The sequence below is a fragment of the Drosophila sechellia genome, chromosome X (assembly GCF_004382195.2).
Source record: "Drosophila sechellia strain sech25 chromosome X, ASM438219v1, whole genome shotgun sequence".
NCBI lineage: Eukaryota > Metazoa > Arthropoda > Insecta > Diptera > Drosophilidae > Drosophila > Drosophila sechellia.
The window spans coordinates 2,708,711-2,778,693 of record NC_045954.1 but is presented as its reverse complement, the minus strand read 5'-3'; the positions used below and the strand labels follow the sequence as shown (position 1 = coordinate 2,778,693).

The following is a 69,983-nucleotide window of genomic DNA, read 5'->3' as shown; positions in this document are numbered from 1 at the left end:
GGATAGATGGTTCAATATATATACAAATATAAGAGCCGCACAGTCAACTGCAGTGAAAACAACATTTTCGCGTATACTTATAGTCGGCGAGAATATTCATTTCCTCAAGAATATTTATTCAAAAGAAATGTGGTTTATGGCAAGCTATAAAGGTCTCGGCTGGACAAAATGTCACGACATTAAAAAGTGACTTAGTTCTCCCCATTTTCTCACTGTGCTTAACCAACCCGAGCTTCTGCTTAGCCCCCTCCACCCCCCAATTGTTGCTTCTCTTTGGGAATTATGCAAACAGGCCAAAAAATGACGGAGCCTTAGACAAGAATGAGATGTCTCTTCCATCTCCTTCCGCCGGACTCGGTTTTTGCCCTGTAATAAAGTAACAGGCAACTGCACCCGAAAACCACCCACCTTGTTATAACTGCATAGGCGGCACTTTTTGTGCTGATACCCTGGAATACGCCGCAATAAATTTACGTATGTTTGCGCACGTTCACCTGCCTGCAAATGTATCTCATAAGTACGGTGTTAGTGCCAAAAATAGTGGTATAAAAAACATTTTAGTAACTCTAGAAAACAACACTCATATTCAAAAGAAAAGAGTATTTAGAATATTTATGAGATACTAATAGTTTTATGGTTTCTTTGTTGATATATTCAAATGGTATAGAGTTGTTTCAAATATTTTCCAGTTCGTGAAAGGGTCTCTTCAGAGTCGGTTCGGTTCCACGTGCAACTGTCGCATTTTAACTATTTTCTATACGACGGATGGCGGGCGTCGGAGGGGGGCGTGGCACTTGTGGGGTTACCGCCTTAGGGTTGCCTGCACGGGCTCAAGTTTTTGGCAGCGCTTAAGAACTTAACACACAATGCCAAAATGTGCAAGCAACAGAAGGAGGCGGGGGTAGGAGCTGCCACGCCCCCTGGCACAGCACACACAAAAGTTTGCAGTAGTCACCGCTTTGGCCCCCATTTCACTTCCCCTCGGCATTTTCAACCCCCGATTTAACACACTGAAACCCCACCACCACTGGTGACAAAGCTGGCAGCGTCGTGTGTTGTAGGAAATGAGCCAAATTATGGCAAATTGTTGGCAAAAGTATTTAAAATGAGTTTATTTTCGAAATAAAAACTTCTGGTTGCGAACTTGTGGGCGGAACTTTTGCAGGCACTGGTGCGGGCTGCCACCGCTAGGTGGCGCACGCCAATGACGGCAATGGCGAACTGGCAAACTCGCATGAGACAATTAAAATGCCATTAGACAAGCAACTGCATAAATGAGTGAATCAGTCGAGCGACCCGGGGCTAAATTTTCGAGTCGAGTTCGTATGAATCCGGGCAAACTGAACCGAACCGAGCTCATCCAAATTAATGGCCAACGGACCGTGGAAGCTATCGGAAAGCGATTTAAATCATCGCTGAATCACTCGAAAATTAAGTGCGAATGGCGACGGACTGCGAGTTTCGCTTGCAGCTTGTTTTGCTTATGAAATTACAAAAAAAAAAAAAAAGGACAAAAGCAAAAGAAATATCATTCCCAGTGTTTTCATTCTATTAAGTTTCACTCAGTTTCGCTGTTCACATTTCCAGATGCTTCAACTTATTCGCCCCTAAAACATCACTCAACTGCCCAATTACTTTTAAATATTCGCAGACACACAGCGAAGCCGAAGACAACTCGATGACAAACCCTCCATTCAGGAGTTGTCTTGGTGGCTAAGGACATCCCCCTAAATCCCCATCCAAATCCAGAAACAGAAGCTGCAGACCACACAATTATGACTTGTCGTTGGCCGACCCTAGCTGTAAAACAAAAATGTTGAAAAGCATAACAACAGAATGTAAATCCTTTCAATTGAAATGTTACATTCGAGGGCGGTCAGCTGGGGTCAGGGGGGGGCGGGGGGCGGGGGGCTAAGGGTGTACAGGGGGGTACTGTGGGGGTGGCTCGTCAGCAGATTTCCTTGTTTGCTGGCTGTTAAGTTATTGTTACTGGTGCCAACTGGCTTAGCGACTCGACTACGTCGTCTTTTGGGAGGGCGACACCATCTCCTAACCACCACCCAGTTTTCAGCCCATTTCGTGTCAGAATCCTTGTGCCCAGAATCCCCTTTGCATAGTCGGTACTCCGCTGTTGAAAGTGTGAGTAGCACATGGTGAGAAATTGTTTGTGAGTATTACTGAATGAATAGCTGCTTTATTTAACAATAAGTAAGTGGTGATAAAGTGAGTGGTGCTAGAAAGAAATCCATCAAGGATAGATCACAAATTGCCATATTCTTGTGACTGCTGTCCGATTTCGCCCAGTGCACATTTCATATTTTCTATTTTGTGTCTCGTGGAAAACTCTATATGTATGTATCTCCCACTTTCCCCTGCCCAGCGAATGTGTTTCTCTGTGTGTGTCAACTGGCTTAAAGTTGTGCGTGGATTTGTTTGCTAATTCCATGGCAAGGCATTAGCATAAAATTGTGCACATAAAACGCCACTTCAGCTGGCACTTCCACTTGCTCATCATCTTGTTCTTGGGACTTGCTTCATCATCCTCAGTGTTTGCCAAATCTCATTTGCAGCTCATCAACAGGTACACTCCCTGCTAAAAAGCACAAAATGAAACCAAATCGCGAACAGCGAAATTGGACAGCAAACAACAAAAGGAGAGCAGTAGAGAATAAAAAGACGGGATTGACATCGCAAATGCTCTTCTAGGGAAAATAAAAGGAAATATTGAGAACACAAGTAACATTCTAATTGATGTCTGGCTAGTTGGCTTAATATAGAAATATCTAAATTAAATTAACCAAAAAACAGTTAACGACTTCTAATGCTGAGCGACCCCAGATGCCGTAGAGCATCGGACAGCTCAAAGCAATGAGGCAAAGTGGCAAAGACAAACGGAATGAAAGTGATAGAGCGAGCAAAGAAAGCCATGTCCAGGATGCTAAGTATACACTGAGCTTTTTTGGTATACAAATCTTTAGTCAGTTAGAAATCTTCAATCGGCTTCATTATATAGTTTTAGTTTATATGCTGTAAGCGTTTTAAGAAAAGATATTAAACCTGACAAGTAAATACTATGTTGATTACCTAAAGATAACTATAGCTATCCTTTGAGACATTGACAGGCATCCTTGTGTACCGCAAATATAATCCACATATTTCAATAGTGTTGTGTAGTGATGCAGTAGGGCCTTCAAGAATATTTTTTTTTCGAGCGTAATGCTGAATAAACAGAGCTGTCAGCTTGGACAATCCTCGGAGCCATTTCGGCGAGTGTTTGCCTGAGCCTAGCGATTGCGTCTTTGTCTCCGCATCCTGCGAGTCCTTTCCGCTGCTCCCTGTCTTACTCTCTTATTCTCCGACTGGTAACAAAAACCCAGCGTGAGATAGTTAATTTGTTTTCACTTCAGCAACAAGAATATCATCCACAGTCCCCTGGCTGCTTCGGCCCTCTCTTTCACCCCGCGTTCACCCCGCTTTCACCATCCTTTTGGCCCCTTTCTTCGCCACTTTCTTTGGCCCTTAGCCGCTCACCACTTTTGGCTCATTTATTTTCAGTTTGACGCCTGAGCGCTGCTTATTTGCACAACAATACACAGCAGAAAGAGTGCTGAAAAGGGGGGCAAAGAGTGCACCGCTGTCAAACTTATCAAATGGCGACGCGAAGTAAAATGAAAGAATTGTACAAATGAAGACAACACAAGGGTGTAGTCCAGAAGGGGCGGGGCTGATGGGGGCGTTTCCGACAGGCAGTTGACAATTGCGAAAAAATAAAGAAGTGGCAAGGATGAGCAGCAGGATAGGGAGCAGGATCCCGAGAAGTAACAGAGAGATTGTCACAAAGCAAAATTAAAAACGCAAAAACAAAGGGGGTTTCTCGGTGCAGGTTGGGGGGAGGGAGGGGGAGGGGGGGGGAGGGGGGGTGTCCTGAGAAGAGGGGGGAGGCTCTCAACTCAAAATGTGGAGCAAGTGGCTGCAAAGTTTTATGGCAACACCAAAAGGAGGCCTTCGTCCTGTCCAGTCGCAAAATTGTCACCCGTTTCTGTCACGGCTGCAAAATGTTTCAATTTGCCATTTTATCCCAGCGACAATTGTTGTTTTGTCTTGTCTTGTTTTTGGGGGTGGTGGTCGTTTCGTTTCGGGTGGCTCACTGACATATTTTAATTAAATTGTGTGCCGACTTGAACGCCTCGCGAACGATCCCCGAAAATCATCAGCACTTTATGAGAGGGATTTATTTTTGAATGCGGCCGTAAGCAGGGCGCTGATAAAAATAAGTTATAGTAGATTAGGGGACCCAAATGGTGGTGGAAAAGTTGTTGGGTTGGCTTCAAGTTGCGCATGGGATTTAAGTTGGGCTGGCTTAGACGAGTTATCACCTGAATATTTGGCAGAAACTTCCATTGGTAATTGGCTTTCGGGACAAGATATATATATATATATACATATATATATAGATGTGGACAATCTATAATCTACATTTGGAGTTGCCTCACAACACCGCATTCAATTCAGTATATTTTTCTGACTTACATTTAAATTTATGTTCTGCATTTTGATCTGCATTTTCCCTCTATGTTCTCCAACTGACTGTTTATCCTGCCATTGTGCCCGCATGTACAGTCTGCGCCATTGTTATCAGGCTATCTGTACTTAGCCCGTTCTCTCGTTTTCAGCAGAAAGAATGGCACCTTTTCCCTCGAACTCCACCTCTGGAACTTTCCATTGTTTCAAAGTACACGTGAATAGAATTCTAGAACTTTCAGATCTTGAAATTTTATTCATATAATTGGGAAAACTGGCCACACAATTCCATTTAAATTAATTTCACAAAATGATTACCATATTTAAACGACTATTTTCTTCGAACTAAAGCCATTTTTCGGCGTGTAAGCATGCTTAGATCAATGAGATAAAATATATTTTATTATGTACGCAGCAAAACAAAGGGGCACCACCAATTGCATTGGAGCCAGCGACCCGACCAAATATTAGAAGAATTATGATAGGTCCACAGTTCCCCACTTTCCCCGATTACCACGCCAACTCTCGATATTAATTATGCACTCGCATTCAGTGCCAAATTCGCACTATTCAAACATTTTGCCACTTTTGGCAAACGAACAATTAAAAGGCCAACATTTTCGGGAATGGCGAGCGGGTCTGCTATTAAATTTGTTGACTTTTGTGATTATTTGATGGCCGCGGCAGTGTAATAAACAGCTGGAAATTCCATCGATTGCATTTGCCAATTTTTTGATTGCCCCGCCACGCCCATTAAATGCGAAAATTCGTGCAATGGCCAAATGAAATGGTATTACAAATGTTCTGTTTGTATATTATTTAAGAACGTTATTTTTGTATTTATTAATTTATTTCGTATTTTTTCCAAGGGATTCTTGATGCTTGTTCTTGAACGCAAGCTATCGGCGTCGAAGTGAGCCAAGTTAAGATAAATAAACAATGAAAGACACAAAAAAATCCAAAATGATTTTCTAAGTAAGTGCAAATTGCGTTTTAATTAAAAATGTAAAAATAAGATACACAACCAGCGCGGGGCAAAAACAACACTGCAAGAAAATAATGAAAATACAACAAGAAACGAAATAAAAACGGGGTGGGGCAAAAAAAAAAAGAAAACGAAAACGAGAAGAAAAATAATTAAAATTGGGAAAAGTAAGTTGGAGATGGCTCCCACTTTTCCGGCTGGATCGGTGACAGCTGCTTTCCCACACCACCACAACCCCGCCCCCAATTTTCCGCCCAGTTTTCGCGCCTTTCCACGCTACGTGCCAAAGTATTAACTCACTCTAAGCTCGCAAAACGCGTAAATGTCACAATTCCATTTATTTTTCGTATTTATATTTTCTTCGACTGGCCCCGCCCACCTAATGGGCGGCCCATTTTCCGCTTCTGTGACACTTTTCCTGTCCCTCTATCTCTCTATCAATGTTGCTGCCTTATCAGCATACCACATCCCCAGCGTAAGCTCTCGTTTGGCCTGTAAAAAATTATTTGACAAACAGTTTTCCGCACGCGTTTTCCTCGACGCTTAGCCATCATTTTCCTCGCTTTCTCGCTTTTCCCTTTTGGGGGCAACATCTTCGCTTTCTTTTTTTTCCGCGGGGCTAAGGCATAAAAGTGCAAACTTTTTAATTGGGTTTTTGTGTGATCGCATTTGGCTAAGGCTTGTGTTACGGGGGTTAGGGAATTTTCCGGGGTGCCGGGAATTTCGGGTTGGTCGGGAGCCCGCGGAAACAGGGGGTACATTGAATTGGTAAGTCCGCGGGCCCGAAAATCCCCGTTGATGGCAGCCATTTGACGTCGCCAACTGGTGTGCTCGAATTTTTAAGCCGCTTAGCTTGACCAAAAACTTCCTCACACCCCAAACATGGTCAAAACCCCTTGTTCAGCCCTCGCGAGGAAAAAAAAGCTAGCAACGATGACCAAATTAAAGGCAACACGCTCGGAGCGAAAATTAAGCAGGCTCAGCTTCAAAATTTTGACAGTTTTGTGAACTGTACAACACTGTCAGGATTCGAGAAATTGTTTATATTTTGGCAGTAATGTAAACACATACGTAAAACAGGTTCCTAATTTCACGAAAGGAAGTGGAAAGGTGAATTGCAGTTTGATATACAAGGCATACACCGGGTGAATCCCCAGGATGGATCACCTCATCCTCTTTGCGGCCTGTCATAAAAGTAATTAAACTATGTATTTATTGATTAAGCAATTAGTTGAAATTACACTAAGCACACAAGCGATACATCTCTACGCAGCTATAGTTCGTGGTGTTAGTTTTGGCTGTGACTGTAACTGTAACTGTAACTCTGACTGTGACTCCACTAACCCACTGCCAATCGACGCACCACTCGCATTTGCACCACTCGCCCTGCCTTTTCGGTGGTTGCGGCCCCGTGTAAACATACGCAATATCCGCACAGCGAGCAGCGGGGAGATAGTGCAGGATAGCCATGGCTCTCTTGACTCTATATGTGGCAGGGCATGGCCATGGCTATATGGCCATGTGCTATTTATGCCTGGCACACAGCACAAACACCAGACTAACAGACTAAAACCAGAGACCCTCGTTGGGCGGCAAATAACTTACTCGGAGTCCACATTTTTTCAGGCAGCGAATAAGAAATGGTTTATGAGCTGGTTTAGCATATGCTCTATAGAGTGGGCCTTCTCCAGGAGCAGTGGCTACTAGCCTTTAACTGGCTTCACTTTTCTAATAAATGAATCAAGACTAACTAAAGGATTCATTTCAACGTGAATTAGTTGGAATTCAATAGTAGATGAGTTGAAATAGTTTAACGCTCTATAAATCCACCATCCAACAAGAACTATTCATGTTAATTGGATATTGGGCTCATACCAACTAGCTTACAACTCCTATATTGTTCGCTAACAGTGTTACGACGTTAATAATAGAGCATCCCGACTCCGTTTTAGCCAAGATCGTTGGCTGATTTCCTTGTTTGCATTCGCTTTGTCGGCTTTAACTGGCGGCGCTTTAATTGCTGCCGGCGGGGGGAAATGGCTTGGGTTGGGCGTGACTGCCGGGGGCGACGGCGGCGCATGGGGGAGGATGGAAATGGATATGGAGATGGCGACGGAGACGGGGATGGGGATGGGACGAGAGGGGTCGAAAGCAGCAGGATACCGGCGAAAGCCAAGCCAAGGAATCGACTCCCATGGCAGCGAATTCTCTTTTGCCTTTGGCTCGCATGTGTTGCCATGAATTTGGCCGTTTAACATCTATCGCCTCGGGTTGAGTGGACAGGGGTTACGGGGGGGAGGGGGGACGGAAGGAGCAGCAGCAGTGGCAGATCAATATATATGTCCAGCAATTTTGCACATTTTCCACTGCGTGTCACCTGTGCAGCCCAGATAAATGGCCAAGAACTAGGATACGACACTGAGTATACTTAACCCACTCAAGTAAAAAAACTACTTATATAAGGTTTCCGCTCATTTTATAATTGGAAATAAGTGGAAAAGTATCAAATTGCATCAATTAGTTATGAAATTTGCAAAATTAATTTAAGATTACTCCTGCACCTGATTCTCAGTGGGTTAATAGTTCTTTGGAAAGAGAGGGGCTAGAATATTTCAAGGGGCAAGGAGACTCCCATGACTGCCGCAAAGTTTCGCAGCCAGCGGCGATTTGTCGATTTATGTGCTGTGAATTGAAATGCAGCCAAGAAAATGCTCTAATGCAAAGCCCCGCCCAGCCGAAGGGCGGAAAGGCGGAAGTGGCAAAGTGGGCGGCACTGGCTGGTGTGTCACCTGCTAAGCCAGTGTCCTCCTGGGTTATTAGGAAGTACCCCGACCACGTCCGAAAACCCCCAATCGATCCATCTCCCAGCGCTTGTTTTATTATCTCCTAAAAAAAAAGAAGTAAAAATTTGGAAAACAAAAAAAAAACAGAACGAGACGAGTGAGAAAATGGCAAAGCGCTGAAGCGTTAGCGACATTGTTGACCATCAAACCCGAGCAACGCCATGGGTGGGGGTTCCAGGGGTCCAGAGGGGTCCAAGGGGTCCAGAGGGGGCGCCTTTGACCCCAGCTGGTCCGCTGGCTGTCCAACTTGTCGCTGCGATGATTAATGGCCAGCAAACTGATAAATCAACTTTGTCGCTGTTGCTGTCACTGCACAAACACGCCGCAAAATGCTGCGCCCCACCAATGCACTGCGAGAAATAATGCGTTTTCATCGAAAGAGCTCACACTACCAACGTTCGACCACGTTTCATGTGCGCAGAACTCAATTGAAGCCCTGGAGGCTTCAACACAAAGTATATGTATGCACCGCAACTTTTAATATTGCATGTAGAGTCAGCAACATAGACGCTGCAGTTTTTCAGTGTAAAAGCGCACACGGTGGCCAAGTGAGAGGAGCGCAGAGGGGGCTTCTTTCGGTGTGCCCCACATTCCTTGCATCGTTCCCGGCCAGAATTTCGATTCGTTTCAATTCGTTGCGGCTCACTTGAGTTTTAGCTAATGTTCGATATGGCCACGCCCTCGGCATGAGAACCACCACCAGCCCCCGCCCCCTCTCGACCACCGCCTTTTTCCGCCCCCAGGCGGCAGAAACGGAACACAAGCGACATATGCAAACATGACCATTTTGAACGTCGTCCTGCTACGTCCATTTCGTCCTTGACGGTGACGTTCCGAAAAATTCGATTCTCGATTGTTCATTGTCTACCGGAAATTATTTTGCAGCTAAGCAAAGTATAAAAGTGGAACGCAGCGAAGTAACGCACTTTAAATGCCCTATGAAGGAAATAAACTTGGAGTGATTTACTTAATTGGTGGGGACTTACATATTTCGAATCTTTGAATAACGAACGCATAAAAATCGTTAAAATCCAGCCCCACCACTTATCCTCCATCGAATTTCGATTTTAATGCAACTCTCCGCCGACTTTTATGACCGTGTTCATTCGCATCGATAATCCTTTGTGCGCCATTTCCAGGAGCTCGCATTGGCATTCATTGCATTTCGCCATTTGGCTCATTAGACACATTTCGTTGGCAATTAAGTAAATAATTTGCAAGCCGCAAAACGTTGCAGTGGCTCGTCTGCGGTCCTCCCTTTCCACCGTCCAGCCACGCCCCTGCCCGCAGCCGCCCACCGACGCCCTCTTCAGCGGTCGCGACCTGTCCCGTTTATTATGTCGTGTGGGTCAGCGGAGGGGAATCCACTGCGGTCGCCGCCTGTGGTAATTTATGTTACTGCACCGAGTAAATGCCGCCAAAGCACAACTCACACGGCACTGAGAGAAAACAGCAGCAACATGCGGCTCTCAAAGTAGTAAATATCGAATTTCTGCTAAAAGTTGTTCTACTAATTTTCTGTCCAAAACAACCCGATTTTTGTACACAAAATATAAAATAATGGTTCAAATATGGTTTGCCATACCTCGATGAGCTCGTAATTAAATTCGGAATCGATTTGCATTCAAGGTTTTACATATCAAATTTGAGTCTTTTTTTGTAAATTTTGATGATGTTACCCCTTATAAAAAATGCGAAAATATTACCCAAAAATTAATTTCTCTAAGATGTCCAAAAAGTGATATGGATCGTTAGTATTGTTAATTAGCTTTACAAAAGGGTTATTCTTTCAGCTTTTTGACCTTTTTTCGCCAAGTTATGATGATAGAACCCTTAGTAAATATGGATTTTTGCCAAAAGTCGATTTTTTGCACCTTTTTAATTAAAATTTTAATCATAAACTCGAATACAATGGTCCAAAAGTGGAATGTTATACCTCTTTGAACTCGAATTTTTATTGCCATTTATTGTTACTCAAATTTGGAGGTTAAAATTTTCGATAGTTTTTTGCAAATTTTTACCCTAATTAAAAATGCAAAAATTGATGAAAAAATTATTTTCTTAAGATCTACCAAAAAGTGATAAAGATTGTTAGACTGGGTGGTTAGCTTCACAAGAAAGTAGTTAACTTAGCTGTGCAGTGGGATTTTACTTACTTAAAGACAAAAAGCCTGAAACAAAATTCACATTCTTCGCAAGCCACGTCTTTGAAGTCCAGAAATATTCCAATTCTCCCGCTAAATCTACATAATCTTGCTAAATTTGTTTATTTTAAACACCTGGCAAACTCTTATCGTTGGTTCCTGTTTGATTTTTCTCCAATTTGCGAATTTATTTTATAATTTGTATAATTTTTCTCAGTGCCTACGCACACAATCACACCGTATTCACTCAGCCAGACACACACACACACAAGCACACACTAAATTCCCTGTTTGTGTTTGCGCTTTTGTTGTTCTGTTTGCCAATTGATTTGAAAATCGCAGCAACAACAATCACAGCGCCCACGTGGCCTTCTAATACATTGCGCTGAACCCGCCGCCTCCCCACCTGGCACGCCCCCATCTCCCCCTGCCCAACCCACCGTGGACGGTGCTTTTTCGCACGCACTGTTTGCCTGCCCCTAAAAGTATGCAGCTCGCATATTTAAATTCTCGCTAAGCTCTCGACTTTGGCGCGTTGCGCTCGGTTCAGAAATTTGGGGAGGTAGCATCAACTCATTGAACCATCCCCCCCCCCCCCCACGTGCTGATTGAATTTCATTGAAGTCCAGGGATTTTATATTGAAGTTCTTCAAGTTTCGCGCGGAAATGGAAAGTTTAGGGTCTTAAACCAAGTGCAATGATTGGAATAACGAAACGTTGATGTCTCGGTGAGGTTGATTAACCAAAATATGATGGTGTGCTCTCACCTAATTGTGTAAAATAATAAAGTTGGCTTTCCCATTGTTCCTTTGGCAACGTTGTAATATATTTGCTGCACCTGATATTTTGCCGGCTGAAATCAAGAGCAGCACAAAATTGGAAATCAAATTATCCCCCAATCACCGGGATCAAAGGTGTCCTTCTGCGATGCCATCATTCATCCAACTAATCTCGTACGCAGGACTTTGAAGGGAATATGGGTGGAATCCGATAGGCCCGCTGCGATTCTATAACTCTGATATGCCCAATAGTGATGGCAACCGAGCACAGAATATACTGGGAACAATATACACAGCCATATTATACACTTTTGCCAAGATTTTTGTGCATATTAACAAAGATTAAAAACTTTTGTTAGTTTAAATACGTGCTGATTTCCTAATTATTATTAATATTGTCCCTGTTAGTCACTGTGATTTGCAGTCAGCCCTGTGAAATTGCGATAGGCGCGATGATGCCAGCAATTGGACACATCCCCACACCCATCGTCTGGTCAAGGACAATGGACAAAATGCGATGCAGACGCTTTTCCCCCATTTTCCGACCGGCAAGGATCACAGTGCTCCTATTTTTCCCATTTCCCATGTACCGTTCGGCGTGTCCGAGCGTGGCTCCTCCGTTATGAGGATGTCGGCGTCCCATCATCGTTGGTCCTTGTTTCTGCTACTTGTTTATGCATGTCATTGTTTGCATGCAAATGCCGAGCAGCCTATGTGCGACTGGACTTTTCCCCCAAAAACTCCCACCCCAACCGTCTGCGCTGCGATTCCTTTAAAGACTTAAAGCCAATCGCCGACAACAATGTCCTCGCCAGAAGCGAGCTGCGAGTAGGTAGGAACATTAGGAGTGAGCGCAGTCGCATGAAACAGGATGTGGCTGCCTTGGACCTCGGCTGCCATTTTAATTGAATTATGGCGGCGGAGGCGACTTCAAAGCAGCCCGACAGCCTGATAAGAACAAAAGTATGCTCGCCGCATGGAATTTCCCTTCGTTAGACGAGGAGCAAAGGGCAGGATCCGGGGAAAACAGCAAAGGATGGTGGGTGTGGTGGTTGCGTCTTTCAAATTATAAAACACCGACACAGTGTGTCCAGAGGCGAGATTACAGCAAAGTATCCTCGAGGATACTTTTGCCGTTGGAGAAATTGTGCCACATTTCTGACCATATCCCTCTTATGACATTGCTGATTAACCATTTGCAGGCAGTCGCTAAAAGCATAGATTTTCTCGTCACAGTCACATATTCCATTATTCTTGAGAGCTTCCAGCATTATTTTCGACCCACAGTGATGTCGCCCTTTTTCTCATTTTTTTTTCTTACCAGTCTGGTCTTGCATTTCAGGCGTGTTTGGCTACGTGAGAAACTCGAGACTTGGTTTTCGAGCTGGGACCTGTTGCAGAATCCTCCGACAGTTCGCAGCCCGCGGCTAGCGGGCCAGGAAAATGCAGTTCAGGGTAGGAAATAGATGTGGATGGGGGTGGTGGCAAGAGCGCTGCCCGGGGAAAGTGCAGGAGTCGGGTCGCGGGGGACGCACCGCAAATTATGCCAAGAAACTTGTTAAACTTATTAAAACGAAACCTCAGCGTTAAGTTGCCAAGTGCAAATACACATGCTGAGACACTGAGATTCTTTGTGGGGGCATGGAGGGCGGACGCAACGCCCACTTCTTATTTCTCGATGAAAATCATGCGGTGAGTGGCGGCGGGGAAAACGGGTGGGCGAACAAAATGCCAGCGAGCGGTAAACAAGTGGGCGGATAGCATTACATGTGTGTAGGCGTGGCCAGGGAATGATGTATGCGTTGGCATATGCTTTATACATAAACGCCTTATGTATGCATATGTGTAGATATATGAACGTGCGTATGTACTAAGCATGTGTGACAATTAAAACCCAAGGCTAAAGGAGAGAACAAGCGACAAGTTGCGGCTTGGCAGCTTCATTGCAGCAGGAGCTATCATTTACTTTGTAGTCACAACAACAACAACAGCAACAATTTCAACTGCCACAACGACAATAACAACAAATACTACAACACAATCACCCACAGCAGCAACAAAATTCTTGTTGCAAGGCAAAACCAAAAGGAGAAGGAACACCAACAATTACACCAACACTTTCAACAACAACTTGTGCACCCAAAACTGCAGCCGAGAGCTGCAACAACAGTTACAACAATAACTTTAACAAGAGCTACAACAACGATACACCAATTACAACAACCACTAGCAAATACAATTGAAGGCAGCGAAGTTTTTGAGGCAAACTTTTCCGCAAGTTAAAATCTCAGTCATGTCGTAAATATCGAAGTAGACAGTAGACACTCAAAGAACAAAGCTCACCCACCGTGTTTTGGGTGTCCTTAAACCCCTTCTCTCACCCCCTTGCAGAAGCCACCATCTTGTCAGGATTCTTCAACTTGAGTTTTATGAGGGAACCAAACAAAATAGACTGAAAACAAAGCGAAATGAGACAGATGAGAGGAGATGCCAAGATTCGCCGTATTTCTCCGGCTCTTTCTACTCACTTAACCCCCCCACACACCTCTCTCTCTAAACGAAGTTCATTTGCAGCGCAAGAGTAAGAACAAGACGAATAATTAGCCATGAGATAAAAGTCAAGCGGGAATTTAATGAAACTCCTTAGCAAGCAAACGAATGAAATCTGAGGGCGATCTGTGAAGACAGCGAACGAGGAAAATTACACAACTGAAATCGTATAGAATTAGATGGATTATAAATATAAAATCAACTGAATATTTTTGGATACCATTGAATGCCATTAATACAAATTGGCCACAGAATTATGTTAATTTTTAAAAAACACCCAAAATAAGTTTTGTTGTCATAAGCAAACTACGCAAGCAATGAAAGTGACTGCCAAGTTCCGCGGACTACAGAAATCGAGTAAGTGTCCAAAAAGCCAAAGCACTAATTTTCTAATGCCTACCGGCTAAAAGCAAAACTTCTTTCTAATGATTTAATCCGAAATTAATTTTCTTTGGCCCGGGGCATTTCTCTCGTTTTGTGGACCGCAAAGAAGTTGGCCAAAGTTTGTGGTCCACCGAAAATGTGTCGCAAATTTTCGATAAAAAAAAAACAAGAAAACACAAGAAGAGGAACTAAAAATTTGAAATTGAATGGCAATCAGGGGTGCAAACTTTAAACAATTTATCATTCAGATCGGTTTTTGGGGGCCGGTAACTTCTTCGTGCTCCCTTGGCCCAAAATAGCATTACGCATACGCCACGTGATCCGGCCCTCGTCACGTGCCCGGCCACAAAAAGATTTTTTGCGCAATGTGGTCGCTCCACTCGGATCCAGTGCACTCCGCTTCCCGCATCCACATCCGCATCCACTTGCTGCACTCCATCCTATTCCATCCTGTCCTTTATTTTGCTGCAAGTGTTGCAAATAATTGCCAGACGAAATGAATGTCCACGTCCAGACAGAGGCGGAGTGGGCTCAAAAGGGCGTGGAAGGGAGTGCAGGAGTCGAGTCAAGTGGCCGAGCATTAGGTTGCACAAGAGCGGGACCACACTGGCCGAAATTGCGATAATTTCTTGAATTCACTTATCGGAAAAATGGTTCGTCGTTTTTAGAGTTCACATTGAAACGGAGAATCGCGTGAACAACTTATTTAATACACATAGATTATCTCATCCAAGTGCTCATTAATTCCGAGTTAAGCGTTTATTTTTACAGTGCAGCCAAAGGCGTTGCGGCAGATGTCATTGTGTTTGTTGACTTTTAATGCCGTCTGGTCTCGCTTTTCCGCTTCCGGCTCGACCCTCGCATTACGTAAAAACCGCTGGTGGATTCGGCGAAGAGTGTCAGGAATCGATGTCATCGCTGACTGTCGCCACATTCATTAATCAACCCGAAGGGCCAGGGGTCGCGAGGAGCGTCGGCAGCAAGGGGTCCGGGTGGGGAGCTGAGACAGCTGGGTGTCATCAGCTAGCCAATGGCAAACAAATGAATGCTGGACATTGATGGTGACAGCATCGTGTTTATAATTACAAAACCCCAAAAGCGAAAAACTTTGATTCGCCAAGAAGTTGATGACATTAATGATTTGGTAAGTATTCCCGTTCCCATTTCCTTCGTGGATTCCCTCTGTAATTAATACACAGCGACCGGACCGACCCTGTTGAAATGCGAGAAGTAAAAGTACTCATACGCCCCATTCACCGGGCTAAGCAAACGGAAATTTCAATCACGCCCTTTAACCTTTTACGTAGCAAACTCCTTGCAATTGCAAACTGCACAAAAATAATGACAGGCACTGTATGCATTTTTGCCACTCATTTTTGGATTTTTCGGCCCCCACTTGCGTGACTCACGAAACGAATCCCTACCTGGCCCGAAAACTAAAGGAGTCGGGGGCACCAAAGACGAAGAAGGAAAAGCGAAATCCAGTAAAGTAAAAATTTTGTGGAATGGAAAATCTGGGGGGCGAAACACTACCGGGCCAAATTGAACATTGGAGTCGAGGGAAACGCAGGAATGTGGAATGTGCCTTTATAGACTCCAATTAAAAGTGTGATGCCCTTTTCAGGTTTTGTAGCTTCCCCCAAATGGTCCCACTGGAATTAGACTCATTAAAGCTTGGGACCAAATACTCAAATAATTTTAAGTAAAATAACATCTGAATGGTTTAAATATTAATTTAGAATAGGTAATTCAGCTGATATTATTCTGTTTTTTGTTTAAATTCCCCAGGGATTTGATTTTCTTTTGATGTACTTACATGTTATTTTTAATATAAGTGTGACCAAATTCTGCAGCCATTCCCATTATATTAAATTGATTTGCACCATGAACCACTCATGCTCAAGTTTGGCAGCCAACGAAAATTGATGAAAAACCATACAACTATTGTATTTAAATAGTGGCACCCAATCCCTTTGTCTGGCCATTAGGCGTAACAAATTTTCACAGGCGCTGGGAAAAGGAAAATATATAGGGGAAAACAGAAGGAAACACGACAGAAGCCGGCAAAAGGTTGAAGTTGAAGCACAAACGGCAAAGGTCCAGGGGTAAGTGTGGAAAAACTAAAGTTTGCACTAAACATCCGGCAGGAAAAGCGAGGAAAATGCCGCTGACGTTGGCAGGCACTTTCATGAAATTAAACACAAAATCCTGCTGATCGAGCGCCGCGTCGTTCCTCTATAATAGAAAAATACTCAACAGCAGTTTACAACGTTGCGGTGATGTACGAGTCGCGATTGCAGTCGGTAAGTTCGACAAAAGGGCCCGCAAAATGTTTAAGCACGCACAGTCAGTTAGTCAGGGGCTTAAATTGCCAAAACTTGGCGGAATGGGCACTTTTCCTTGTGCCGAATGCCCCTCAATAAACTGTATTCTTTACAATCAAAGTTTTGCGCTGAGTTTTTTCCGCTTTTCACGGGAATCGTCAGAAGGCAACTTTAGAGAATCCCAAAGGGGATGATGTATTTTAAAAATATAAAGTTATATAATGAATACATACATGAGTGAGCCATATAACTCAAATAACCAACACTACACTCTATATTTACATTCGATTATTGTTTGGTTGTTCGTTGATATGTGTCTCTCAGGGTTTTCGGGTTCTGTTCTTTTGGGTTCAAGGCCAAACGACGAGGCTAATGGGAGCGACGCACCTTTTTTCACTGCCAGTGTGTGTGTGTGTGTGTGTGTGTGTGTGTGTGTGTGAGGCAAGTTGCTAAATGGCACTGACACTTGACCTCCCACACCATGCACACACTTATAAATATTTATATGCTCCGTGCTTGTATTTCCACTACACAGTGTTAAGGGTGCAAGTGTGTGCGCCTTTTTTTCGGGACTGTCGTTCAGCTCATAATCCTTTTTTATTGCGAATGACCACGCCAAGGAGGCGACGTGGATGGGGGCGTGGTACTTTGGTCAGCTCATAAGGCTCATCAACAAGTTCATTTTACGGTCAATTCATTAAAAAAGAAAATAATGCAAAAAACAATGGTTGTGGGGCGGAACAAGTTTTTTCACTTTTTGTATGTTTTCTCTCCTCATTATAGCCTCAATGCATAGAGGGTATTCCAAATGAAGAAAGGACTACTTCATTATCTTCGGTCATCGAATACATTATAACCATTCTATTGCTAATTTTTAACAGTTGATAAGCTTCTTCGTTACTATTAAAAGAAATTTTTGATAAATAAATCGACAAAGTACTGGGTATACTTTGCCTCCATCACTTAACTTTCAGTGCACCATTCTGTGTGTTTTTTCTGCGTTTTATTACAATATTTAGTTGGCTCGGAGGTGTGGCTCATGTGTGTGCTGACCCTCATTTGCTGACATTTAGTGGCAGTTTTCAGCAACGATGTCAACGCTTCTGTGTCTGTGTGGTGGGTGCGTTTTTTTTCCAGTGTGCTGGCGTGTGTGTGCCACATGCTAAACATGTAAGCCAACTCCTTCACCTGATAACTTTCTGTTTTTTTTCTGCTTTGGCTTTTCCTTTTTTTTTATTATTTATTTAATTTTCGCCTGCCTTTTTGGCTTGGCTTTAATTTTATGATTATTGTTTTTCCCCACTGACGCGCCCACCTTTTGGGTCCGTCTTTTGTTCATTTCTTAAGTGGCGCTTTATAATGTTGACAGTTTTATTGGGGCGCAAAATGTGTTGGTCATTTCTGCCTTTGTTTAGTTATTGCCTCTGCTGCTCAAGCTGCCAAAAAAAGCAACATTTCTCAAAGGTATGACAGATACACAAGGGTTTTTAGCTTGGGGTTTTGCGTCCGCTTTTTGCGGCCCAACCTGGCATGTTTGTTTTATTAATCTATAGTTGGGGACTTAAATTCCGTCAATTGGCAAATAACAGAATTCATTGCACACTTTCGGGTCAATTTGGTTGGCTAACGAGATTAGCAATAGTTGGATAGAGGCATAAGTTATCCAACTCGTAGCTTCTCTAAATTGTTTATGATTGTAGTACAAGCCTGTCCAAACTTTATTTTCTGGCTTTTTAAAACTTAATTAATTGGAAACAGGATTGGGTCTCCTTTGTAATTTATATTTTGAAGACATCTCTTTTTTTAATCTTAGTTTGGCTATAAAAATTAAATCATTCGAAGAACTTCTTTCCGAGCAGATTGTTTGCAATGACAACATTGGGGTGCTCATTACCTTACCACCGTGCCACAACCTGCGATGTCAAGTCCGATTTTCCCGGCTCTTTATTGTTGTTCTTGCCTGTTCTCATTAATATTTGGTTTTATGATTTTGCGGCTCAATTGGTTTTATTAAAATTATCACGTTTTTCACGCTTATCAAACGTTCGCAAGCTGTGATTGTAGCTCATCGCTCTACCGTATACTGTATCCTGTATCCTGGATCCCGAATCCTGCATCCTCCTCGCAGGCTGCCGCCCACAAGAGAACCAAGAAGTTTACAACACCCTCGCCCCACCACCTTTCATCCCAAACACAGACATCATCCCTTATGTGAGCCTTTACTTTTATGCTAATTTTCAAAACTGAAATGAATAAATGTCTTTTCGGGTCTGAAACGACGCGGTGCCTTTTTCGTTGCTTTTATTATTGTTATGGAAATTTTTATAGTTTCCCCATCATTTAGTTGCCCACACACAGAAAGGCGAACAATGTCTAAACGCTTTTTCAATTCAAAAGTTGCCCAACATTTTTTGCATGGCGCCAACCTTTTTGTGTGCGGCCAAAGTTGAACATTTATTTTAAATACTCACAGCTGTGCGCAAAACAATAGCATTTATTGCTTGTATTTTAAAAGGCAAACAAAAAGTTTGTTTGTCATAGAAACATTTGGATGATTATGAAGCGAGATGATTGCATTTAAAACTTATTTAATATATTAACTTATAACATTTGCTTTAAAAAGCTATTGGTTAAGGCTTTGATAACTTTATTTGCTCACAATACGATACCGAATGTTAATTCGGTATTTAATAGAATGGTTCCTATTATTATGAACTCGGGTGTACGGTCCATAGGAAAGCACCCGTCCCAATTTTGTTATCATTTGTTCTAACAGAATTGTATGCAATAAATAAAAATTACACGTTCAACAATTTCTATCTGGGCGCTGTGATCTGCTTTCAACAATGGCCGGTAGGGTTGCCACCCTCGCTCCGAACCTCTTTTTTTCGCCGCCCTTTGCGGCCTTCTAATTGGATATGTTCGACGTTCGTCTTTGACTTTGGCTTTTGACTTGACTCGACTTTCCTGGCCAGACAACGGGCAAATTCATTTCGAGGATAACCCAAGAATGGTGGAAGGGAAAGAAAAATGTCGCTGGGAACTCCTTTTTTTTGTGTTGCTGCAACCCTGCCGGGGCAATCAGAACTTATGTTTACCCCAATTAAGGTGAACACGAGACCGTTTTTGCGATCCAATGAGTTAGAAACAAGATAAAGGACCCAAAGCCCGGACAATAAGCCCAGTATCTGGGCTATCCGGGGTCGCAGTGCCCGTTCTCGCTCCTTGGGAACCCACGTTTCAGGATCCAGGACCCAAACCCTGTTCCTGCTCCTTGTTACACCGAAGGAAATTTAACTAGAGAACTCATTGGTTCAGTACATGCCGCTTGTTCTTTTAATACTAGAAGTAGTTTTTAAACGGCATCTATGGATTAAGATATTCAATTAGACTTTCGAAACCCTAATTGCTAGCAGCTGTCAAGACACAATTGCCAGTAGAAAGTTTTCTTCAGTGCATGTTCTCCGCCTGCTGCCATGCATGTTTATGTGCTCTCGTCCTTCTCACAACAATGCCTCTGGATCGAAGAGAGACGGCAATAGAGGGGTTAGACATGGACGGGGAAAAAGGGGTGGTAGGGAGGTGGGGAGGTGGGGAGGTGGGGAGGTGGGGAGATGGTAGGGCTTGAAGGACCAGCTCTGAATGCCGGAGCAATGATTAAAAATTGTGCAAGCGTGTGGCGGCCAGCGATGTCGATTGCGGTTCAACTTTCAGTCGCAAACTGTGGCAGCTCTTCAAGGGGCAGAGCCGATAGGGAGCGGATTGCTGGGGCTGGAAGGGGTTGATTAGGAGGCCCCAAAGACCCTGCCCAGCGCACACAGAAAAACGCAGGGAACGGCTCAGGCGAGTCGCAAAATCCAAAAACCAAAGTCGTTCGCTTTTATTGTCATTTGTATGCGTGCTGTGTGGAGAGGAAGCAGGGGCGGCGCCCGAATTGCCCTCCAAGGGGGTTAAACTAGCTATAAAGGGGGGCTTAGGCGCTCTAAGCCTGCCACTTGAGATGACAGCGTGAGGCAAGCCAAAGGGAAAAGTCCCAAGGGCTCAGCCAAAGTGCAGCTGGAAAGTACGCAAATGGAACAATAAAATACATGCTACTCGTATTGTGAAGTGATCCTAGTTATCAGAAATATGCAGATAAATAACCCTTGTTGAGCAAAGAAAGGGGCTTCCAGCTCTGGCAAGTGGTAATTACAAGCTAACTAGCCATTAAGAAGTAAATCTAGACGTCGTAACTTCAAAAACTTCCCCCGTGATTCACGCACGCGGCTGGTCGCTTGAGAGTTCCGCTACCACTTACGACTGGAAGCCTTAACCCTTTTCTACCGGCCGATAGCTTGCAGTGAACACGATTCTCCCGATTCTGCCTCAAAATACTCATTAGCCATAACGACCACTCCGCAGGGGGGTTGAATATCCGGGGGGAAATGGCGGGAAGGATGCAGGAGACGGGACGCAGGGCGCAGGACCCAGGACATGCCGGCTGTGTCGATGTCCATGTCTATCTATTGTCAACCATCAGCCACGCATGCAGCGCCAGGATCAAAGAGGGAAGGAGCCAAAAGCTGGTGTTCTGCTTCCTCTGTTTTGTTTTCGGCTGGACGCTGCCGTCCAATCCCCACTACACAGAGAAAACTGCACGAGAAATCCAAAAAATGTGCTTCAAATGCCGTTTTTCATTTTATATGCAGAATCCACATGCCGACGGGTATTTTCTCACAGTGCAGATGGGACCTGGAGACGTGGCCTATCTGCGCCTTTCCACTATTTACACTTGCCTCATTTTATCTAGTTCGATTGGCAATTTATCTGGAAACGCTTTGTCTGTGCTTACCTTTATAATTGGAGAGGCGAAATATCGGTTTTTGAATCTTAATTTCTGTGAGGGCAGCCAAAAGTTAACTGAGCACAGGCTGTCGAGCGAATCGCAACAAATGGAAATTCTGTCAGGCCTGAAATCCTTTTATAATGACAAAAGGTTTCCACCTCTAAGCGGATTACAGGTACAGCAAAAGCAACAGAAGCACTTCCAGATCCAGACCCGAGTAGCAAGTAATACCTTACCATGGGCGTCTGGGTGGGAAATGGGGCTATTCCAGCCCCAGAGAGCCCTTCTAATTAATTGAGGCTGCAGCTGCGAGGAATTGAAGCTTGATTCGAACTTAGTAAAGATAATGCATAGTTTTCTCCATATTCGTTATTCATAATCAAACGAAAAAACGAACTCTTTAATTCTGTATGCAAATTGCGTGGCGATGCAAGTGCTCGGCCTTTTGTTTTTTTTTTTGTGAGTTTTGTGTTTTTTTGTGTGTTTTTTTTAGTTTTTTTAACATTTGTCATTCCTTATCAAACGAATAAAGGAACCATTTGATTCCGCATGCGAATTCCTTAGCGGTACAAATGCTTGTTTTTTTGTTTTTGTGTGGTTTTTGGTGTGTTGTAAAATCTGCAAACGCCTAATGTTGTGGAGTGCTTCTTGGTCATCCTGATGCGAAGGATTTATGGCTAATCCCAATCTTCGGAATCGGCGAAGGGATCGACTGGAGAGCGGTGCTATGGAGAGATCATCAAGGGATCGACTGCAGATCAATGCGATGGCGAGAACATCAAGTGATTGGTAATGTGATCGATATGTCTCGGTTGCGACAATGGGACCGCCGCGCAGACCGGGCAAATAACGACTGTGTGCGCCATGATATGGTTCTCTTGGCAGTGCGTCTTCAGATCCTCCACGGAAAACCCCATTTCGCCGCACACAGGGCACGTGAAGCTGTCGGCGCACAAAATCGGAATCGGCTCGCCGGCGAAATGCAGCTCAAGGGCATCACGATCCATTAGGCACTGGAGCGGGTGCTCCAGAAGGTGCAACCCGTTCGAGACCCCATTTTCCTTGCAGACGGAGCAAAGGTCGTAGTCCAGGCAGCGCAGGCACTTGTAGCGATAGAAGGTCATCCTGCTGTTGCCGCAGCCGTCGCAGCGCACATTACAGTGACCCGACGTGTGCCCGATCTGGCGGAGAAGGGGCATCGGTGGCGAACCACTCTGGAATTTCAGTAAATTTGTATATATCACTCACTTATATCCATTCGCTTACAGGTTCATGTGTGCGGTAATGTACCATTTCAAAATCAAAACAGAGCACTTCAACAATTATTCAGGTGAGGACGACTGAAAATGACTGCACAAAATAATTGTTTAGTGTGTTGGTTTTCAGTGTTGGTTAATCAGTGTTGGTTTATCGATAAACACGAGTCGAGGGTAGCAATACTGGAAAAGCTAGTCTTCGCAAAAAAAGGAACACTATTCACACAAAAGCGACTGTGATGTGACCATAAAAATACTTCCGAAACCGATTCCCGATTAATAAGTTTTAGTTAATACGATATATATGAATCGAGACTAGCAAGTACAATATTTTAAAAGCTACTACTCTATGTGAGAAGTACAAAAGAACACTATTCAGGTAAAGACTGCTAAAGAATAACTTGCGATTACGATTCCTGTTTAATAAGTGTTGCTTATTACGATAGACACGAATCTAGTATCAAAAATATGAGTACAATATTGCGAATGCTACTTTTTCTTGCTTGCTTTTAAATTTATAATATGAAACCATTCAAAAATGTTTGTTGCACAGTGTGGCCTGTGGCAAGACTTCAACCGATTCGAGTCAGATATATGTTTATCCCCAAATCCACACTCCAACTCCTTGAAATGCCGCCTGTTGGCTCGTTTTGGTTTCGTTTGTTCGCGCTTTGTACATAAATTTCATGCAAATTGACTAATTAATTTTTGCGCAATGGATTCTTATCGCATGCACTGGGCAATATATTTGATATTTGCATAATGCACGTGTGTTGGCTGGCTGTGTTTTTTAGGTGAGTTCAGGTGATGGGCCTAAGGCCTGCCCACGCACTTGCATTCGACCCCCGGCTGATACACTGCAACTGAAATTTTTGTGTATATGTCACTCCATAAGTATATCCTTCTTCCGGTGACCAAGTAACTTTCTGATGATAGCATATGGCTAAGTTATTCAAGACACTGATCTCCAAGAATATTTATATATATATATATAATATTTTAGCTCCCCTTTTGCAGTCCTTTTCTTTTGGTACCATATTTTTTTTGCAGTTTAGCCGCTGCGGTGCGGTAAAAACAACAACCATTTTAATGACGCATATTAAGCATAACCACACAACTTAACGCAGAGCAAAAGGGGTACACTGCGGAACACCGGGGGCACGATATATGTTCGTATGAGCGGGGAAAATGCACAATGCTTCCGTGTTTTTCCCGCAGGACAGCGGCTGCCTTTAAGCCTGCCAAATATGCTGATTGCTGCAATAATGATGATTATGTTTGCGCGGCCTGCATGCGCGGCTCGAATTTGTTGGCCACAGCGGAAGGAAGTCGAAAGCATTGACAATGCCAGCGACACGGAACATGGCCAAAAGGGGGCTGGCTGGCTGGCTTAAAGCCGGCGGCACTGGCTGGGGCGCCCCGAAGGGGGGCAGCAAGTGCAGCCACAATGCCAACGACAATGACGAGCTGCAAAGGCATTTAAGGACTTGCAAATGGCACTACTCCTGCTCCTGCTCCTGCTCCTGCCACTTGACTACTCGACTCGACTGCTCGACTGACTGACTGACTAACTGACATCCAACAAATGCGAAAAAGAAACATCTAGCGAGTTGGTAAGCGGCAGCTTATGGAAATATCCCAAGACCGAGGGGCACCAACTCGTTGAGGGAAATACTCTCTCCAAAAACTATATGTTATATAAATATCTGAATTGTCTGATATATTGATTTCTAGGCGACAGCCATGAGTGTTTGTTTGCTTATTTATTGAACTTCAATTACGTTATCAACTTTATGAAAAATGTGTTTTTATTGCCACTGTAGATCAACATCAATATGATAATGCTTTTCCATTGCTAATATGTGATGAATACTTTTCTAGTTTAATTAAAAAATCAAGCAACCCTACCCGGTTAAAGGGCATACACTGTGCAACAAAATTATTGCGTTGCGTGCACAAACTTTTGCATGGTCTGCGTATGCGGAACGCAGTTAGTTTGCCCACCGCTTTTCCACGCTTTCCCGCACCCTCGGAAAATCGGCATTTCTATTCCGGATGAGTCTTTGCCTGTGTGGCCATATTAGCAAAGTGAATTGCTTTTTATTTGTAACGGAAATGTGGAAAATTATTTTCAGCTGTTTGGTCGTTTGCTGATTTGCATAAGTCGCAGGTGACAGTCGTCGCTGTATTTTCCCAGCCATGGTTTCGTTTTCCCGCTTTCCCCTTTCTCTCCGCCCAGCACAAGTCACACACTGAGAGATCGATTCCATTCAGCCGAATGCATTTTTAATATTGGGTGCACTCGTCGAGGCTAGATTTTCTCTCGGTGTGCCAGCCAGACGGCCCAAAGAATTTAAAGCAGCAGCAGCTGTGGCTTAGTCCGATTTGCCTCTTACCATGCGTGCACAAAGCGGCTTAGGTGAGCGGTGGGAACAGGACCGGCCACCGAATCGGAATCTGGAGGACAGGTGGACAGGTGGACAGGTGGACAGGAGTGCCCGGAGCAAGACGAGGAGTCCTTGGACTTGGAGTGCCCTCAGTACACCACGGGCGACGACTGACCGGCGGTGATAAGACTGCCCGCACAGATTCCAACTCTCCGCAGACCTGGCTCCTTTGTTCGCCGCTTATAAACACAAGACACTTGAGTGGGGCAGTGTTGGGTTATTTTGTTTATGTCTCGAGTCGTGGTAGCGGGTGCACTCTTCTCCTCTCCGTGGCTGAAGGAGCCGTGGGGCGGTTGCGGTTGGGTGGTGGGGCGTGGGGCGTGGCGATCGCCGGCGGTGGCGAAAACGAACTGAGAACCTAAGCGGATTTTAACCATTTGCCATCTTGATGATTGATTTCAATGCATGTTTAATGTCGGGTATTTTTTAGGCCATTTGACAAGCATTTTTGGTATTTTATTTATGGGGCTTTTATTTTCCGCAGCTCTTTGAACAGTAATAAATTTTGTGTTTAACAACAAAGTCACAAAGTCTGTGCGAAATGAAGATTTTCAAGATAACATTTTACTTAAATCGGAAAATAGCAACTTATTTTGCTAGTGGATTCAATTAAATATCGTTATGATTGTTGTCCAAATAAATTATTCTCTTATTATTTATGCTGGCTGGTTTCAGTTCTTGAAATTTGCCCGCAGCAGAAAATTGGTATTATTGGTAGTTTAATTTAATTTGCTTTTCATTCCGAAGCTTGAGACTCGTGACTTTTGGCCAGAGGTCCTGGGAGAGAAGCACTGGATGCATTTGCCGACCTGTCCGGTTTTCCTGCCGCCCCCATCATGAATTTCCCAGGCCAGCTCTCCTCCTTTTTTCCCTTTGAGCTGTGTCCTCTTCGGGTTTCCGTTGGCTGCAGGTTTTTATGCATGTGGCCATTAACTGTAGGCTCCAGTACCTCCCTCCCCCCACTTTTCCACCCACACCCCGGGAAAACCGGGAAAGGCGGTCATCAACATTGCAACATTTGCTGGCTTGACTTGCAGCTGCTCGTGGGAAATCAGTTTAATGGAAATTATAGCATTCGATTACTTCTCAAACTAAGCCTACCGTGCTCCGTGCTCTTCCAACAGGCTTCCCTCCGCCTTTCCAGCGCTTTTTCCAACCCACATAAGTGGTCCGGATTGCGTCTCATCAAGGTATGGAATTGGTCCCAGCTCATCGGAGTTTTTGTCAAATGGCTCAAAGTATGCACCAAAATGAAAGGGGGAAAAGCCTGAAAATGCATCAGGCGTGTTTGGGATGGAAAATTCCTCTGGCCCCAGCAGGTGAGTCGTATTTCCCCCTGCCATTTACCGTAAATGGCACAAGCCAATGGACTTTGCAAATGCTTTCAGGAGCCACAGCAAAATGGGGGGAGATATATGGATATAACATGATCTTATCTGATTATTTGAGGAAAATGCTCATCGAGATGCGATATTTCGGAATTTTTACCACATCTTTGGAAATAATGGTCGAAATATGGAATGCTATAGAACTTTGACTTCGTAATTGAGTTCCAAATCGATTGGTAATTAAATTTAAAAATTTTAATTTTTGACAATTTTTTTTACATTTTGATGATGATTAAAAATGTAAAATTGCAAAAAAAAAAAAAAAATTTTTCAAAGATCGCCAAAAAGTGGTAGGGATCGTTAGTATTGTTAAAAATTTACATGAAACGTTATTTTATTTAATATTGTGCCCATTTTTAGCCTAGTTTTGATGATATAAGCCTATTTTTATAATTTTTTTGTATTTCCGATTTTTCGTTATCATTGGTTTTTGTAGAAAAAATATTGTTTAATTTTGACAATAACAACACTAGTGGCAAATTACGCTTGTTAACTATGAATTCAATATGGATATATTTTTTGCGAGAAGTAATTAATAAAATTTGCTTATACTACTTCTAACAAATTTTTCACTAAAAACTCAAAGAAAAAAAATCTCAGGTATAAAAAGTGAATTTCTGGTACTTTATGTGGGGCTTAGTTGAAAATACGTGATGACTCTAACCCCAATCCCCGCGTTCATGTAGTTGTGTGAAGGTCACGTGGTCGTACTGCATGCACCCAGCCAGTGCAAGCCACCACCACCCTTCGTTGCCTGTTGAATTTCGACAGTGAGTTTAATGAAGTGCAACGAGAACTGCAAGCAATTGAAATGCATTTGGCATTTTGCGGGTTGTAGGTTGTATGTTGGTAAAAAAAAAAAAATCTGCACCTGAAGATGCAGTGCTTCCCTATTTTCCAGAATATTTCTCGTTTTTTGTGGCAACACCAAGGGCCGTTGAGCATGCCACACGCATTGGCAAAATAAAAGTAAACACAAGGGTGCACCACCCCCTGATTTTCTTTGCGGACTGTGTGGAAAAACTGTTCCCACTCTGTTAACACTGCTGTTAACTCTTACTCTGCCGACGTCGCTGCCTCTGCCGGCGCCTGCGCTTGTCCTGCAAATGGTCCTTCGGAATTTCCACTCGGTTTTCGATTCGGCAAGGTGTTCTAAAAATATTTAGAACCCGTTTTGGGACGTGACCCACCAACTGGGTCTCGGATTTTTGGGACTCGTCGCATTCAGCGATTCGCAGCGCACAGGAGCAGTTGCACAGGGCGTATGCGCAATGTTCGTATGCGTAATACTATTATTTGGTATTTGGTAGGACAAAAGGACGAAAAGACGAAAAGAGGTAGGCTAAAATTAGCATAGAGCCAAAAGATAGGATCGAGTGGAGGGTTGCACGTTTGAGTTGCAAATGCACTTGACTTGGAGACTTTGCCAACTTGGCTTCGTTTTGGTTAACTTCCTCATTACGTGGGCGCTTATGATGATAATTTCTGGCCGGCAAAGGAGGTCCCATCTGCAGATAGTCGGGCCAGGCAGCCAGCGGTAAGACACAACAAGTTGAAGAAGGCAGCTACTCCAAGTTTCCGGCATGACTGACTCTTCAGTCAAAGTTAAACTGGGTAATTGTCTATTGCTTGAATGGTTATGGAACTTTCGAGTTCCTGGAATTTCTATCTGAGGGGATCAGATATCCAAACTTGCAAGTTCCCTAATGAGGGGCAGCAGCTGAATTCAGAGGAAAATTATAGTTGAAGCTTAATATGCACTAAGCCCGATGCTAAAACCTGTTTCGAATTTTCAATTTTAAATCAAAATAAGCATATATCAAGCGTAGCCATTTAACAGAAGGCCTTTATTAAATGTGCAGTAGTTTGTTTGTTAAGCTTAAGCAAGCCGAATAAATATAAGTTCAGCTAATGAAAAACAAATAGCCGAAAAAGCAGATGGAGTCGATCAAAAATCAAAAAAAAAAAAAAAAACAGTATAGCGTGAAATAAATTATAATTATAATAAGTAATAAATAAAGGAATATGCATATAGCAGGTGGCGACGAGACTCCGCGCAGCGGTTTCACACGCAATTAACATATTCTCTCTGTTGCATTTAAATTGCTACATATGGATTACGCGCACTGTTGTCACTTCGGCTCTTTTCCCGTCAAACCTGCACACCTGTACATTTTTTAATTCAAATTGCGGAAAACTTGGCCTTTTGCGCTATTTTACAACCCCGTACCCCTGGAGAAATGTTGGCAACACTGATTACGCTGTGGTTGCTGACCCCCCCACCCATCGAAGGCCGCCCAAGGCCGCCACTCAGGGCGAAACCATCATGCCACCCATCACCCATGAACGCCTACTTTCGCTTCTTTCGCGGGTCCTTTATTAATTACTTGTTTTTCGCAGTGCGTTTTTTATTCAATTACTTGTACAAATTGCAAACAGACAAAAATAATATGGCGAGCAAAAAATGAGCAAGTAATCGGCTACGTTATATCAGGTATCAGGTGTGCGGATAAATGTTGCAATTTGTATGATAGCCAGCGACCTCTGACTTCGTCTCACCACCGCCCCTCCCCGTCCACCAACCGTTCCACAACTCCAGGCGTCACTTTGCAGTCGCATTAAACAATTAACAAGTGTAATTGATAAACAATTAGCGGCATTATGAGCCAGCCGCAATGCGAAAAAAGGCATACTCAAATGTGCAAACGTATAAACAAAGGAAACTCGATGCTCAAACCAAGAAAACGAATTCGCACCGAAGTGTACCCTGGACTCTAGAAAATCATCAAACCAAAAAATGATAATTTGAACAAAGTTTTACCCGAGTAATCAATAACACAAAATAATATTAAACGCCCTAGGCCAATTCAAAACCTGTTTAATAACAAAAGTCAAAATATCCAAAGTATTAATTTTGATAAATGTGAGTAAGGGTATCGCATTGTTGTTGCAAGCATGTGAAGCCCATATGATACAAAAGTATAATAAACGCTTGATAAGGCGAGAATAATTTGTTTATAAATCCAGCCAATTCTCAGAAAGCGCTAATGACCAACGAAAACTACACGAAAAAATGTTTATATTTACACACATTACTTTTGGTCAGCGTCTCGGTACATATAAACATATGCATAAATATGTATATATTAGTTGTATACCCTGCACAAAATTGGTCGGATGTCTACGAATCGATGGGTATGAATAAACAAACTGGATAATATCTTGAAACAATTATATGATAGTTTACAACTAGCTGTATATATTACGATTATTATTTTAAAATATTACTACTACCACATTAATATAAAGTAAAACGTATTACACACATTATTCACATTATTTTGCAAGTTTTTCAAAATATCTATGGACTCGGTAGCTTGCACAGTTGGGTATCACCAAAAAACCCCCGAAAACTACAGAATTGCTTGAAAAAATTTCAATGTATAATGACAATTTATAGACGTTTTTCTATCGGCCAGCCCAAAAACCAGTCGGACCGTCTACGCCCATCCTATGCAAGGGGTGGGGGCAGAGGAGGCGGGGCAGCAGTCTGGGGCTCGAAACGCGCTAAGTGCCGTCTATATAAACAAACGCCAGGCGATGATCTCCATTTAGTTGTCTAGTCGAGGGAAACCAAATCAGACGAAAATGCGCGCTTCCACACTGTTTTTCGGCCTGCTGCTGGTGGCCAGCTGCTCCTCGATTCTGGCCAGGCCACAGGAGAGCACTACGCCGAGCACCACCACCTCAACCACCACCACCACCACCACCACCACCACTCCGAAGCCCGAAGAGTCGTCTACAACCACTACGACGACGACGACGACAACGGAAAAGCCTAAATCAGAGTCCACAACTGCCAGTACGACCACCACAAGCACCACTCCCAGCACCACCCCAAGCACCACCCCCAGCACCACCCCCAGCACCACCCCCAGCACCACCCCCAGCACCACCCCCAGCACCACTCCCAGCACCACCACAACCACTACTACGACCACCACTCCAAAACCCGATGATGATGAGGCCGCCAAACTGCTGCAACAATGTGCCGAGTTGAGCCGCCGGAAGAAGCGGGGCGGATCTTCCTCGTCCGAAGAGGACGACAGTGGCGAGAAGAAGTCGGCGAAGAAGGAGCGCAAGCAGTTGAAGAAACTGTGCAAGCAGTTGAAGAAGCAGCAAGAGCGCAAGCAGGAGAAGGCCCAGAAATCGGCACTATCGGAACTGACCGAGGCCTTGAAAAACTACAACCAAAAGCAGAAGAACTAATGTGCCAATAAATATATATTTTTTTTTTACATTTTTTTTCTTTGTTTTTAGTGTGCTTTATATTATTTATCAAAAAGTATGCCAATAAAATGGATCTTTAAATAAAAAGCACATGTCCTTACTTCATTTGTATACGTACGAACTTCTATAATATAACATTTTCCTTATCAAAGATGATATTTGCAGAAAATGAGGAAGTTGTTAGCATAGTATTATCTAGATCGATTCAACTAAAAGCGTATCTTATGCTTTGTACTGGCCTAATGAACTCATATGCTGTATAAAACATACAAACATACAAAAGTATTCATTTTTGTCGTAGATTTTCGAATATGGATTTAAACATGGGATGAGCACGTGAAAGACCGGCAGCTATCTGAATAAAATCGAATAAATCTAATCAAATTTGTTTAGATTTTCCCTTTTTTCGTTTCTATTCCAACGAGTAAGCAACGAAATAGTAGAAAGTACAAACAAATTTGATTTGTAATCGATTTCAGCTTTATTTGCCTGTACATTAGCACTGCATACGTCAAAATAAATCGTTCAAAAGGGGAAAAGTTTTTTATTCATATTTTGCGGAAGGAGAAAGTCTATTTTTTGTAGCATCAATTGCATATGCATATGCATATCTGTGTGTGCTTTTGCTTCCCTGATTAAGCCAATTTATTTATTTGTTGCGTTAGATACAAGTCGCGCTTAACTTTTTACCTTGGCAAACAAGTATATTAAGATTAATTATTATTTCCAAAACACCCATCCGCCAAGCTTCGAGCTTAATAAAATAATAATAAAATAATAATTAATAATAAAATAAAATAAAACCAGACCCGTTTTTTAAGACCCACAAATCTAACGCTGTAACAGCCAATTTTACAACGGCAGTTCTCGCACGGAGGAAATAAAATTAACACGAAACACAACTTTATATTTAATTCGACTTGCTTGGATCTTCGAGTAAACACGTTTCAGTATTCTCTATGTTTTTCTTTTTTGCTTTTCTGCATAGCTGAACCTCTTTTACTGTTGGCCAGCTTTGGCTTGAGGTCAATTTGAAAATGCGGACTGCCGACCAAGAAAGCAATTTGCATAATCAACATATGAGAAAAGCAAGCGCAAAGAGACGAGAATTTTTGGACAGCGGCGAAAATCGAAGAAGAAATATGAATGCTAATTAGTTTGAGCCATTGAACTCTGCTCGACGGGGAGGGGAAAGTGGCGGCAAGTGTAGGAATTACCACTAGATAACTGAAAGAAATCATAGCTGCGTTGCTATGTTTATTTTAAAATGAACATATTAATTTAAAAACTGGTACATACATCGTAGAAAGCCCCCTAGAAACCATCACATACTTTTTTTCTTTGCCCAACAAACTGGGAATGATTTTGGGACAGTGTACGCCCTGGCTAAATGGGTCGCTCCTAACCATTCTCCGCCTGACACGCTTTGAACTCGCAGACTTAATTATGCAAAAATCCCAAGCGAAAGAGGCCGAGAAATGATTCTGGTCGAAATGCCGTTAGCCACAGAGTTAATATAACCCGGGATCGCAGCTGGAAATGCGATTCAGTCGATCGAGAAGCGAACAAGAGCTAAGAGATAATGATGTGCGGCAAGGGATTCGGGATGATCTTGGTCCTGATTTGGGCCACGGCCCTTTCCAGCGACCTCTCCCTGGTGAGCGGTAAATTTTTTTGCCCTGTTTTGTTTGTAACTTGATGGCTTATGAATGTGTCTCCCCATTTTTTGTTTCCGTGATGCCAAAGGTCAAACGGTGGCGCCGCTGACGAGCTCCACGAGTGCTCCACCCAAAATGGAGGTCAAGCCCACGAAGCCCATGATAGTGAATGCTCCGCCAAAGAAAGTGCCGCTCCCGGAAGCTCCGAAGAGCAATGGCAGCAAGCCGCTGCAGGTCACCGGTTTCATCACCAAGTCCGGAAACATCTACGAGATTGAGGACAAACGGGGCTCCATTGGCTCCATCGAGGGTCGCCAGGCGGATCAGGACCAAATTGTCTGCAACTACGGCAACGTGGTGATCTACAGCGATGTGCCCTGTGACCAGGTCAAGAATGTGCGCGTGGGCGAGGTCAAGCCCTTGAAGAAGGATCGCGTCGAGCTCACCACTGAGAAAAACCATGCCGATGGCGAAGGCGAACAGCAATCGCAGGACATGCAACAGGAGCAGCAGCAGCAGCAGGACGCAGCTGATAGTCAGGATCAGGAGCAGGAGCAGGACCAGGACCAGCAGTCCGTGCAGCCAAACCATCGCAGGGGTCAGCAGAACAATCGCCGACGTCGCCGTCGTCCGCAGCAGCAGCAGCAGCAGCAAAGGCTGCAGCAGCAACGCCGTCGGCGACAGCAGCAACAGAAGTTGCAGCAGCGACGCCGCAACGGCAACGGCAACAACAGCATGCGTCGTCGTCGAAACCGCAACAACAACAACAACCTGAACCGCCAGCAGCAGAGACGTCGTCGCCCTGGCAACAACTACAACAGGCGACGCCTCAACAACAACAACAACAAGCAGCGACAGCAGCAACACCGCCGTCAGCAGCAGCAACAACAACGCCGTCGCCGACCGAACAGAAATATCAATCGACAGCAGCAGCAGCAGCGTCGTCGCCTTCACGACGGCAACATCTGAATGGGTTAAGAAATGGGGCTAGGAAATGGGTTAAGCTACCCACCGCACACGGCCCACAATCTACGACCTACGACCTCTGAACACACAAACTCCCCGAATAAAGCAACAACAGCAACAACAAGAAACGAAAGCAACATACAAACGAAAGCCCCAAATGGAAAATTCACTTTGAGTTGGTCTTTTTGGTCCTGGGGTATCAACACGGGGCAGTAATTAAAACAAGTGCAGTCCACGATGAGAAGGAGATGGCGGGCAGTTAGTAGGTGGCTAGGACGGGCAGCTTGAGTCCGAGAATAACTTAAATTCACTGGAATCGCAATAGGTGCCTCTATCGGATCCACATGAACTGGAGATAACACTAGAAAATATGATAATTTTTCAGTATTGTTTCTACAACTATCGAGTCTGTTTATCCAAATATCGAATGTCATATGGCGAAGGGTTTGGTGTAAACATTCCAATCTTCTGGTAATTAAGCCCGCAAAAGTTTCAATTTCGCTTATATGTATGTATAGCCCCTTAAAAAGTGGAAGAGCTGGCAAAAAATGCATGCTATCAGCATATCAGCATGGAAGTGATGTGAATTTTCGGTTTAAAAATAAACCCTTTTCCAGCAATGAATAACCCCATCAGCACATGGCAGGGATTGCATTCGTATAACTACGCATAAGTACTCCATACAAATCAAGTACTAATATTAAAAGGCAAGGGTTCATTCTATGGGACATCTTCTTAAATCTCCCCCCTGTTTCTTATTTTTTAATCACTCTCGCATGAGCACGATCAAAGCGACCGCAGTTTGTTTGAATTTGGGGACCGACTTTGTGTTCGGCGTTGCCAGCTTGTCACTTTAATTGTAACTAGATTTTCGACTCGACTGTGCGCACACACCCCCTTGCATTCAGATATATGTATGTGTGTACGTAAGAGCTATATATCTATATATATATATATATATAATTCTGGGGTTTTTCGGAGGGTAAAAATGAAGGGGTCGCTTGGGGCTGCGATGTCAACGTCAGCATCAGTTACACGAAGAAATTTGCGCGCTTGGGCCCAGCGCACTTAACACATAAAACAAACAACAACACGGGGGGCGGAGGGCGCCGGGCGGGGAGCTTTGGGCGGCAGCGGGTGTGCCAGTGCAGGAGGGGCGTGGCAGGTGTGGAGGCGGGGGCGAGAGTGCTGCGAGCCAAGCGCGGCAAGAAAGTCATTCAAAAGTCAACCAACTTTCTTTTGAAACACGTTAAAGAGCAGCAGTGAAAAAATCCAGTGCACAAAACGAGGGGTTGTGGGGGGGAGGTGGGGTGGTTAAGGACTGGCTAAGGTGGGCATGGGGAGAGGGGTTGGGGCGGTTAGGGAGCGGACTATGACATCGCCCCCAACCGACTGCTGTTGCTGATTTTCCTTTGTTGTTTGCATGCACACAACGCGCGGAGAAAGGATGGCTGCACTTGCCGGCTTGCGCACTTACACTTGGAGAAAAACTGTGGCTGATGCAAAAGAAAACTTTGAGAAAGGGAGCTGCTTACAAATTAAATACCCTTTTATGCTATATATATATTATATAGTAATATACAACTATGCTTTGGAATCAGCAGATTAATTCACCGATGAGTAACACACTCTTCCCCATAAACTGATGAAATAAATAATTCTTCTTTTCATCATTCATTTCTCCCAGTGCAGCCGCCTTCCAGCAGAGGGTTGCCACCTCTCCAAGGAGCCATCAAAATGTGACGTTGTCGCCGCCGTTGTTGTTGCTGTTGCTGGTGGGTATCGCTGTCATGCGTTGAGCCTGCAAGTTTATCACCTCATTGTTCTTGCACGCCCCTGTCTTCGATGCCCCACCCCTTTCGAGCCCAGCCCCGTCCCGCCCACTGTGTCCTTATGGCTGTTGCTGTTTTGTGGTTTTATCGCTGACTGTGGCAGTTGAGCGAGCGAGCCGCAGATGCAGCTGGAACTGCAGTTACTGCCGCTGCTGCAGTGGTAGCAGCAAAATCAACAGCAGCACCAGTCGCCGCAGAATGCCGGGCGGCATTTTTAAGGGGGCGTGGCTGCATTTGAGGGAAAGGATGGCTCTTGCGGTGGCCGAGGACAATGGCCAAGTCATAAACGGCGACTGCAGGAGGCATTTAAGCCCCACATCGTCGCGGTCAACGGCAAAAACAATTTTCGGTCAATTAACATTGATCAGGCGGATGTGGCGCCCCTTTCGGCCAATCAAGGAGTTGTCAAGTGCTTGGGGAAAATGCCAAAGCAGCGATTCAATTTAATTGATGAATGCATTCAAAATGGCAAACCTTGCAGTTTAGTTTGTTGTATTATTTTGTTAAGAGGCATGCGTTGGCAACTCTACACCCATTTGAGGGTTGCCATCAGCATGTCTGAATACTTAGTGTTGCGCCCTTTTGCTGGGTCTTCCCCAACAGACATTTCTCATTAGCCCAGTCATTGGGTCCGCGTTCTTTCGCCCCACTTTTATTTTTCGGTGCTCGACAATGGCCAAAATAAGCAGCCAGAGAGACAGCAGCAGAGTTGACCCCCATCCACAGTGCTCCGAAGTGAGTTGCAACTAATTTCAGTTTAATTTGTGTCAGTCTTCGCAGGCGTCTGCTTCTGCGTCTGCTCTTCCGCTTTCTTTATTTCGCACTTGGCCCGGTTACTTATTATCCCTGAGCGACGTGTAAATGCTGCTAATGACGACGTCAAAAGAAGCCGCCATCAGCAGGATACAAAAGGTCCTTCCCGACATCCCGCGGACACCCCGGCCTTAACGAGTTCCGTGTTTAATTTGGCGGATTTATTATTTTAATTTGCGCCCATTTCACATTTAACATTTCGCGTTTCGGCGCTTTGAGTTTCGATTTCGATTCGGCACTAGAACGAACTTTGACCCTGGCAGAGCGCCTGACAACCCTAAGCCAGGGTTTTCTATATCCCGAAAAACAGTTCGCAGTCTGCAGAAAAAGTACTTATACTTATAATGATAATGATTATCAGCACCCACAGCAAATATTTGTGGTAGATCTAAAGTGCGCGTACTTGGCCTGCTAAAAAGTACACATGAAGGTTTTGGTAACTTAAAGGTGAACTGGGTATTTCACATTTAATAATTGGCGCAGCCCAATCGTTTCCTTCAGTGCCCTTTCATTATGAACAAAGTAGCATAAATATCCATTTTGGGTGCCACCCCGATGGCTTTCCCTGCTGATCTGAAAACCTGGCAAAGATTTTTGCCAGGCGATTTAAATAATTGACAGATTATTCTGCGACGAGCGCCGTTGGCCATCTTTGTTTGTGTAGTCTGAGTTTTCTGGTAACAACCGCTCCACCCCGTTGCCGTCCATGAAAATCAGCAGGAGGTCAATTGAATGGTTTTGTACTCCTCTCTTGCGTCCCAAAAAACCATTACTTGCTTTTGTACAATGCGACCGTTAAACTGTTTTATCTTTATGCGATTATGTCTGCTGGTCTATCCACCGGCCACGCCCCCCGAGCACCAAACATCCGCCCACCACCCATCACCCACTGGCTCCTAATGCGTGTGCGTGGCCCAAAAGAGAAGGACGGAGCAACTCTTTGCCCAAAGGATTTGTGTTTAACAAAGTTAAGTAGAAGACGTGCCTGAGCACGTTTCCACATCACCACCACCCAGTGGAGTACCACCACCCACCTGCAGCACCACCTCCCCCCCGGCGGCACCAACCCCCTTGTTCTACATTTGTGCGCTGTCAATATTAGTGGCTGCCACTCGAAACTTTGCACAATGGCATTGGGGTATTTGAAAAACTGACAGATTCATTGGCGGACCAAAAAAATGAAGCAATGGCCGGAAAAGTAGAATAAACCAGGGGCATACCTTAAACCGGGATTGAAATATACTACTTAGTTGAATGAATTAATTTAATACAGGCACTCTAGGAGTGGCCATAATCCTCCCTAGACTAATCCCCCCTCCACAGAGCAAACGTTTTGTTGCCATCTCGGCTGATTCTTTCCAATTTGGTGCCAACTTGTCTGGCTGGGAAATAAAATATATTTTGTGCTAATTTTGTCACGGCCTTCGTTTTGGTTATCCCGCACTCGTTTTTTCCCCCAGCCCAGAATTTCCATTACACAATTTCCCCTTTGATTCGTTGCCATTCGGAGGCAACAACTTTTTGTCAGTTGTTTTAACTTGGCCTCGGGACAGGAAAAAGGGGTGGAGTTTTCTTTGCCGCCGAAGAAGTCGGAAAATAAGTGGCTGTTGGGGTTGGCAAAGGGGTTGAAGTAGGAGTGGGGGGTGGGGCGACTTTTGTGTTATCTGCAGTCAGTTAGTAGCGCAAAACTTTTTAAACGTTTTCGAAACAAGTTGAAATTTAAATAAACCTTTCCAATTTTTTGACGATGCCATTAACTCTGAGCAGTTTGCTCTCCCCGTCTCCCTTGCCCCATTTTATGGCCATCCCTTTCCAGCTGACTGTCGCTATCTCTTTCGTGTGACTCGCAGACCTTACACAACAAAATCGCCAGAGAAATGAAACTTTGTGTGTAATTTTGGCAAATAAAAAATTTGAAAAAGGCAACTGCAACTTTGCGAAGAGTTCTTCTAGGCCAAAAATCTCCCCCCTAAGCCCGCTAAAAAAGCTTCCCCGTCAACCTGCAACATAAAATCGACTTAAATTTTTATTGCCGGAAAAGCCATCAGGCAAAAGTAAATTCGCTAAAATCGCCTTATGGCCTTACATTTTTAACCCACCGAAGTCCAGGCTTCTCCACCCACATTTTCCATTTCTTGCTCGGTACAGTGATTTCTCCGCAAAGAGAACACTGAACTGTGTGGCCATACTATGAATGATTCGTTGGAACAAACGTTCAGTATATTTAATAGTTTACTGTTTCAAGTCTGCACCACTCTATATATACATTTATTTTATATTTTTTGTAACACTACGAGTATAATATTTCGCTCTGCCCTTAAAATAACTGGAGCATCTGACCAGGAAGTAGAGGAAAAAGAAGAAGAACTAAAGGAGGCAAGAACTGAAAACAAGGAGGAAAGAAAAATAAAAATATAAGAAGATGCAGCCAAAAGCGGCGTTAAAAAAGTGCCAACAAAATAATAAAAAGCTAACTTTTTACCAAGATGACTTTGACACATTGGGCCAAACACAAACACAGGGCCACAAACACACAGTTGTTGGAAAGAGACGGACAGACAGCTTTAAGAAAGAGACGGCCAGCTGCTGCGCGAAAGAGACGGGCGAGGTGGCAAGTTACTGCAAGCATGAAAATGCCCGAAAATAAGTGCAGCAGAATATTTATTTGTGTTGCATTAAGCAAAATGAGAGTGCACATAAAGAACTTATGGAGAAATGTACTCTAAAATGCATATTGCCGACTGTCAAAGCAGAGAAAACGAGGAGCATTTAATGCATTTAATAAACCCAACCAATGAAAGCACCAGCCATTCAATTGATAACCAAACAGACTGATAAATGCATTCATATTTTATTTCTTCACTTAGGCAAAGCAATTAAATTCTAATAAATTTATTAGCAAATAAAATTCCGTTTTTCGGACTAAGTGCGGCACCAGCATGAACTATGACCTAGTTCGACATATTCGCTTTTCAGCTACTTAAATATTTTATTTACCCAAAACTTATTGAACAATCTGCGCGTTACAGAAACACTCCACGTGCCCCATTAATTTGCCTTATCCGCGGTACGTGTAATTAACATCAGCTCTTGGCCAAAACTAACAAGAGTCCCAGACGGGCAAGAAGAGATACGGTGCGAGAGTCGAGTCAAGAACAAGTCGGAACGAAGAGAGATTAATGGATTTAATCGCGAAAAATCAGTGATAAGCTCGCGAATAAATGGTGCCTCATTAGGACCGCCCAACGAACTGGAGCTATAAAAGCCAAAAAGCTGCTGCTCACCATTCACAGTTTCCACCGCCAGCCAAAGCAAAATGCAGCCTCCACCGAAGACTTACTCCTGGTTCCTCCTCTTGCTCGTCCTTTTGGGCATTAGCCTGGCCAGGACCGCGCCGCGGCAGGCGACTAGGACCTACGTCGTTCCGATGTCTTGGAACGATCTACTTGGGACGTTCAATTTCCCAGAGCCGCAGGAAAAGTCCCAGGAGATTCCCGAGCCGCGTGCGTTCTCTGTGAGTCTGGATGATATGAGTCCCGGTGGACAGCAGGCGGATGATCTGCAGCAGGTGGTCCTGTTGACCAGTGGACTGACTCCCGCCCAGATTGCCCAGCGTGGTCAGGGCCGGAACAATGAGGGCAGATTCTTTGGACGCGGCGGCGGCACCACCGTGGTGGTGATCACCGGTGGGGGCGCTGCCAACAACACTAACAACAACAGTTTTGTGAGCACTCCTGCAAGCCCAACCACTACGGGCACTCGAACCTCGGAGTTTATCCGGACGCCAATCGCGTACCCGGCCGGATTGCCAATGCAGTATTTCCGTAAGCGGCAGGACGACGGATCTTCGATGTCTTATCCGGAGTTCCTCCGCTGGAACGAGGCGGCTTTCTACGGCGGAGATTTGGGTTTGAGCGGCTCCAATGGGGGCTATAGTCTGCCGGGCGTCCCCTTGGTGCCAATCACCGTTGGCAACGAGGTGAGGTATGTCCCAATGAATCTTCGCATGCTCCGGCAGCTTGTCGGTGATCCCACGTCGGTTGCTCCCCCTCCACCACCGTCCATCAGGGAGCAGGATGATCAGCTGGAGGACGACGACATATCCGCCTTGGGCTTGGGCCCCGAACTGGAAGTACTCGACGAGAGTCCCAATGACGGAGGCCAAGAGGTCGCAGGTTCTGGTCACTCGGTCGCCGATTCACCCGGCTTCGGAATTCTTGGCCAGCGGCTGCGACAACGTCCTTTGGTCAGGAGGCGACCACTGCAGACACTGGCCCAGAATATTCGCCGGGTGCAGTACGTCAGGAAGTAATAGGCGGACCAAGATACCAGATCAACATGACCATAATGACCATTAGATTTTAATTTTTTTTTTACGAACCAGAAATAAAATGAAATGAGAAAGATTAAAGGTTGATGGTTATATTCTCGTTTTCTATCTAACACCCTGGAATCCAAACTCAGCTGAGTGACTAAGTTGGAATCAATTACTTACAATATAATCACCCCAACTAATCCAAGTTGTAATTTATACTACTACAGCTGGGTTTAAAATGCAGTGCTTGAAAAATAAATCAATGATGAATACATCACCTATTTTTTGTTCCTTTAATGCGACAACTTTCAAATATATGATAATTTGATGGGCTGCAACTATTTATGTGCTCCCATTTGTGTGTAAAAAACACAGGAAGTGCAAAAATGCAGACCTCTTTTCGCGAAACTCCTCAGCCCAATATCATTAAGTTGATAAGTTTTTCCATTGGCCAGAGGGAAAACTTTTCAATTTTCCAGCAGAGCTTCACTTATTACCCATAAGCATTTTACATGAGCTCGGAAGGAGAAAGTTTTTGAAAAGGAAAACCCAATGAAATAGATGCGCTAAAGAGATCAATTTTCATTTGCTGCTAAGACAATTCAATCAGTCAGGAATATGGACCCTGATGGGAACGTGGGAAGAGAGGGTTATGCCAAATTATCTGACAAATGTTTGCGGAGGAAATGAAGAAAAACCCAAACGGCAAAATGGCAAATAGCAGACGTTTTCCATTCCCATCCCCCGTTTCCCCGTATTTCTGTATGTGTGTCTAATTGATGGCAACATTCTGGGCTCTCCAACTGTCAAGAAAATCAATAATAACAACTACAACAGATAGATGTAGACCTACCGCCCACATTTCGCACAGTCCTAAAACCTGACTGAGACACAATAACAAATTAAATAAATATAAGAAGCTTTTAAGTTAATAGAAAATTCTATAATTGAATTTTATGCCGAACATCGTCTGGCTTCCACTTCTGAGGGCCACAGACCTCAGACCCTCAAAGATATTTAATCAGAAATGCAAGCAAAATAATAACCAAAGCTGGAGGAATTCCCTCAGAATATAAAACGCTCAGAAACACGAGCACCAATATAAATTATTGATTGGCCAGGCAAAATAAATGAAATTTAAGCAAAGCAAAATAAAAATAAAAAAACAAAAACAATTTTTAATTTTCCCATCAGCATTGCGGATTAATGTATAAAAATAGCTTCTTCACTTATTTTAATATGTAAAATATCCCAATATAAGTGCAACGAATTTAATTGGTTACTGTACTGCTACTGGCCAAAGTACTACTGTACTGGCCAAAGTTTTTCCGCACATTTAAGGGATAAACTATCTGTGCAAGTACAATGTCTGCAATGAATATGAGCTACGAAACTTGTTTTTGAAGCTGTCTGAACATTTTGTACATTTTTAAACGCGCACTTCCACTTGACCACAAGTGTTACAGTAGAAATAATAACGATAATAGTAGATACGAACTTGGATGGAACGTCGAGCTATTGACACAACACTCCGGATGATTACGGAAAAACATTTTGCCAGACGGGTGTGTTAAAGCTGAGGGCCGAGGAAATCGCACCAACTCACGTAGACAAGTATCTTTGTATATTGTATATTGTATCTTGTGCTTTGTATCTTGCTTGCTGTACTCCGTATCTCTCGCCTGTCAGAAAGCTCTGCGTGTGCGTGCTGGCGAGAGTTTTGTGGGAAACACTTTTCAAGATTAAAACAAAAAGATTTAAGTGAATTATGCCAAAGTTATTTGCCTGCTGGTGCGGCTCACGCACTCGACACTATCCTCCGAGAAAGCCACATTATGGCACAGATACTGGTCGTGTAATATAAATATGTATGTGCAAGCAAATGAATTCTGTACAATCGAGCTCGCAAAATTAGGGGACATTTTATTTATATTTAAAAGCTCAGCTAAAGCAAACTTTAAGTTTAACTTACAATCAATTCATTAAGTGTATGCATATAAATATTCTTAGCATTTGTAATCAAAAATACCACACATTATTTCAATAGATTATTTCTCAAAATTATTACAATTTTATTACATAATGGTATAGGATTGCCGGGAGTTTACCTTATTGTTCTGAACGAATGTGTATTTTTTTGGCGGGCAGACATGAGTTCGTTTATTTATTTATACAGCCTGGAATATCTTTGCCTTCGAGTTTTTCCCCTTTGGCCAGTGCAGATTTATGCGAACGCATGTTTATTGTCGAGTTTATTAGATTTGATTTACTGTCCGGCGGTCGGAGAGAAGACCTCAGTTTGCCTGAGCATATTCAGTAGGTCTGTATATCGGAGACTTTCCCCATCAAGACCCGACATCGACTTCCCGTTTTAGGCCCCCAAATAATTGCATGTCATCGGGGCATCACGCAAGATGTGTCACTCCCTTCTTTCTGAGGAGGGTGAAATTTTTAATTGCACCGGATGATAGGTGCTAGGTGCTATAAGAACGTAGCTCTTCAATCCCATTTCCAGCATTGCCCAAGGAACCACGTCAGCATGCAGATCCTCCAGAACTTATTCGCACTTCTCGTCGTCCTTCTGGCGATTTTGGCCAACTGCGAAGCGCGCAGAAGCGGTAAGTGAGTGATATTAATGGTAGCTAATGATTGACTCATATTTCTGCAAATCAGCTTACCGCTTGCCAAAGCTGCAGGGACGCAATGCCTCCGGCAGTCCGGCGCCGCAGGATGTGGGATCTGGTCGAGATTTGATGAAGAAGTTCATGATGATGCGCGGCCTCTTTCAGCAACCGCCCAGTGACAATGTGATCGTTATCACACAGCCATCGACCACAACCACAACGACCACGCCCACTGGCTCGCCCACGACAACCACCTCAACAACGACTACAACCACACCCACGTCCAACAGTATGGGTCGCTCCCTGCAGGAGAGTGTGCAACGCCAGCAGCCGCAGGATGACGATGAGGCCCAGGGAACTGTAGTGACCACAATGACTGGCAGGGCGCTCGAGGATCGCCTGGATCTCCCGGATGGCGAGGAGGAGCCGCAGGACATGGTGTCACACAAACAGCCACAGAAGCCATTGCAATGGTCGAAGAAGTTCAATCTGAAGAGCGTGCAGTTGAATAATAGAAAGAAGAACTTGGTGAAGAAGACACATCGACGGGTCCACAAGCATCCCCAGAAAAAGAAGCGGCATCAGAAGAGGAAGCTCAACAAAAACCAAGCAGCGAATCAGCAACGCAACTCGGAACACGCGGTCAACTTCATCGAACCCTACCATCAAGATCGAAGCCAATCCCAAGCTGCTGGTCAGTCCACCTCCGATTCTCGATTGCAGCGCATCTGGCGGCGCTTCCAAATCGCCAACTAACTTAGCCATTGGTAGCAATACATTCTTTTTTTTTAAATTTTTTTAAGTGCAATAACAAACATGGTAGCAACCAGATTCAGCAATGATCATTGAAATTGTATAAACAAAATATAGAACAGCTTATGTGCATCACAAGTAAATCGAAAGTGGCCAATTGTTTATATTTTTCTCTTACTTTTCAGGCAAAAAATAATGGCTAAATAAAACAAAGATTTCAAGAAGATTACTTGAATAAGAAGAAAGTTTAAGTCTTAAAGTTTTTGTTTATTTATTGCCCAGTTTATGCAACATTGTACAAGCTTCGGGTTTAATTAAGTACATTTCTATTGCTTTAATTTAAATTTCAGCGACATTTTGGCGTAACTCTTCACTCGAAGAGCAGAGAACAAAGGTGTGCTGACAAATAATGGAATATCTTGAAGTGGTTTAAAATTTCATTTTGCCATATTTTACGGCAAATTGGGCAAAAACAAAAGGCACTTGTCCACGGATATATGTATGTATATATATGTATGTATGTGCGAACGTTTTTGCTGGTATTTTATATGAACGTTTGACCCTGAAACTTTTCGCGTGGCACGTAAAACAAAATGGTGCGACCTGAAAAATCATTTTCCCCCTTTTCACCGAGTTCTTTGAGAACAATAGATAAGCAAGGGCAAAAGGTTTGAATTCGGCCAAGTCAACGACTTGCCGCACAATTTTATATAAATAAGAAAAGGGCAACCGGGGACCAGACGAAATATGGCAACATGATATCCTGCCGCCGACTATGGCAAGTTCAAGGAAATCTCGCCCGCCCATAAGCCGTGAAAATAAACCGTGAACCGGACCCGAAAGCCGACTCAAAAAAGACTGCGACACGTGCAGAGAAAAAACGTACTTATTAATTGTAGCCATTGCAGGGGTAACATTAAAACATTCCTTTAACTACAAACCTCATTTCTAAGAAAATATTTTCAAAGCCCAAGCACCGCAGCACAAATAGGATTTCCTAGAAAACGAATTTTTCGCTATGCCTCCTCAAACATTTTTCAGTGTACGACGCTCGCTCATTTCTCCGCTTTCTTTCGTCGTTTGTGTTTATTTTCTTCAATACCCAAAATTTGTGCAAATTGGCAAATTACACATAAATTCCCCGCATCTTGAGGGGAATTGAACTCTTGGCGCTGTCAGGTTCTGTGAAATTTATCTACAGATCGTCGCGATTGGTGGGGAATGCCAACCGGTTTCCATCGATTAATTGGCTTGGGTTAGAGTTCACACAAGATCAGCTCCATCAGAGCAAGACGAGATCTTCGCTTGGCTGAATGATTTACAGAATCTAGATAAGATATCTAGCATCATTTGACAGAGTTGTGAGGTCAAGGAGGTCAAAGAAAGCTGTTCAAGGTGCGGCCAATCATGCCGTAGAATCTAAACATTGCTTTTTTGCTTCACAAAAATAGAGCCAATGTTTAAAGATAAAATCGTAGACATAACAAATAGTTTGCATGATCAGTGTTCAGCAGAGAAAGTGATACCTGTTAATAAGCAGATACCTCTAATTGCCAACAAACACACGGTAAGGGATACGTTACGAATTCTTAGATTGCTTGGTAAGGAAATACCCAACTAATTGCCAATTAATGCGCCAAATTCCTCGGATTCGCGGCACAACGTCATCCTTCTGGGCATCCCCATCTCGATGCCCTCGCATTTCGGATTTTGGATTTCGACGGGAGAGTCTCGAGTGGCGGGCCAAAATCAAAATCAATACGTCGAGTCATCGTCATGGCTTCTGCCACCTTACATGTTACTTCACCTTTGACCCCGAACCAAACCAGCCTCGCCCCACCCCGCAGCGCCTTCTTGTGGGGAAAGGATATTGAAAAAGGCGCCGCTCGGGGAAACTTTTTTCATTTTTAGTTTGTCAAGTTGGCACAAAAGGGCGGCGACGACGCCAACTCCAAGTTTTTCTCTATAAAAAGGCAAAGGAAAGGGGGCAGGGGGATACCAACTTAACATTTGCACGCTTAAAATGCCCAAAAAAAGCAGAGAAAGCCAAGGATAAAGGGGCGGTCCAAGTGCCAAAGTTGGTCCTAACTCCGGGGAAAAGCCCTCTCTTTCTGTCTATCCCCCCCTTGACCCACCGCCTTTGTGCCGACAACTTCACTGCACTTTCCCTGCTTTTCTCCGCCCATTTTGCCCATCTTTACTGCAGTCTCTTGCGCCGCTTTCCCCTCTTCCTTTTTTTTCGTTGGCCTTCTTCTTCTAAGTCTTTTGCTCGTTGGCCAAAAACCATTGCCTAGTTTTCGGGCGAGGTTTCTTGGTCGTCTGGCGCCATCTTGTGGCAGCCATGGGAAACTCGGTCGGTACTGTGATGCCTCGTTAAAGCATACAACAACATATTATAGACGGCACAATTAATGGCACAAATTTAAGCAAAGTAGCTTTGATTGCAAAACGATTCTTCATTCATTTTGGGGGCTTTCCAAAATCAATGCAGCTTGCATTTTCGAGCTACGCCTGTCGCCGGTTGGCCATTTCAATTGTGATGCATCTCGATATCCATACATACATGTTTGCATAAATCGGTGTAATTTATGCACGAGTGCGACAAAAATGATTTGCTAAGGGTTTGGCGTCAGGTGGCAATACAAAAGCAATTGAATAATTGCATTTTAATATGATGACTGCTGCAGTTTTACGGCCCGCAGCATCAGCAACTGCAGCAGCAGCAGCAGCAGCAGCAGCAGTAATAGGCAGCAACAAATCAGAAAATTCAGCAAAGGCAAATTAATGAATCCAGGGCAAAAGTGAAACGGAATGCACAGTGGATTGGGCTGTCAACGTCTTTTTTTTCACTTTTCACTAAAGATAATTAAAATGTAAGCCGGGGAATTCATTATAGTTTATCAGTTCTAAAACCGAAAAAGGATATAAAACAATTGACGAGCAAAATTCATTACAATAATTTTTTCAATTTTCGCTAATGTGTGTTGATCAAAAATCATGCAAATTCCTACAGGGAATTGTAACTTAATCTGAACTTGCAATCTTTTGACCTGTGGCAAAATGCATTATGGCCAACGATTCGGCTCGGCTAAGCATGGCCACAAATTATTCGAGACTTGCAAAAATGAATGGCAAAGCGTTTTAATTAAATGGCATTTGGCAGAGCAGCCAAGTAAGTGTGCATATTTCGTCTGCAGCAAGTCTACGAGCGATCCAAATGCATTTATTTATTATGCCAGGGCACTTTTGATTACGTGTGTGGAGTGGGATGCTACTAGGCGATGAGTAAATACTCCATGTCTGAATTAATGCCAGCAATTAAAATGCTTAACACTCGTTCAGGCCCCCAACCCGATCAACTCACTCGGTTGGCCAAGTATTCCATTGTGTTGCCTGCCGCAGATACAAGTGTATCTCCATGTGCATCAGCAACTGCATCTGCAAGGACGAGGAGTATCTGGAGTAGCTCAGAGACAGCTTGCGGCCATTGTAAGCAGCTGTGGTGGGCCCAATGCCCAATGCCTTCCGAATGCATTTTCCAGATCGGAGGAGCACTCCTTGAGCTCTGAGCTCGCAAATCCCCAGTCCCGGTCCCGAGTCCTTTGGACGGTTGTCTTAGGTCTGGAGCCTTGTATTGTCCGAATCTGGTCAAATGTTGGCCAAGACAGACGCTTTTGTTGCCGAGCCCATTGTTGCCAGCTAAGCCGCACAGTGGGTTGCATCCGTTCGCACACCTTCATGGATTTTGTACCAACATCTCAGGGTGTCTGCCAACTGTTAGTGTTCAGTTCGCAATCACCAAAAACAATAAAATACAAATGCTAAGCCTGCGGATGTTTCATAAGGACACACTGTTCTTCAGTCAACGTAATGCCGATAATTATAGTGCTGATGATGCATTGCAAATCTGATACAGAAGCTATTCGCTGGCAGAGCTGGCAGAAGCAATCGAGCTGACTGATGCGCTCAACTAATTCAAGGAATGCGGATGGACCAACCACCGACCGACCGACCGACCGACTGGCTGACTGGCTGACGTCTGTCCGGAAAATCTGCCACAATCGTACGGAAAATGGACGGACAATAATTTCCATCTAAACGGTGGGAAACTCGAGCTTCGCTTAAATAAACATCTTGGCTAGCTGCAATGCTGAATGCCCTCGGCTTTCTCGCCAGCAAATTGCTTCCACCCAAATGCTCCAACAAGAGCTTTAAAATGTTGACAAGCTGGCTGAAATGCGTTGGCATATGGAGTAGATTACTAATAAAGTGCCTACCAGTGTTACGGATTGAATTGGACAGCAGGTTCCTCTTAAACATATTCGTTTATTTGATAAATTTAATAGATTCAACCATCGACCGAATTTAATGAGCAAGCCTCGCCCCTTTTTTTTTTGGCCATTTCTATGGGTGTCTGAATACTGATTTAGTTGGGAACGAACGCCACGAGGGGAAGAAGGGACGTGCTTTTAGGCATCTGTGCACTCGACTCTCAAAAGGCCCAACAATGAAAGCCAGCTGCAATTTAATTACCGCTCCGGGGGCGGGTTAATGGGGATGGGATCTGCAGGTTTTCCAGATGGACTGCTGCCTCTGCTGCAGCCATAGTTTTTGGGCATATAGTTGCATTTTGCCGGATACGCCATCCTACCCCAGGTTTTAATCCTCCTCGCTGTCGCTGCTTTTGGCGCAATCGAGTGCTTTCTTGCTGCTGTTGCAGTTGCGATTATTGTGAAAATAAAAAGAAAAGCGCATAAAAATTGCACAACCCTTTCCCTTGGATTCCCACTCCTGAGTCCACCATCCCTTTCGCTTAACCCTTTAATTTGCAGCGGGGTTTATTCTCTGGGTGGGTGGCCAATGATGTTTGAACAAATTTGGAGTATTTTGAGTATACATTTCTGCTTAAAAACCTTGATTTTCCGAAATAATGCTGGAAAAAGCACTGGTAAGTGGTATCAAGGGGTTAAACCTCTGCCCACCTTTGGGGCTTTTGTTGCTTTGGCAAAGAGAAAAGCGTTCGCGTTCTAACAAAAGATGCAACCGCTGGTAAGCTGAAACCGCACCCCTCCCCCTTTTGCACACCGTCCATGACCATGCCCCCACGCTTCGCTTAACTAATTAGAGCGTATGAGAAAATGCGCGGAAAGCGTGGGCGGCCATGGCTGCAAATAAGACAAGGGGGCGTGGCACGGGGAGGGGTGTAGAGGGGATAGCCAACTGGGGCTGCCACTTCCTGGGCCCTTCATGCTCCTCCAATTGCCACCCATCATTTGCCAGGCTCATTTAGTCGTGTTCAGTAATATGCACACGCAAAAAAAAAAACAGACAAATGGGCTAATTGACTTGATCCCTATTCAAAAACCAGTTCATTTTATAAACCCGCGATGATATCACCAATTTAGTATAAAATGTTGTTTGTTTTTGAGTAATTTCTGCTTTAAAGCACTTTAAGTATCAACAAGTTCTTAAACGTCGTCTCTTCTGGGACTCCCGTAAATTTGCCCGCAGCTGCCATCTTGAGTCCGTCATCCTCCGCCCATCCTCCATTCTCCGCATCCGGTGGGCGTGGCCACGGCTTCTAGGCCAACTTCGAAAAAAACACATTTAAATTTTCCACATGGGAAATGTCGCGCGCCGAACCAATTTATGATATCCGCAAAAGTGGCAAAGGCACAAAAAAATAAATAAATAAAAATCGAAAAAAATACAAATAAAAAAAATACAGAAACAACAAAATATTGAATACCAGACAGCCGTAGGGGGCGATGGGCGTGGCAACAGGCAACGTTGACAGCATAAAATAAAAACAAGTGCATGGCGTTGAAGATGAGCAAATTTCATCAGATAATTGCGAATAACAAATGCGCTGAAGAACAGAATACGTATATATTAAAAAAATAAAACAGAACAGCACAACATCTCAATATATATGCATATTTCTTTGGATGAAATATCCATTTTGTGAATATATAAGCATATTCCTTAAGTAACTCCTTTCAATGAAAATCGAACGTCCAGTGCCCAACGATTCGTGCATACCCGACTTTAGTTCACACTCATATGCCAATTCTGTTTGCAGAGAGCATAAAAAATATTGAAAGCGAATAATATTTATATCGCGTGTCGGTATCCATTATGCCGCGTTGTATCTATCCGTGCTTTTCTTTCCCATTCCAAAGGAAGAACGAACAAAAAAAAAAAAAACGAGAAAACGCATATAAATAAGTTGCAAATAAAGCGAAGCGTATTGGTAATAATTTTAAAATTTATGTTTATTTACAATTACAGTTTATTTGCCAAAGGCACACAAACAACGAAAACAAGGCTCACTCACGCACACACTAGCAGTTGACCACGCCCACCAGAAATGGGCGGCCGAAAAAATTTCCAATCACAATTTGCTCAAATCTGTAGGCCATTTCAATTTTTGATTGAATATCTCACACATTTTAGATTCGACTTCGGAACGCTCAGTGCCATTTTATAAATGTGTTTTTTTACTTACTATATATATTTTTAAATTTAAAAACTATTTTAGCTTTTAAAAAACCCTTGGCAGAAGCTGCACACCTAATTTAATAGAAAAGATTTTGCTAATTACCACCAATAATTAGACACAAATCAAGTGTTCTAACAAATGAAGAAATATTCAGAGGCAGTGCAAATATATAAAATGTGCATATATATATATATATAGTATATATATGTACTCACATTTATGTTAATGCAATTATTGCTTGACTTCGCTTAGACAGCGCTTAATAAATGTTTATTAATCATATTTGTAAACAAATTGCCATTGCGCACCATTTGTGAGCAATTATTTATTTATGCCAATAAACATTTGCCATTTTCCACTTTCGCAATTTGCACTACCATCCGCCACGCCCCCTTTTCGGCCCATGCCCCCGCGGCAGCTTTAATCCAAGAGTTTGCATTCAACATTTTTATTATTGAATTTTAATTAATTTAACAAATAATGGCTGGCTGGCCGGTTGGCCGGCGCAAAAACAAATTCGTATTTATGCTCAACGCAAATTATAAATTACAAAATGCTCTACACTCTCATTTCGATCATCATTTAATGTGTGACTAAAAGCCAGTTTCAGTTAAATTTGGCACAAAAAAGGCGAGTGCTTCCATTTTCCAAATGCGAAAGAGCGTTTTCCGAATGGAAATTATCCCAAATGCGTTTCCAGGGTAATGTTCAAACCCACTCTTCCTTCAGATATATATATACATAGCGATGAGCGATACAATCGATATGCCAGGCCTATGCCACGCCCATAAATTGGCTTAATGCCGTGCAGACCAAAAAAATGGAGCAAGTGAAAAAATGGGAAATTCCGGAGGGAAAACCCAGAGGAATAAAAGGCAGCAAAAGACGAAACAAAGAGAACTGTAATTGATATTTGCTTTATGTGCTTGTGCACACAGCGAAATTGAAACAGTAAACATATTTTAACATATGGCCAGACATATTTACTTTTATGACTTCTGACGGCCCGATACCGCTACCCGATATCGAATGCCTCGCATAACCGATTCGTGGCTCGCCCGATTCGATGGGCGCGTGGTTCGTCACTCGATGCGAAATCGATAAATTAATTAGTGCAAAGTGACGTTCGAAAATCGCCAGAGACGCTCGAAATGATTGAAGCTGAACGCGTTTTCAGCAACTTCAAGGATGCAATCCAAGAACTAAATTAAGGCAAACGCTTAAGGATTCAATTTTATATTAATTTTCAAGCTTGCAGCTCGGTGAAGCATTGCGCTTTGGAACCGACCAGTCCGAAGACGCCACCCACCCCGTTCACCTTGTGATGCTATTTTATATTTTGGTAATTTTATACCCAAGTTGGAAATCCTGGCATCTGTTGATTTTGCCTTGAAACGTGAATAATGTTGAAATTAAATTATACACAATTCAAATCAAACTCTAAATCTGTGAGAGAAGATGGTCTACGTAGGTATGGAGATATATGATCCATATTTGATTGATTGAGATGTAATTATGAATCAGTTATGAATAGCATCAATTGATAATGCCACATTCGCTGCTGATCATTTTGTGAGTCGTCCTTAGTACTAGAAATGGCCGATGGAACACCAAAAGCAACGTCAAGCGCCATCGAAACTGTACATTTAATTAATTTTATAATGCACTGGTGGTCGGTTTCATTGGTACCCACTCCCACTGGAGTCGTGCTCGACTGTTGTTTTTCACGGACGGAGGGAGTTCGGTACGGTTTTGCCTTTTCAGTGGTGTTCGTCCACGTCCACGTCCACATCGCTTTCACTAAATTGACATAATGACCAAATAATTTTCCAGTTCGATGAGCTCCCGGCCCAAAATGACAGGCGAAAGGGCTTGACGGACGGGCTGGAATCGATGGGGGATTTTCAATTTTCGCATACGTTTGACAGCCATCGAGTGACATCACATTTAATGCTAATGCTCGATTTCGAGTGCTGCAAAATTTATTGTGCATGTCAACATTAATTTGCGAAATCTATGCAGTGACCTGACTATAAATATATGTGTAGCTATATATATATATAAATTGTAGGTGACTATGGACTCGTGTATCGCGGCAATTAATCAGGCGAACGATGCAACAACCCAGGAATCTGGATAATTTGGCACTTAAAAAGGGTGAAGACCGTCTTCAAAGGCATTGAAGGGTGTCGCCTAATGTCGTTGTCAAGTGACGAGTCGACTTCCCCAACTGGGACCCTTTTTTCCTTTTTTTGTGCAGGGTATTCTTGGGGGTATATTACCATTTCCAAATGGTTTGCAGCATATGAATGTCATTTTTGTATATTTTATATATCATATTTGTAGATAGAAGTTAAAAGGACTTACCCCCAATTATGCTCTACTTTGTTAGCTTTCCATTGGCAAATCAATCTGAAAATAAGATATTATAAGTAGTTAATATTTATTTAGCAAAGGGTAACCCGTAGTCGCTTCCGCAACCACGATGTTTTTTCATTGAATTTTTTTATTTTTTTGTTCGACCTCTTGCTTTACTTTTCTTCCCTGGCTGAGTTTTCCCCAGGACTCGTTTAGCCAGACATTGGGGACAGGACTGAGTAAAAGTTCCATTTATCAATTTATTGACTAGATAATTGCCAGCAAAGTGAAAGATAAGCGAAGGAAGGACGCACTGCAACAGTTACTAATGATCCTGGAGGCCTAATCAGTGTTTACCCCTTTTTTCCTGCTTTTTTTTCAAGCAATTCGCTATTAGTGAAGAGCTGGGGAAAATAGGTTTAAAAACTGGAATACGCTGAATGGTGTTCGGCGGATCTGGTGTGACAAACGCAGGCCATAAAGCCATAAATGTCGGGCCATAAATTATGCGGCTAAGGGTGGTCAGCATGGGTTAAACGGCGGGGAAAGTGGGCTTTTTGGCCAACGGGTGACATGTGTGAAAATGCACTTTACTGCCACTTGAATGTTTGATAGCCAACTGGCGGAATCAACTGGGATTCGCTGGGAATTGAGGGCTTAAAGAGTCTGGGCCGTCACTTCATTGGATCACCATTTATTTAGAAGGGGAAATTCAAAACTTTTAAACAGCGAAATGCGCGGAAATGAACATAACAATTTATCAGAAATCATATGTTTTCATAAATAAATGAGATCAACTTTCTGCACATTTCATTTGCAGCGATCTGCTTGATTTAGATTTAGATTTACTTGGCATTCACATCAGGGCGGCATTGTCCGTGCGAAACCTATGGCTGTCGCCCCCTTTCCACCCCCTTCACCCACTTTCACCACTGTCTCCTGCCCCCCGCCGCCCTGCTTCGCCGACAGTCGATCTGGTGCCGTGATAGAGTGCTGCGACACTGAGTAATCTATTTTGTGTGCGAGACTCGCACGCGCAGTCAGCCAGTCAGTCACCTAACCACCCACTGAACCACCCGCTCGGCAGCCGCACCACCCAACCACCCACTCCACCCAACCAGCCAAAAAAAACCAAAAAAAAAAGTGTGTGTCTCTAACACACTAATAATGGCATATAAAGTCGCTCGCACACGTCTCTTTTGTTGCTGGATACTGGATGCTGGATGTTGGGCTTCTCTATCCTCACATCACATTGCGCCTTTTTACGGCTGCGGAGGGGAGGTGCTGCTCCTTGTTTTCCTTTTCCATTCTTTCCTTTTTTCGGCGAATGGCTCTCTTTTGTTTTTGGCGTTTTTACAACATGGCCAGCATAACAATGTCGCAGCAAACGAAAAATTGCAAGTGGACACATGAATTATGTGCAGCACTCGAGTTAAACAACCGCCGGGCGTGGCCCCTGTAGCCCCGATACCTATATGCCCCCCACATTTCCGCATTTCCACAGGGCCGCGCTATAGCTTTTGGGTCCTCCGGCGACAGGCGAACACAAAAAGCAGTGCCGCCTGCACTGCGCAAAAATCCTGCTGCCCTTTTAAAATGGATTTTCCCTTCGCCCGAAACTGTGCTTCATTTAAACGAAAACTGTGCTGAAAGCGCATTGTGTTTTTAAGGCCCAAACGGGCTGTTCCTGATTAGCTACAGGTGATTTTGAATTTCGTTCAGTGTGGCCACTAAATGCACGAGTACTCCGAGTTTCTTTTCCCACTCCGCGATTCGTGGGGTTGTGTTTTTTATATACACATGTGCTCGGTTTTTGTTGGCTGCCCATTGGGGACGCGTTAGTGGTCCGTGGCCGGGTCCCGGATGTGGATGAGGATATGACTGTGGATGGGGATGGGGGAATTGGGGGAATTGGGGGAATGGGAATGGGGATGGGGATGAGGCAACGGATGAGGACGATGTAGAAAACGGCGAGAAGATGAAATGGAAACCAAGTGAAGTGAAGTGAAGTGGAGTACACTGTTGACTTCGACCGGGTCTGGCTTGTTTTGGAGGTCACCCTGGTGTGGGAGTTCGCCATTGGGGAGTTGGCTTTGCGGGTATTAAATTATACATCATTTTGCAACAAATGATGGTCGTTACGTAGCCCCATCCGGAGAACCAGACGCAGCATCCCGACGGCTCATCCCTGGCGCGGCCACCAATTGTTTTATTCGAATAACAAAAGAAGTATTCAAACTAGAAATAAGATTTTCACTGGGAGAATTTAAAACGTCATAAATTCATACACTCGACGTTATCCAGAAGTTAACCAAATGAATGCAAGTCCGTTTTGAGTAGAACTGAAATGTTCTCGCAGGCAAGAGAAATTTCTATAAAACGAGTTCGTGATGGCGTGTGAGTAATGTTTCTCTTTATTTCCAAATGGTTTAGCGCTCTAAATGATTTAAATTGCGACTGCAGGAAGGCGTATAATCGATCTTAATTACATTTGTATGCCGCCCTGGCTGTCATGGGTTAAGTGTGCGACTCACACCACCCACACCCATACACTTCGTGCACACTCACACAGACGCAGCACGACTTCCGCTTCCGGTGAGCGATTAAAGTGTTATGCAATCATCTTCGTCGTCTTGGGGCGCTTTCTATGGCTCCGAATTGAATTGAATTGAATTGCTTTGAATTGCAATCGCTTTAAACAGCTCTTATTCACACATGCAGCCATTGCCACCACACAGCCATGCGCATTTTAATTATGGCTCAGCGAATTAATAACAATTTGTTGCAAAAAGGCAATTTTGATTAATACTGATTGGCATTTCCGGAATTTTCAATATTTTTATTTCGATAAATCCACTTATTCGGGGTTTTAAGGATTTAATTAAGTCGAGGAGCACAACGAAAGTTCGACGAGAAAGCGTGCATATAACATTGAATGGTTATACTATGATTTATTTAGAATATTTCTACTACTAGAATACTGTCTATTACATTCTAAAATCGTTATTTATTTAATTAGCCCCAAAATTAGCAGTCATCTTTTAAAGAGCAAGGGAATGAGCTGCATTACTTTGATTTCAATTCGCAGCTTCCTCAATTCAAATATCGAATAATACATGGGCTGGATGCCCTCGTTCCCGCTCCATCCCCGATTTTCCCCCGCTTCGCATCCATTTTCACCGTTTTCCGCATTTTCCCCCAGCTTTTTCACTGTTTCCGGCTCGCCGTTTGCTCCGCCATTCATTCGTTTGCTGTAATCAATTGCATGCGGCTATTTTTGGTTGATAGCGAATGGCAAGGGACGCAGAATTGTCGCGTCGTCAGGCAACGCAGCACCACCCAAAAGTAGCACCACCCACTGGAAGCACCGCCAAAAAGCAGCACCACCCACCAAAGAGTCATATATGTGCACGGCAAAAAAAAATTGGATCATTTATCAGAACTTATTCAACAGACATTCGGGTGTGATCGTTAATGTTTGTTATGCAACGCTTTAAATTTGGATGCGATGCGATTTTTTAAATATTCGCCAAGAGTTTTTTGCATAATCCACTTCTTTTCCATTTTGCAACCACACACGAATGTTTCTTTTGCCCAATGATTACCCATAATCACAATTTTTTCCGTGTCGAAAACCAACCGCCGTGCGAACCTTAAATGAAACGTACAACGTTGCAAATTGCAATAAGCCGGAACGAAACGAGGGAACGCTCGATGGAGTGGACAGAGCCAGGTGCGTGGGGGAATTCCCGCCAGAATGCAATGCATACCAACTGACGGACAGGTGAGGGTAACCTACCACTTAAAACGACGTGGGATTCTATTGTCCGAGTTGATCAGTTGATTACGAGGCGACAAAGGGTTTTCAATAAAATGGTAATAAAGAATTACTTAAGTCCATTAAAAGTTTCCCAGCAGCATTTATGCAGGTTTAAGCTTTGTACGGCAACAAATAACATTTTTAAATATTTATTACATCCTTCTTGCTGCCAAAAATGCAGAATTCAGGTTAACCCTTAACGTTCTTCTTTGCCCATCTTTAGTTCTTTTCGTGGAGTCAAAGGATCTCCTTACTTTCGGATGCAACTTGCAGACTTTAACCCAAAAACTTTTTTTTCGATAGTGGCGCCAATTGATAAGGCAGCCAGCCGCCCACATTCTCCCAATCCACCACCTCGCAGTTTCCCGCTTTTCCCCGCTTATCCCCGCTTTTCCGCCCTTTTCCAAGCCGCAGACAAAGACAGACAGATGCAGGCAGCGTAGCGGAAGTCATAAACAATTTTTATGTTTTCACATTTCAAGTGAAATTCATTTCGCGTTTTTCTTTCCTCCTCCTCAGTTTTCCATCGTCCTTTATGATTTTTTCTGTATTGTTATGGCTGCTGCGCTTTATGGATTTCAATTTCTTATTCCTTCTTACATGACCAAAAATACCCACATATCTGCCCACATACAGACGGGTTCAAAACAGTAGTGGAATCGGAGTGATCTTGATTATTTTTAAAAACATAATATTTTTATTCTTAACCCCCATCATGCAAACGTGCCACATGCACCCCTCCGCAAATATATTCTGAAAAATTAGCCCGGCATATAAAATTGAATTTAATTGCCCGAAAGCAGAGAAATCCCTGTCACCTGGCCAACTGCTGAAAAACGCGACCCATAAAAGAACCGCGAAACGCAAAACTTGCTGAATTCGCAGGTAAAATAAAAAAAAAGGGGAGCAGGTGGCTTAAAATTAACAATTTACCACTTCCTCAGATGGCTCAGCAGCAAGTGGAAAGCACTTAAGGTTTCGAGGCATCATTTTTTCAGTTTCCTCAAGGGCCATTTCCCCGCCAGCTCACCCGCCCAAATTGATGCCCGTAATGAGCTTAAATGGCTCATGACACATATAGCCCAACTAGAGGCGGCTGCTCAAGTGGAGCCGGAGGGACACCCTCGAATTTGCCTACCAGCTTCCTCCGCGCCCCCATTTCCCGCAATTTCTCGTCAAGAGAGAGTTTTCCCAACGCTTTTCCCGTGCACTTTCTTTTTCTTGTACATTCTTTTCGTTTCTGTTTTGAACACCTGCCAAATGGTGTTAATTTTTAGAAATCTTTTAGAACGCCGCGTATGTTTGATGAACATACGAATTTGAATTTGAATAGATATTATATATAACAGACTAGCATATGAAGTAGATATTTTGTGGATAGTTTAGATTGAATTGATCACTCCTTTTTTTCGCCATCGACAAGTGCAATTAATTTTTACAGCTCAAAGGCCGCACATTCACTAGCTGACTGCTGGGAAAGCCGCAACTGATTTGCAGCGAAGAAAGACCAAAATAAATATAGAATGAAAGAAGGCGAAAACCGAGGAAGCCTCTTTTGTCAACCCGACAAGGATTCTCGTTCAAAATCCTTTGTAAGCAAATGAAAGTTGTTTGGTCATGATGTCTGCATTGCCACCGAAGTGGGGTCAAGTGAGGGGGGACAGGGGAAAGGGGGTCAGAGGGGTCAAGAGGTGTTGTCTGCCCCTCAACCACACACACACATATAAACACATGGCCGTACAGATAAGAGAAAGAAGTGCAACACGTTCTGCCGTAGCTCATTAAGTATGCGTCTTTGAGTCCACTGAAAAAGAAGGTGGTATAGTTTAAATATAATTATTTAGAATGTTTTTTTTGTTTGGAAAAAACTTTAGGAATTTAATCTCTTTTAGTTTTGTTTTTATATTCAAGGAATCTTTGTTTGCCCCATAATATCTATATAAGCTTTTGTTTCAGTGTCCTGTCGTTCTGCGCCAAGTGCGACAATTTAAAACATAATGCAAACTAAATGAAAATGCGGCAACCACTAAGACCAAGGAGCGAGTACAAAAGAATTTTTAAATATCTCGTGCCCTCAACGAACCGAAGAGACGGGCTGATGACCAGGATGCAGGATGCAGGAGGCAGGAGGGGCAGGCTGCAGGGGCTTCGTGGTCAAGGGGTCGAAGCTAACTAAGCTTGCCACGCCCCCTCGCCATCGCCCACGCTCGCACACAGACACACACACACACATATATACGTACACCCCTTTTTTCGCCACACACTTCTGTCTTCACTTTTCATTCTTTATTCCTCGGATTTTACTGGGATTTTTCCTTTTTGTTGGCTTGCGAAACGGCAAACGGAAATGAACTCTTTAGTAAAGTGTTTACAAGGAAGCTGGTGAGCAGCGGGTAAGCGGGGGGAGGGGGTGGGTGGGGTGGTAATTAGGGACAACTAGGGGAAAACTGGGGGGATAACTAGAGGGAGTGCACTACATTTATGCAGTTAAATTAATGAAATGCGACAAGAGGACGTGCCAAAAAAAACTGAGGGGGAAGCCAAGTGATAAGTGATTTCTCAATGTGGCCATGTCGACAAGTTGCCACAAGTAAATGGGTTAGTTTTTTGCAAAAAATCAGCGAAGGATATGTATATACCTCGAGTATAAAGGCATCTTATCTTAAACGTTGTATTTAATTAGTTGTTTTCAATATGAAAACGGGCTTTAGCTGAATCCGAAAGTCATGAGATCCATGAAAATCCATTTCGGAATTATGCAATTTTCAGATGCCATTTTTTTTACAAAAAATACGAGTCGTAAAAAGCGTCGATATCCCGGTATCTCCATATTGTTGGTTTTTCCGAACGCTTTCAGTGGCGTTCTTATCTAAGGGGAATTGCATTGGCCTGTCGATAGCATTCCATTTCCAATGCATCGGGATGCATCGGTATGGTGATTTTTTGTGCTGCCAAACGGGGTGACCCCTTTTTTTTTGTTCGGTTATGTGTATTTTTATTTGAAAACAAATCAATTTAGTTAATGGCCAGCTTGGGCGGAGGAGGAACTGCAGTTCGGGGGGGAAATCAGTGGAAGAGGAGGGGCAAAGCTGGGAAAGTAAATCAATGACAGTGGGCGCCGAAAGCCAAACGAAAATGGAGGAGTCGCATTCAAAATGGGGCCATTGCAATGGCATTCTCCTTTTATTCCCTGTTTCATGTTTTTTTTTCTTTATATATACACATTTTTGGTGCATTATACGTATTTATATGCTGCACTGAAAACAATTACCACTTCAACAAATATGATTCCTTTTTAAACAAATAGCTGAAGCTTTCAGTTGAATCTTTTCGATTGCATTCCATTTTGAATTGTTGAAACTCACACTTCTTTTCTTTCTGTGTGCGTGTATAGATTTTTCGAGGCCCCACAATAAGATAAACAAATAGATATAGAAACGGATAAACTTGTTTGTGACACACATATACACTCCCATTTCAGTGTACATATATATGGATTGGTTTTTCTATCCGTTATTTATGCATGGTAATATTTTGCTTTTGACTCCATTATATATTATATTCGCATAGAGATGGAGGTTCATCGATAGCTATATATTTATCCTATATGGTTTATGTGGGGCGAATGCTGTATGCTTTCGCTGTGTCTTTCGGTCTGTCTGTTTTTGTATTTTCAGCATAATGAATTCAATTTTAGTAAACTGTATTTATGCCAGACACACAGATACACACACTCGCAAGCAATGCAACTCCACTTGATATTTCTGGTTCCGTTTGCGTGTGAAAGGAAAACCCAACGAAATTTTCATAAGAAGCAGCCGGAGGAATGGCAATGAGGGGTTAAGGTGGGGGTTAAGTCGCCTTTAAATGCATCTCGGGTTGTGCATTTATTTCGATATCATTCAGCCATCGAGCAAAACCATTTCAGACTCAAAGAAAATAGCTGAACTCCAGTCGCGCAGTTGGCTAAAAAATGCGGGCACAAGAAAAAAGCAAGCAAACAAACAAATTGACAGGACAGAAAGAGAACAACTTAAATTTAATGGAAAAAAATTAAAGTAACCAGACACCAGTTTTCCACTTTCAACCGCATACAAAAATGCATTTGAACGAGGGGAAATTTTTTACGAAATCACGAATTGAAATAAAATGCAATTATTATGTTTGCACAAATGGAAGTATTTTAAATCTGATTCCCGGACTTAACCCATGATGAACTGTGTGAACTTGGAGCAGGCCCGCGATCCGGCCATAATGGCAACTCATGCGGATATTAATATGATTTCATTTCACTCATTTAAGCGGCGCTGTGAATTTGCCAGCCCCACGCCTCTGCATTTCGCCTTCCTGCCCTTTTCCGTTCCAATTTTCATTCGTTTTCAGGATCTGCTGCTCAAATTGTTTGCTAAGCGTTTTCCTCGGAAGCTTTTCGAGTGCTTAACGTTACCCGGCAATTGCTTTGGTCGCCCATTTTTTGCCCCACTTCCTTGTTCCCTGCTCCTCGAATGCAGTTCGGTCCCACACATGCCGGAGTTAGTAAATTCTCAGCTGGATTTCAAACATATGCAGACTTTCGGGCGACAGGGGCTCCAAGCGCAGGGGACAGCGAACAACTTAACCCTCCCGGGCTATAAAACTTAATATGTTTTGTATTTAAATTTATGAAAAAGCAAGCGGTAACAATGGAAGTGCAAGTCCTGTAAAAGACGGCGGGAAATTAGGGGAAAACGAGGCGAGGGGCGGGCAAGGGGAAATGCCAGGAAGGGAATGGATGATGATGGGTATGGGGATGGGCATGGGAATGGGCATGGGAAGAGAATGGCTGAGTGAGGCAGCAGGAATAATGGCTGCTTAAGCCGCCAACATGCGCATAATTGTCGCCAGCCAGCGTCATGTACCGCCCCTCCCCCGCCACCGACGACCTTGTACAGCCCCCGCAGGACCTGCTCCTGGTCAACCATGGTCAACAGTGGGCTGACAGTTACATTACTTTGAAATTAAAAAAAATATATATATATATATATATATATATATAAAGGTTGCGAAACACTAAGCAAATAAATCGAAACATTTCTCTTGAAATCAATATGAAAAATGAGGTTTTCATAAATCCTGCGGTAGCGCAATCTTATTTATTAAAATCAGCTATTTACCCTATTTAAATAATTCTGCGCGCCTTCAATTGAACTGCACGCAAAGTGGGCACATTTTAAATCGAAATAAATAACTCTATGACAAAATATAATTGCAAAATGTTCTGTGTGCGTTAATAATGTGCGCCAATTTAAATAGGGAATAATTTAAATTGCATAACAATTATTTCCGTTCGCAGTTCCTGTCATCCGTTGACCACCGTGCTTAACGCTGAATTACGCTTGGGGTCGTCGGGTAACGGGGCGTATGCGTAATAATAATTACGCGACGCGTTGCCGCCGCCGAAGCAGTAATATTTATGAAAGCGCTTAAATTGTCCTTGCCGGTTGTACAACATATATATTTAAATACATTTAAATCAACACAACGAGAAACGTTAGTGCAAGGAATGATTTCGAGTCAGCTCTTAAGCTGAAGGCTTCTCTTTCAATATCCAGACACGACTTTGAACGAACTCCAGCGAACTGTTTGCTCTTTTGATTGACTTTTTCACAATAATTGGTGTATTTTTCAGTGTATTATAACACATAAGTACTTGCGCATTTCCTTCCCTTTTATTTCTTTGCGGTGTTATAATAAGAATGCGGTTTATCACCTGGCCGAAAGGCAGGGGGGCGTGGCGCTGTGCTGACAACGATTGCTAATGCAAATTACGTATACGCATGGTGGCACGCCGGCACAGGGAAACGAATGCCAATAAAAAATATGGCCTCAACAGGATTAATACATTACTTCCGCCCCAACTCTCCGGAATCCCGCAGAGCACATGTGTTGTGCGGTGTGGCTGTGTTGCTTTGCGCTTTTATGATTATTGTAGTGGCTACGTCGTCGTCGTCGTCGACGCAGTGGTTCCCATCGTCCTTGTTCCAGGACCTGGCACTTATGCCCGTGTTTTTCGGCCCCCCTTCTCTCCAGTGCCCTTCAAGTGCACTCTGCTGCTGTTTCATTCCAACTATATTTGTTCGCCATATTTGTATACAAATTCCTTTTCGCTCCTTCCCCCTTCGCTCCTTTTTTGCGCACTCTGCGGCCAGGTCCTTCTATTCTCCATACAGGGGATACTCGCCGCCCAGCCCAGGCAGCAGTGTGTCCGGCTTCTCACCGGCCACTCCACATGCCCACTTGCCAGGATCAAGTGTTGGAAAAGTGCATATTAATTTGATGTTCTTGTCATCTGAAGGACATGCAGTTCGAAGGCATTGTTACATTAAAAGGGGGCTGCATGTTTCGACAAACTATTCAAATTGCACAATAATTATTTTGAATTTATTCGTAGTTTCTTAAAGCCTTTCACAATTAGTTTTCGTTGTTATTCGCCATGTTTTCGTAGCTTAGAGAGGGTCCTTATTATGTCCTTAAGCACATTTTTCAAATGCAAATTACTGCAAATTGAATACACGCCGACTGCAGGAGCGCTTGCTGACAGTACATAATTAATTTGCGACTTATTGCAATTATGGTTGGCCAAAGTTTCTTATCCTCGGCCAGCTAATTGTTGCCATATTTATTTCGAAAAAAGAAAGAACTAGAAAGCGCTGCGAAAAAGAATCCAAAACGACCGACTGAAGCGACAAAAGAAATTAAATGAAAATTTTCGTGACCACTTTCTGTCTCTCGGTTTTTTTTTTTTTTTCTAGCCCCGCTCTGTCTATTCATTCACTTGGCCTTTATAATAAAACAATAAACTCGAACAATAGCAATTAAAAATCGCTGAAAGCGGATGTCCTGATAAGGACCCTGAAGCTCGCTTCATTTGGATCGTCCTTGGCGTCTGGACCATTGTATAATTATGCATTATGCCTCCGATTGTGTGAGAGCCCAGCATTTTGCATTTTGCATTTTGCATTTCGCATTTTCCGTATTTTGCGTATTCAGTGTGCTCGGCATCCTTTTGGCCATTTTCCTTAGCCAAATTGCATTGCCGGCCATCAAGGAGCGACATTGACAAGCGGCCAAAGGACGACTGCGACATCTGGTCGCATTGTCCTGGTCGAAAAACAAAATTCAAAGCAACTTTGAGGCGGACAAACTGCGTTATTCAGTCACCTGTCTAGGGATCTCAGTTTGGAAAATGTGGGGGGGAAAACAAAAACACGGAGTGCAGTGGAATAGAAACGAAAGTTCAGTTAAATAAAGGAAAACTACGCACACTATTTCAATATGAATACTGGCATTTTTAAAGCGCACAACGTTTCTTATTTAAAATTTGCCGAATTAATTGCGTGTAATTTCCACTTGCAACTAACTCCGAATTAAATTATTTACCATGCTCAGCAGCAATGCTCGATTATCGGGACTAATTCCCTTCAACGGTCTGGCAATCCTTCAATTAAATGCTAATACGGCTCTCTCAAGAGATATTCGGAATTTGGCACAGATACAGATACAGATACAGATCCACTGCACCACTTGAGCCACTCAAAAAGGCCAAAGCACAATTTGCTGCCATAAATCAAAATAGGCAGCCCATTGGGATGGATGGATGGATGGAATGTGATGGCACGGCATGGAGTGGGGTGGTAGGATCGGGTGGTAAGAACAACCTGCCACATATGCAAATAAGCTGAGTAAGAGTATGTGCTGTGCACCACAATCGCAGTGCAGTCAATAAAATCAAGGCAATCGTATTGCAGTACGTCCATCCATCTACGTTGTCTGTCCGTCCAGACAGCCATTTGTTTATAATAATGCCCAGCAGTGTGTTAAACAATTACATTAGCAGGGGATAAGCGAGCGGGGGCTGGCGATGGCCCAACTGGCCAACTGGCCAACTTGGCACCAGCATCGGCATCGGCATCGGCATCGGCATCGGCAATATGGCAATCTAATTGACAGTTATGAAGATTGTCAAACATACAATTATAACACTCCAACTATCAATGCCAAACATCGATTTGCCATCCCATTCTGGTTTGCAGCTCCCATGCATTTGTTAAATTATTCAGTCAAGTGCGTAGGATACCAGTAGTCAGGATGAGCAGGACCTTTCCCAAGTGGAGTACGGCCCGCATTTACATACAACCTACCCACAAGGACGACCAAAGACGAGGAGTACTGAATGCTGCCCATTGGCATTATTAACATGTTAATCCAAATGTAATGAGCGTAAGGATAACTCATTGTGATGCTGTATATTTATATATACAATGATGTGTATGAGTATATACGCAACATCTGGGCGATGCACATCAACTTATATATACATATATAAATCTATCTGAACGATGGGCATTCGATCGAGCAAGCATGCACACACCCACACACACCCACACACACCCACACACACACTTTCCGTATGAATAGTAAATGTATTCGATTGATTGTATGCTAATTTAATTGGAAGCCAGCAGGAATAATTGCAAATAACTCGACGTTTGTTCGACATGATAAATTCATTTCGCTTCGGTCCCAAATGCGCAGCTACTTCTTTTCATTTCAGACTACTTTGGGAGTCGATCCATAGACCAACACGTCGTACTTAATCAGTCTGACTTATTGAATGTCGAATGCAAAATTCGTTAAAAAAAAACTAGCTCATGTGACATAGCAATCAAATATATTGGAAATTCTTAAAATTCAATAAGGATAATTTGTATTACAAACTTAAGTTCGTCAGACAGCTAAAATCACTTCGAAAATAGTATTATTTGCTCACACATATGCTGATAATTCAAGGCTTCAGCGCCGAAACATTGTTAACAAGTCCCAGGCTAATCCCAAAATTTACCAGTACGACACTTGCCTTAAAGACTCCTTCAATTTTGATTCATGCAGCCACGTACTCTTGTACTCTTGGCTTGAGGACTTCCCATGCAGTCAAATGCTTCGAGACATTTGATAAACAAATTGTATTTGTTATTAAAACCGACCAGCTTCGTTAGCTGCCCAAGTCGCTCTAACTAATTCGTAGACAGATGGAATCCATATTAAGTAGCAGAAGCTGGCCGGCCGGCCTGTTTATCGAAATTCAGGACGAAGTCTGGCAACAAGAGCTCCACATCAAATTGAATTAATGCGGTATATATATCACAAAATCATAACACAGAGCATCGGGAGATGGTTTCGGATCTGGACACTTGTTCTGTCTGCGTTTTCCCTTGCCAAACCCAAGAACACAATTTCTTTTGGCTGTCAATCAATACACACATATTATAGGCACACATGAAGTCGAAATAGTAGTGAATATCGTGTAAAGAAAATATATATCGAACGATATATATCTAGATTTGCAATAAGGGTTTCCTTGTTATAATAGAAAATAGTGCATAGTTTGAAGGGTATTGAATATACGGTTTCCAGAGTTGCAACATACTCGTATTTTCTTGACCTCAACTGTATCCGAGAGTGCTATCCATCTGGCTTTGCTCATCAATGGCAGGGCACCCCTGCTCCATTTTAGCCGTTGTTCACACATCAAATTAGTTCAATTTGCGGCTAGCCCAAGTCGCTTTTAATGTGCGCCCAAGCATTTGTTTGTCTGCGTCTCAGCCTGCACACACACACACACGCATATGTGTGTGCGTGTGTATTAGCCATTGATTATCGGTCATATCGGTGGACAAACAAAAGGGGGACTCCAACAACTCTAACCGAAACGCAATGCAAACATAATGAACTTGTCAACACACACAAAAACAACTGGAACGATTTTCATTTGATTTGATTTTGATTGCCTTTTATATTAATGCCAAAAACACACATCACATTCAACAATCCCCCAACCTTTCAATCCAACCCCGCATATTTTTCGTGGTCACATTTTTAGTTCTCTGCTGATTGGCAGCAAAAATAAAAGAGTTTTTCCAACGGTCGGAGGGGAACAATTGGAAAAATCCCTGGGCCAGTGTTAGAGAATATTTTGCATCGCTTTTGCATGCTGTAAAAAGTTATGAAAACCTTGTCATGGCATCCATCAGACGAAACAATAACGAGTTCTACACCCAAGCCGAGCCAAAAGAAAAAGAAGAACGAACCACCAGGCTAAAAACTCTGACATTTTCATTTTTTGTTTAAGCGAATTTTGAATACCCAGCAGACTTGATTGATTGGAGGCGCAAACAGTTGGGATATTTATTGTAAATATCATGAAATTGTGTGTAACATTTCTATTAATTGATAGTAATCAGGCAGATCAATTCGCAAAGTCCGTAAAAAATTTGTAGTAATTTTAACACTCTCAATGCCTCAAAATGGATATTTTGTGTTTATGAATAGTGCAAATTCATTTGATTGGTTCTATGAGTAATAAAGAAAAGCCAATTGCGGATAAAAACTAATTATGTTTCTATTTATAGCCTCGTATAATTAGTTAGTTGTTGGGCTTCATGCTTTAAGAGCTATCACCAGAACCAATACGGAATAAGACAATTGAGTATCTGGTTTAGAAATGAAAATGGTTGGGAAATTAACCAGGCCAAATCGAAACACTTGGTGCTGAAAAATGCGGGCGCCAAAATGTGCATTTCCAGCCCCAATCACAGAAATACACACACAGCCACACACGCACACCACAATCGCACACATGCACACACACAAAACACACATGCCAGCAAATACACACCAACACTTAGCCACAATGGAAAGCTGCCCGCATGTGTCGACATATTTCGCTTTGCTTTAGCTATTTACTCAAATTTCATGCAGAAACAACAATGGGATGTGTTGTTGGTTGGGGGGAAGGAGTGTGCCAAATCAGGGGGAACACCGGGGAAAAATCTGGTTAGGTGGGGTGAGGGGGGGTGATAAAGATACAGGACTAGACGGACATGCCCAGAGCCAATGAACCAAATTAGAAATCAAAAGCAATATGAAGCTGCAGGATCTGGTGAAAAAATGACGATGATGGACATGTGTGGGTGAATGACAATGAGGAAGGGGATGGGGAAGGGGAAGGGGAAGGGGAAGAGGAATAGAATGAGATGGAGACGGAGAAGGAAGTGAATGGAGCAAGAAAGGAGGACACTGGACATTGCACACACAAATGTCAGTGACCTGGAAGAAATATAAAATAAATCGAAAGCAGATTACAAAAATCAAAGTCAACAGCAATCAACGCCATCCACAACAACAAGCAGCATTCTCGCAGGAAGCTCAAGACAACGAACGGAAGTGGAAGGGAAGTGAAGTAGGAAGTGGAAGTGGCAGCGGGAGAATGGCACAGATATTCCCACACACACACTCACTCACCCACATGGAAGGCCATCATGGCGATGATGATGACGTAGTTAAGCAGATAGAAAGATACAAAAGATAAATAGATACTTTGATAGATAGATGATGGACAGTTGGCCAGAATGGGGCCCAAGGAAATCGATTTCGGTTCGATAAAAGTGTGTAATCGTACCTGTCATAGAGAGCACATAGCATTATTATGCCTGCAGCTACGAATACGAAGCTGGCTGAGATAGTCTACTGAAGCGTGACCCCGAAAGGCTTACGACTCTTCACCTTTAATCCGAAATGCCCCAATATCTCTTGTGCTGCATATTTCCTTCACTCTCTAAAGAAATCGGCTAAGTAATCCCGGTTTTTTTCTACCTAACTAAATGTCCAAGGCCAAAGCTGGCAGCTTGGCTCATCTGGCTTATGGCTCGGTTGCCTGGCGTAATCATAATTGGTTATGATTATGATTTTTTAAGTGGCCGACGACGAAGGGAGCCTTGAGAGCGCTGCCTTGAAGGATACCATTTTTCCATGCCTCCCCACTGGTCTCTATCCCCCTCTCCCTCTCGCACTCTCCGTCACTCGCTCACGCTGGTTGCAGCACTTTACATACATATATATCTATCTCTGTCGGCGCCTTTGGCTCACCATGTTTTCCTGATTAACTCAACTGGCATCTCATCAACGCTCGACGTGGCCAACAAACACGTACATATACAGTGAAGCAACAACAATAACAACAGCAACAACAACAACAAGAGCGGCTGCAACTACAACTACAACTATAGCTGCCAGACCTACAACAACAAGGACCTAGGAAAACAGGAGCATAGCTTAGCTTTGGGCTGCTGTTGGCATACTTAAAGTTCATAAAAAAGTCAAATTAATTCAAATTGCAATGCACACACATGCACGGCACCCATACATATACACTCACATATACACACATACCCATACCCATACAGAGGTACTTAACGCAGTACTCAGCGCTCGGCAACGCTTGCAGTTGTTGTTGTCGCTTAACTTATTTCATTAGCTCCTAAATGTATGCAATTTGACATTTTTTAATTTAACTTTCTCTTTCCCACACCCAGTTACACCTGTGCGGGTATATATGTATGTATGTATGTGCGTGTGTGTGCAGCAAGGCCAAAAGCAAAACATGTTGGCTGCCCTAATGGCCAGCAGAGATTATTCACATTGTGCAAGATTACGTATACGCCCCGACTGCCAGAACCGCGTTTGCATGTGTACGCAATAAAACTAAGGAGATATACGAAAACAAAGTGAACAAATTTTCATGTGAAATTCTTTTCAGAACTATTCGCAACTTTTACGAGATATTTTCGATGCTTCAGGTGGATTTATTGGAATTTTAAAAGCACTGCCATGGTTTTTATTTCCTTTTAAGTCGTTAATAAATACTAAAAAATGTACAATGTTTTTTAGCGATTTTATTATTTAATTAATCTGTTTTCTTCCTATCGATTTTTGTGCAACTTGTTGTATATTATTTCAATTACGAATTATTATTATTATTATTAGTCTGAATTGATAGATTTGAGCAGAGTATCGCAAATGCCACTTCGTGTATTTCTGTCCTTTCTGCCAGAATCTTTCAAATCCACCCTTCAGTGCTGTTCGCTCTCGAGGTGCACGTGCTGCATCGCCCATAAGTATGCTATATAATTTCTTCATTTTTATAGTGCATCTGTCTCGCAGGTCGCGTTCCCCTCGCAAGTTTTCCGCTGACAATGCACACGCATTGTTTTCTCTTAGGAAAAGGGGAGCCCCATTCGAATGGGGCACCCTCCTCCACTTGAGCAACTCACTCTCAGAGTATCTCAGCTTGATGACGATAAGGATGACGATGACGCGCAGCAGCAGCAGCAGGAGCAGAAGGACTCTGGGGTAGGCTGGCCGGGATCTGTCATTTCGATTTCAATTTGCACTTTAATTTGCATTCTTCGCGCGGATTTGCTCTCACTTTTATTTCATTATATAGGACAGCCAGCCATCTTGGTGAGCTTTTCCGCACTTTTCCTTTTATTTTCGCTGTTTTTTCTCATCTCGGATTCGCAATTGCAGTTAAAAACTCCTGCACTTGATTGACAGCCCACAATGCTGAAAATCGCACACAGCCAAAAAGATTTGGGAAAATTTTGGAAGCCAAAACTTGAAGCAAATGGCTTCAGGTTGTTGATTTCAAGAAATTCTTCCAGAGAATATTGTATTTGGGATGCAATCTAGAAATATCTGTATTGATATATTCCTTCCTTGCCATTTAGCT

The 69,983-nt window shown here is 43.3% G+C and overlaps 5 protein-coding genes across 6 annotated transcripts; 4 read left to right on the top strand and 1 right to left on the bottom strand.

Moving 5' to 3' along the window:
- Window positions 1-21,767: 21,767 nt before the first annotated feature.
- On the bottom strand, window positions 21,768-24,145 carry LOC6616205 (E3 ubiquitin-protein ligase KCMF1). Its single transcript, XM_032725239.1, has 2 exons — window positions 22,622-24,145; window positions 21,768-22,569 (listed from the first exon to the last, which is right to left on the bottom strand). Exons 1-2 carry the CDS (start codon window positions 22,646-22,648, stop codon window positions 22,114-22,116), a joined length of 483 nt encoding a protein of 160 aa, XP_032581130.1. The 5' UTR covers window positions 22,649-24,145; the 3' UTR covers window positions 21,768-22,113.
- Window positions 24,146-30,050: 5,905 nt separating this feature from the next.
- LOC6616203 (cell wall protein DAN4) lies at window positions 30,051-30,823 on the top strand. The gene has a single exon (XM_032725988.1). The coding sequence runs from the start codon at window positions 30,095-30,097 to the stop codon at window positions 30,713-30,715; it is 621 nt and encodes a 206-aa protein (XP_032581879.1). The 5' UTR covers window positions 30,051-30,094; the 3' UTR covers window positions 30,716-30,823.
- A 1,461-nt stretch (window positions 30,824-32,284) lies between these two features.
- LOC6616202 (myb-like protein Q) lies at window positions 32,285-33,510 on the top strand. Of its 2 annotated transcripts, none has more exons than XM_002040531.2 (2): window positions 32,285-32,400; window positions 32,483-33,510. In XM_002040531.2, the coding sequence occupies exons 1-2, from the start codon at window positions 32,319-32,321 to the stop codon at window positions 33,361-33,363; spliced, it is 963 nt and encodes a 320-aa protein (XP_002040567.1). In that variant the 5' UTR covers window positions 32,285-32,318; the 3' UTR covers window positions 33,364-33,510. The 2 variants fall into 2 exon arrangements, with proteins under 2 accessions (XP_002040567.1, XP_032582082.1); XM_032726191.1 differs by having other exon boundaries at window positions 32,287-32,393.
- A 5,782-nt stretch (window positions 33,511-39,292) lies between these two features.
- On the top strand, window positions 39,293-40,553 carry LOC6616201. Its single transcript, XM_002040530.2, has one exon. The coding sequence runs from the start codon at window positions 39,322-39,324 to the stop codon at window positions 40,315-40,317; it is 996 nt and encodes a 331-aa protein (XP_002040566.2). The 5' UTR covers window positions 39,293-39,321; the 3' UTR covers window positions 40,318-40,553.
- Window positions 40,554-42,620: 2,067 nt separating this feature from the next.
- Window positions 42,621-43,953, top strand: LOC6616200 (activating signal cointegrator 1 complex subunit 2 homolog). Its single transcript, XM_002040529.2, has 2 exons — window positions 42,621-42,938; window positions 42,994-43,953. The coding sequence occupies exons 1-2, from the start codon at window positions 42,785-42,787 to the stop codon at window positions 43,698-43,700; spliced, it is 861 nt and encodes a 286-aa protein (XP_002040565.2). The 5' UTR covers window positions 42,621-42,784; the 3' UTR covers window positions 43,701-43,953.
- The last annotated feature ends 26,030 nt before the right edge of the window (window positions 43,954-69,983 follow it).

Bases quoted from the DNA above. Each gene is read 5' to 3' on its own strand.
- LOC6616205 (XM_032725239.1), bottom strand. From the start codon at position 22,648: ATGGTACATTACCGCACACATGAACCT. The intron at 22,570-22,621 runs GTAAGCGAATGG...CTGAAATTCCAG, and splicing joins ATTACCGCACACATGAACCT to AGTGGTTCGCCACCGATGCC.
- LOC6616203 (XM_032725988.1), top strand. From the start codon at position 30,095: ATGCGCGCTTCCACACTGTTTTTCGGCCTGCTGCTGGTGGCCAGCTGC.
- LOC6616200 (XM_002040529.2), top strand. From the start codon at position 42,785: ATGATAGGTGCTAGGTGCTATAAGAACGTAGCTCTTCAATCCCATTTC. The intron at 42,939-42,993 runs GTAAGTGAGTGA...TCTGCAAATCAG, and splicing joins CTGCGAAGCGCGCAGAAGCG to CTTACCGCTTGCCAAAGCTG.
- LOC6616201 (XM_002040530.2), top strand. From the start codon at position 39,322: ATGCAGCCTCCACCGAAGACTTACTCCTGGTTCCTCCTCTTGCTCGTC.
- LOC6616202 (XM_002040531.2), top strand. From the start codon at position 32,319: ATGATGTGCGGCAAGGGATTCGGGATGATCTTGGTCCTGATTTGGGCC. The intron at 32,401-32,482 runs GTAAATTTTTTT...GTGATGCCAAAG, and splicing joins CGACCTCTCCCTGGTGAGCG to GTCAAACGGTGGCGCCGCTG.